Source organism: Primulina tabacum, unplaced genomic scaffold (assembly GCF_025594145.1).
Source record: "Primulina tabacum isolate GXHZ01 unplaced genomic scaffold, ASM2559414v2 Contig418, whole genome shotgun sequence".
Lineage (NCBI taxonomy): Eukaryota > Viridiplantae > Streptophyta > Magnoliopsida > Lamiales > Gesneriaceae > Primulina > Primulina tabacum.
The window spans coordinates 75,875-132,055 of NW_027459742.1; the positions used below are offsets into that span (position 1 = coordinate 75,875).

General features: G+C 33.8%; 3 protein-coding genes across 6 annotated transcripts; 2 read left to right on the top strand and 1 right to left on the bottom strand.

Moving 5' to 3' along the window:
- Positions 1-3,010: 3,010 nt before the first annotated feature.
- LOC142534179 (uncharacterized) lies at positions 3,011-8,442 on the top strand. Of its 2 annotated transcripts, none has more exons than XM_075641113.1 (4): positions 3,011-3,747; positions 6,620-7,210; positions 7,645-7,936; positions 8,143-8,442. In XM_075641113.1, exons 1-4 carry the CDS (start codon positions 3,130-3,132, stop codon positions 8,175-8,177), a joined length of 1,536 nt encoding a protein of 511 aa, XP_075497228.1. In that variant the 5' UTR covers positions 3,011-3,129; the 3' UTR covers positions 8,178-8,442. The 2 variants fall into 2 exon arrangements, with proteins under 2 accessions (XP_075497228.1, XP_075497229.1); XM_075641114.1 differs by having other exon boundaries at positions 3,013-3,747; positions 6,623-7,210.
- A 12,550-nt stretch (positions 8,443-20,992) lies between these two features.
- LOC142534183 (protein PTST homolog 2, chloroplastic-like) lies at positions 20,993-24,696 on the top strand. 3 transcript variants are annotated; one of them, XM_075641118.1, is made up of 8 exons: positions 20,993-21,715; positions 22,231-22,377; positions 22,599-22,754; positions 22,828-23,042; positions 23,683-23,828; positions 23,920-24,067; positions 24,331-24,399; positions 24,483-24,696. In XM_075641118.1, the coding sequence occupies exons 1-8, from the start codon at positions 21,118-21,120 to the stop codon at positions 24,576-24,578; spliced, it is 1,575 nt and encodes a 524-aa protein (XP_075497233.1). In that variant the 5' UTR covers positions 20,993-21,117; the 3' UTR covers positions 24,579-24,696. The 3 variants fall into 3 exon arrangements, with proteins under 3 accessions (XP_075497233.1, XP_075497234.1, XP_075497232.1); XM_075641119.1 differs by having other exon boundaries at positions 20,994-21,725; positions 22,211-22,377; positions 24,308-24,399; XM_075641117.1 differs by having other exon boundaries at positions 20,995-21,725; positions 22,211-22,377.
- Positions 24,697-33,683: 8,987 nt separating this feature from the next.
- On the bottom strand, positions 33,684-35,570 carry LOC142534185 (homeobox-leucine zipper protein HAT5-like). Its single transcript, XM_075641121.1, has 3 exons — positions 35,147-35,570; positions 34,387-34,784; positions 33,684-34,231 (listed from the first exon to the last, which is right to left on the bottom strand). The coding sequence occupies exons 1-3, from the start codon at positions 35,253-35,255 to the stop codon at positions 33,836-33,838; spliced, it is 903 nt and encodes a 300-aa protein (XP_075497236.1). The 5' UTR covers positions 35,256-35,570; the 3' UTR covers positions 33,684-33,835.
- Positions 35,571-56,181: the final 20,611 nt, after the last annotated feature.

Genomic DNA, 56,181 nt, shown 5'->3' on the forward strand with positions numbered 1-56,181 from the left:
GTGTATAACGTGAATGTAAGTCACCTCTTGTTTATCAATGGTCAACGTTCTACATGATAGAGATTATATTATTTTACTTAAGTCTGAATTCTGGCATTCTATCGATGTGTGTGTTGATTATTTATTGTTATGAGAGTTTTTATCGTATCATCGATGTCGAATTAGTGGTTTGATGTAGGCGTATGCCAAATCCAGATGATGAGGACGGATACATATAATATGTGAGAGAGATTGTCAAGAAATAAGACAATTTGAGAAGTCTATTAGTTTTTTTTTTTGAAAACAAGTCTATTAGTTGATCAGCTTGGAGATTTGATTATCTTTTCTGTAAGATTCAATTGATGATATCGGGTATTTAGTCTTTTAAACTAATTTTATGTTAGAAAGTTTAACTAAGTGTGGTTTCATTCAATGATATTTTTTTTAAAAAAAAAATCGACTAAGCTTATAAATTATTACATGTGTTTCCAGTGTGGAAATCTAGACCTTACATATGTTATATTAGCTCTAGACATAAAAAATTGATAAAATGTGGAAAAACCAATATATTGCACTCGGAGCGGTAATTGTGTTCGATGGAGCCTGAAGCAAAAATTTAAAGATGAGATTTCTTGTTGCTGTAAATAATGCTAAAATTTAGTTAATAAATAATAAATGAATACACAAGAAACAATATATTACATAAAAAAATCAATAAATATTTGAAATATTTACATAAATAATAATCGTCTAGCTAGTTTAGAGGAAAAAATATGTCAAATCTGTATAATCCAGTTTTCGGATTATTTCTTTGTCAGTCAACAACATAGCTAGCTCATTTAGCCTATTTTGTGACATTATTGATCAAAGATAAGTGTTTATTAACTTCAACATTGATAGGCTTCTTTCTGTTTATGCAACTATTACTATGATGGTTAACAAAATCTTATAAACAATATAAGTATTTGCAAACAAATAACTCATTTTTGCCAAACATTGTAACATCTTAAAAATTATTGAATCTATGTACAATAATTCATCAAACTAGTTAAATATTAACTCGTTAACTTCTCCAAACTCAACAAATCCCCAAAAATCTCTTGATATTGTTTAAATTGTTCAAACCGAATTTGAAGAAAAGATCGAGTTTGATCAATTATAAACAGAAAAAAAAATTCAAATTACTCTTTTTTTTATTTAACATTGAGCAAAAAGAAAATTTCAGTAGATCATCAACTCGAAATATAAATGTTGGACCTCCTCAAATACGGGATCCTGAGGCGATGGCTTCCTTGAACTCATAAAAGCTTCGGCCTTAATTACACTCAACCTAAATTTTGATTATGCAGTGGTATATCGTAGCAGTTTTTATTTTTGATGAAGTCTATCGTAACAATTGATTTCTTTTAAAAAAAAAAAAACTATGAAAAATTGAGAGAGACACTTTGCTTGAATGGATTATTTTTTCCTTTTTCTATCCAAGAATGATTAACTCCATTATCGTTATAAAAAAATGAACTCCATTATTATTTGATTGCACTATGATTGATTCTGAATATATTCCATTTGTTCCTACAGAAGTGAAAATAACCACCACTTTATGAGGACCAAAAATCACACGGGACCATGTTCAAAAATAATAATAGACATTTTGTGAGACAGTCTCACGAATCTTTATCTGTGAGACGGTTCAATCTTACCGATATTCACAATAAAAAGTAATACTCTTAGCATAAAAATTAACAATTTTTCATTGATTACCTAAATAAAAAATTCGTCTCACAAAATACGATCTTTGAGATCGTCTCACACAAGTTTTTGTCCAAAAATAAAAATAAAAATAAAATCACACGAGATTTACTTTACCTCAGATCCCACGTTATGTTTGCTATGAATAATCACTATTCATACCTATTTTATGTGACTATTCATATAGTTTACTATTTAAAATGCTCTATGATTTTTATAAATTGTATATGAGTGATTTGGAATCCAAACAAACTTTTATCATATCGTCTCACGGTCAATTCTGTTATATAAATTGCTTATTTGAAATTTTTTATGTCAAAAATACTATTTTGCAATATAAATATGGATCGGATCGACTCATCTTATAAATATAGATGAGTAATATCGTCTTACAAGACACTATACATGAACGATAATCTATATGTAACAAATTGTTATGTGACATATACCGAATATTACAATTAGAGTAGGTTTCTTGTGAGACGATTTCACGAATCGTTATCTGTGAGACGAGTCAACCCTACCGATATTAACAATAAAAAGTAATAGTCTTAGCATAAAAAGTAATTCTTTTTCATGGATGACCCAAATAAAAGATCTGTATCACAAAATACAACTTGTGAGACCGTCTCAAACAAATTTTTTGTAGCAAACATGAGATGATATAAAATATTTATAATAACGTGGGTGCATATTTATATGTGCGCATGCTGTACGATTTTTTTAAAATTAAATGTTGAGCAGCACAATCTAATTATGCGATACTTATAATTGATAAAACAGGACATCATTTTATAAATCTAAAGTCACGAAAAAATTTGATTTAAGCTTTGGTTAAACTTGTAAAAGTTATTTTTGTAAAAATGGATATTCTTTTATTTAAATAAATCTATAAAAAGAATTGGTTTTTTTAGAACATAAAAAAAATTAGTCAAGAATTGATATTTTCGCACAATACTAGTCCAAGATCACACAATAATTAATTAAATACTTTAATTAAATGTGATACCACCTAGAAATTTCATTTTTATACGTCAACCCTTTAATTCAACCATCTTACAACTTAATTCCGAAGTCACGAAAATTCTAGAAAAATAAAAAATAATTGGAATTATATCACGAATTAATTTAATGAGATGGATTTCTAACCCAGCTCGTTTTATATTTTATGTTTAAAATATTATCGAATATAGATCGAACTGAGCTATTTCATATATTTAATTAATTAATAAGAAAATTTAATATGAGATAAATGGCCTTTATTTATTCATTCGATTTCAATAAAATCCAAAGACCATAGACAGATAATCCCTTTTGGACCCCTTAATTTACAATATATTTCGAAATTGCATGCAAAATTAATCCAATTACTCACCCACCTTTACGCCTAGCTTCTTGTTAATGGAATTCTTCAAGGAGGCGAAGGCGGTAAGATTAAGGAGCCACTTGAACAAGTACTTGGCGGCAGACGATGACCAAGTCTCCACGCGGCAGAGCAGGATCGGCGACGCCAGGAGAGCCCGGTGGCTGGTGGAGCTAGTCGACGGAAACAGCTACGTCGTCCGGCTGAAGAGCTGCTTTAACCGCTACCTCACCGCCTCGAACGACCACTTTCTATTGGGCATGACGGGGCACAAAGTCTTGCAGACTTCGCCGGAGAATCCCGAGAAAGATTTGACCATCGAGTGGCAGCCTATCAGAGATGGGTTCCAGGTGAAGCTGCGGGCTTTTGGTGGCACGTGCTTGAGGGCTAACGGCGGGACGCCGCCTTGGAGAAATTCGGTGACGCACGACAACCCTCATGCGGCGACGACGCATGATTGGGTCATGTGGGACGTGGAGGCGGTGGAGGTCCCGGAGGATGAGGCCGTGGCGGATTACTGGTCGATGGTTTCGAGCTTTTCGTCTGTTTCCGATGAGATCACCGGTCTGGAGTTAGGGTTCGAGTCGCCGGTTTCTGTGCGGTCTGGGCTGTCCGATTCGGCCTCACCTTCGCCTAGATTTTCCATGAAGAAGAAGGTACGATTGTTTACTCAAATAAAGTCGATTTGTTTGGAATTTTTTTTTTAAATTACCAACAAAATTATGATTTTCCTTAATTAGTGTTAATTACACAAATAAAGATATAAAGTTCTGAGAATATCATTAGTATAATTATCGTAATTAATCAAGTAAATCTTTGTGTCGTTTGATTGAATCGAATCGGACAAGGTATTTTTTGCCTAAATTGGAGAATATCACATACTATTTTTTTTTTAAATTTCAATTCAAAAATTAGTAACTAAGCCCACTCGCTCTTTGTATCACATAAAATATTGAGTAAGTCTTTTATGAGACGGTCTCACGAGTCAATCCTACCGATATTCACAATAAAAAATAATGTTCTTAGCATAAAAAATAATATTTTTTCATAGATGATCCAAATAAAAGATCTGTCTCACAAAATACGATCCGTGAGACCGTCTCACAAAATACGATCCGTGAGACCGTCTCACACAAGTTTTTATCTAAAATATATGCATCATATTGTTTTATTTATCAATTTAAATATTAAAAAAATTAATTAAAGGAATGGTATATATTCAAAATATATATATAGAAAACAAATATTAATTATAGAAGGGTAAAAAAATATATGAAGAGATTAAGAACAGTGGCTCTCGGTTGACAACAAAATAGAGAGACTCCAAAAATGACTTTATTAGGACAAATAAAATTAACTTTTGCACCAACGTTTGTTACCAAACTTTTCACACGTATCCATTTATTATTGGAAAACCACAACAATATGTCACATACATAACATTATATCAAACAAAAAACAAATGGGAGATGAAGATTGTCACACGGCTTTGCATGAAAAAGACCTCATTTTTAATCGAAGATAAGACGACGTGTATTTTCTCCTGTCTCCCGTAGAAACTTGTGGACACGGGTTTACACTATAAAGTGTAATCCAATGGGATTCCTTTTTTAAACTTATACATAACACATAATGAGATATTACATTTTTTATCTTGATATTTATTAGCTTTTCAGGTCAAGTCGTCGGACGATTCATGATTTTAGTTCACTAATTTTATTTTTATTTTTTAATTTTAGTTTATTTTCACCAGTATATTCATCTTATATCGAAAAATGATAATGTGACATCAAAAATTGTTGAAATAGTACTGAAAATTTATTACATGTCCAATGTCATGTCAGCATTCTGGTGGAAAACGACAAAAATTGAAAAAAAAAAATATCATTGAATTAAAGTCGTGAATTAACATATAACAAGACTAACAGTGAAAACATGTATATTAAAATTACAATTTTCCTCTCGAATACGTGTGGTTGTGTGTGTTGTGTGTGTGTAAATTGCATAAACATGTATGAAAAATATAGTTGAGTTATCTTATTTTTTTATTAGAAGTGTCCTTACCATAAAATGATGTATGAAGTGAGTCATCAAAATATATAGGTTGGAGCTTCCAAAAAAAAAATAATAATTAAAGATTGGGGTGGAGAAATAAATATTATTTGCATTAAATAATTTTTCCTTCGATGTCTATGTATGGCTTGGTGGCCATTTAGCTCATTTATGTTTTCGTGCAAGTCATGCTCATTTGAATATTGTATTAGGATCGTTGTAATTAGGTCAGAATTAATGTCACCTTCAGAATATTCTATTTTATATTTTTCATTTTATATATATGATCCAAATGAATTTAAACTTTATAAAAATTCAATATTCTATCTCATTTTTGTCTATATGCAAATTTCAATGAAATAAAAAATAAATTCATACATAAATTTTCCAAAAAAAAAAATCTCTCACACATTGAAAAAATGTGCGTGTTGCTAAACTGTGTTTGGATCTCTACTGTGTTGAAAATACAGCACTTGATGTTGTGCACTTTTTTACACGAAATGATCATATAATCGTCTTGTGGACATCACACTATTTGAGATGAATTTAAAAGGTTGTCAGATTAAACGAGATGATCATGTGATCATCTCGTGTGGAGATGGTGCTGTGTTTTCAACACAGATCTTTATTTTTCTTATTTTTTCTTTTTAATATATGAATTTGGCCATATATAACCTAGTCCAATTTGGTGAGCTATACATTGCATTCTATTCTATTTATTAAAAGTCGTTTTCATGGTTGTAGTTTGAGCTCTTCTAAAACTATATTTGGCTGAACCTTATATTTTAACTGTTATTATTATTTAATTCTATTTAAAAAAATATATAATGATCATGTGACGTCCCCAAGGATTTATCCATCAATTCTTCCCTCTCATTCTTGGTCAAATTTTCGGGTGTTCTGATTTGTTTGATTAATTTGATTTGGTTGATTTATTTTCTCGGATCGAAGTTGATGATGTTTCATGAAATATTCGAGTCGATAAAATATGTGATGTTCATATGAACATTTAAGCAGTTAAGTTTATCAATTACTGAGCTATACACCCCAAAAAAATGTAGTAAGAAATACCAAAAGGCTTGCACCAAAACATTCGCAAGAACGAATTAGCTCTTTCAAGCGCTTTTCTAGAAGTGCGTTATGACCCGTGACCGTCTGTCTGGGGGCGGCTCCTCCGTAAGATTTGCGGTGTATCGCGAGAAAACAACCGTGACTTCTCACGTCGAACAAATTCTCGATGATTTTAGATTCTTTTGTTGAAGCACATTTGTTTTTTCAGGAAAAAAAAAAGAGTAGAATATTATAAAAAAGAAACGAATTTTAGTTGGGAATACGTAGAATCAGACAATAAATGATCCTCGTTCCTGTTGTACGAGGCCCCCCGACCTGCCTGTCGTTTATCTTCTCCATCTTCGACAAATTATTCACCGATCAAAAGCCAATCATTCATCTTCACTCAATTTTTTTTCCGCGCAGAAGCTTAGCTCGAAGTTTTCAATGCCACGAGCTCCAGCAATGGACTTGTTCCAGAACGCGAAAACGGTCCGCCTGAGGAATTGCCACGACAAGTACTTGGCGGCCGAGGAAGACGAGGAATCCGTCACCCAAGATCGCAACGGCGCCGCCAAGTCTTGTAAATGGACGGTCGAGTTTGTCGAGAATTCGAACAACATTATCCGGCTCAGGAGCTGCTACGACAAGTACTTGACGGCGTCGAATCAGGCGTTTCTTCTCGGGATGACTGGCCGGAAAGTGACCCAGACACGTCCGAGCAAGCTCGACAGCTCCGTAGAGTGGGAACCGATCAAGGAGAACGGCGCCGTGAAGTTGAAGACTAGGTACGGGCAGTTTTTGAGGGCGAATGGGGGTTTTCCGCCGTGGAGGAATTCGGTTACACATGATATTCCGCATCGGACGGCGACCCAGGAGTGGATTCAGTGGGAGGTTCATGTGGTGGAGATTATGGTGGAGCAATCTCCGGTGGGTAAAGAAGAATCTTTTGCTTCAGAAACCAGCTCGCCTTCCACCACGCTTTCGCCCGTGTCTGCCAGTTTTTCTGGTCGAGAGGTAAGTAAATCCGTCCGTAATCGTTCTATATAAAAGTTGAAATGCGATCAGAAATTGTGCAAGTTAACCAAATCCCATGATCCCGTATAAAATTAATTATATTTTAAAACCATATATTATTAAAATCAAGAGTAAAAAAATGTCCCTGTAAACGATGAAATGTATCTCATTTTTTTTAAAAAAAACAACGCTATTAATTTTACATTAAAAAGTTTTATGCCATTTTGACATCTCAGAGGACGATAAATAAGACTTAAATAGATTTGTACGTAAATGTAGGAAATATGTATGATTTTAAAAAAATACAAGGAAGTTTTCTGTATGTGGAAATGTTTTCAAAAACCAAATTTTATGATAGTTTTAGTCTAAGGTAGAAAAAAAATGAATCTTGATGGGAAATATCTCATTCTGAAGTTGTTGGTACTTTGGCGCAGTCAAATGACTCTTTAGCTAGTTCGCCACCGAAGGCGAGTGATGGCAGATTGATTTATTTTCACCTCGCTGATGAATATGGAGAAGTGGATGAGGGGTTCGAGGAGCTGCGTGTTTCATTCAAGGGAAATGGCGTGCACGAGTTAACGAGGAGGCTGGAGGTTGAGTTGGGGCTTGAAGGGATCACGGTTTGCACTCGAAGCCCGTTGAATGGGAAGCTTTATCCTCTTCGTCTGCAGCTTCCACCCAATAATGCAACTATGCATGTTGTTGTTGTACCGCTTTCGTCACGAGGTGATCTTTGATTCTGCATTAGTTTATGAATTATTAACATTTATATTGCGCAATATTTGGGATGAGTGATTCTTTATTTGAACTTAATTATCGAAGTTGGAGAAACGTTTGTCTTCTTGACTTGAAGTTGTTTAGTGAACTGATCCTATATTTTCTTGTGCTGAGAATGCTATTCACTCTCTTCTTGTTCTGGTGTGTATCTGTAGCTCAAGATTCGGCGAAATCAGAAGTGCTGTTGTAGGAGAAAGTTCAGAAATCCCAACGATTTTTCTCAAATAATGGTGTGTTTTCTGTACATCCTGCTCTGGCCTGATTCTACATATGCTAGCTTGGTAGAGAGTGAATTTTGCCATGTTTTTGTTTATGTTTGTTTTGTTTTGTCTGGAAATGTGTTCGAGGCTTATGTATTTATTATATATAGATTCAACCGGTTACGAAATAGCTTGTAACTCTGCTTGCTTAGCCTATTTAACGCGTTGCACCACATGAAAAATACATGTGGCTAATTGTCGACTTTTCCGTTTAAGCGTGGACCTTGATAAACGGCCGTCATAGTTTGGCATACATGATAGGATAAACATGTGTTATATAATATAATGATAAGTTAATGATAAATAAGATGTAGGATATTATATTTAATGTTTGGTATAATTTTAATAAAAGTGATTAAATTTATATATTAGATTGTAATGACAAAATTAACCTTATCATAATAAATTTTATAATTTCAAATTTGTTTTTTGAGTTCATATTTCTTATTTGTTTATGCGCCTAATTTTATATATAATATAATATGATAATTGAGCCCTTAATTTTGTGAATCAAGTCAAATATAAATTTTTAAGGTTAATCGAGTGATACTAATAATTTTATTGAGATTTATACAAATCATTTATATAATTATCTCGAGTTCATTTATATAATTATCATATTATATAATATATATAAATAAATAAAAATATTTATTTGATCTTAATTTCTACTACAAGTGAAATAAGAGAACAATAGGATTTAAGATTTTTATATATTGAAGGTAATTAAGTCATTTATGGTGTTTTTATCATTAGTTTAAAATTATCACATATCATAAAAAGGATATTTTATCCATATATAAAATTATTTATCACGATATTATCACGGGTTTTCTAAAAAAGTACCAAACGTGGGATAAGGTGGATTATTTATCAATCCCTCTGTTATTACATGTACCAAACTATACCTAAGAATAATACACTCACGGAAAGATCCAATAAATCCCTCCATCGGGGTCAAATCTCCCTGTATTGGCCCAGTGCATGATCGTATTCCGCTCAAGTGTGTAGTACTACTCTTTGTCCAAAAGAACGTGAACGCCACTTCATGCACTTTCCTCTAAAGATTGTGGAGTGGTTTGGTCCGGATAGGGGGGGGGCTTAAGTTTAATTGAGCTTTGACTGGCGAACACGGCTGCGGATCAGGTTCGCAAGCTTGAACCGACCTTAATAATTTCGAGCTCAATCCCGGTGATGTTCTACGTTTATTTTTTAAATACACATACGGATAATATATGTTAGTTGAAAATGTCAAATTGGAATACTAATTAGAACTTGAAATATTAGATAAACGAAGGTCAAGAGCGAGTTTAAATTTTGAGACTATAGTTTTAAGTTTTGGAAAAGAGTTTTTTTTTTATATAATTTTTAAGAGAAACCCTATTAGTAGAAATCCCAAAATCACACTCTTGGGACTTGATGTTTAGAAAAAACTCTATCTGTTAAGCTACATGTGACTTACACCAAAGTTTTAACACTTTATTAGTATATATAATTATTAAAACAAACCATGATACCAAAAGTTAGTTACTCTAAGGTATCTAAAATGTTGACATGACAAAATGTTGACGTGGTGTCGAAAATTGTCGTCTTCTCGAGAATTTGATCAAAATAGGCGAAAATTAAATCTTAATCTATCAAAACCAAACTGTAAAAACTTAATAGATTACCCAAAAATCGATAAGTTTATGGACAAAAAAATAATTTTTTCTATATAATAAAATATACGTTTTGAATGAGGTAATGAAATAATTTATAAATATTTATTTCACTTACGTACCAAAAACGAAACTCTTTTTCTATATTTTCGCTTAATTAGTACAGATGTTGCACGGAACACACACATTGCATGTGTGTAGATTACAAATATTAAATTGAATTAAAATTTATTTTTGTAAATTTGAGTTTAATTATAATTTTGCAGGATAATGAGATATTGGGAAGATGATATGGAAAGTTTTGAGTGAACAATTTATTTTTTTACACTTTTATTATTAAATATTTTGGAAGAATGATAAAGATAAATTTGGTCATCCATTAAATTATCAAATATAGTTTTCTAAAGGATTTACGCATTATAGGATAGTAATTTATATTTATGCATTTTCGAGTTCTTGAAAGTGGAAAATATAAGCTGGAAACAAGTGTAGTTTTACTGGTATCACTTACCATATTATTTTAATAGATATTTTGTGAGACATGTTAAACCGTCGTATTTATAATAATAAGTAATATTTTTGGTATAAAAATTAATATTTTTTATGAGTGACCTAAATAAGATATCTATCTCTAAGATTTTGTGTTGCTATTTTTATTAAATTTTGTTCCCTGAGCATGTGGATGGCTAAAGAAAATTTTGGAAAACCATTTCTGTTAAAATTGGAACTTGGACCTAACTCAACCCTAAAAACGAGCTCAAGGGGAGGATTGTCCAAACCTATATATACAACTCCCAGGTTATTTATCCAACTGATGTGGGACAATCAATTAACACACCCCTCTCACGCCCAAGAATGGTGATGCGTCATTACATCTACGAGTGCGCTTATTGCACAATACTTTTGAAGACCATGATCAACCAAACTATGTTGAAGTTTGTGTGCAACAAGAACTCATGAATGCTGATTTTAAAAATGATGAACTCACAGTTGATGTTGTAGAAATAGAGGAAGAGTTATGTTGTTGGAGTGACAATAGTGTTAGTAATGAAACAAATGAGAAAAGATTAATTGATACAGAGAAGGAATTTGAAAGTGAAGGTGATGAAGATGATTCAGATTACAATTCTGATTGTGACCAATTTTTGAGTAGTGATGATGAAGTTGAAACCTTGATGGCAAAACTAAGTGATAAAATGCATGGAGATGTCTTTGAAAGTGAGAAAAATGGAATTATAGAATTTGAGGTTGGTCAGATTTTTAAGGATGTGGACATTATAAGAGTGTTTTAGAGGATTACAAAGTCCAGGAGGGTTTTAGAATGAAGAGGATTCATAATACAAGAAATATGCAAACAGCGAAGTGCAAAACCGATGGTTGCCCTTGGAGGATCCATGCATCAAAGTGGATTGATAGAGTAACTTTTAAAATTAAAACTTATGGTGGTTCACACACTTGTGTTATGCAATGCAGAGATAAAAGTGCAACATCCAAGTGGATAGCTAAAAAATATGAGAAACAACTGAAATCTGCTCAAGGAATGACAGTTGGGGATTTGGGATCTACTCTTATTGATGATTATGGTGTTCATGTTGATGTTTGTAAACTTCATAGAGCGTGAAAAAAGGTGACCAAAAAGTGTATGGGTGATCATGAGGTTAGTTATAACAAACTTCCCAAATATGCTAAAGTTTTGAGAAAATATAATTCGGGCGTAACATGTAAAATATTGTGTGAAGGATTAGATTTGTGCAATCCAAATTGTAATCCCATATTCAAGAGATTTTTTGTTAGTTTTGTTGCTCAAAGAGAGGGGTTTGTGAATGGATGTAGGCCCTTCATTGGGGTAGATGGTTGTTTCTTAAAAAATCCTTTTGGAGGACAACTTTTGTGTGCAGTAACACTTGATGCAAATTCTAGTATTTTTCCAATTACAGTGATGATTTCTGAGGGAGAAAATCAGGATAGCTGGGAATACTTTCTTGATTGCTTACATTGGCATTTAGGAGATGAGAGATACTTAACCTTCATGAGTGATAGACAAAAAGGTCTCATAAATGCCATTAAGAAAATTTATCCTAATGCTAAGCATAGATATTGTGCTTGGCATAGGTATAATAATTTCAAAAGCTTATTTCCTGGACGAAAGTTTAGGAATAAATTTTGGGCAACAATGAAGGCTACTAATGTGTTTGACTTCAATGATATTATGGATGAGATTAAGCAAGAAAATACAGCAGCGTGGAATTGGTTGATGCAAGAAGAACCTTTTCATTGGTCAAGACATGCTTTTGACATACATGTTAAGAATGACCATGTGACAAATAATATGTCTGAGTCATTTAATAGTGAGTTAAGGGTGATGAGACAAAAACCGGTACTTACATTATTGGAGCATATAAGAAGAAAACTAATGAAAAGATTTTGTGAAAGACAACAAAATGCTATGACTTGGAACTCAATTGTGCCCCCAAAATTTGAAAGCAAATTAAGCAGAAACTTTCGAGAAAGTAGACAATTGCATGGATTTGAATCATCTGAGCACTTATTTGAAATTAGTGATGGCAAATGGTTTGTTGTGAATTTGAATTCAAAAACTTGTGAATGTGGAGAGTGGCAGATTAGTGGAGTTCTATGCAAGCATGCAATTTTTTGTATCAATCATATAAGAGATGATCCTATGAAATATGTTGATAATTTTTTAACAAAAGCTGCCTATTTTGAGGACATATGAGAGCAATATCAATGCTATTCCTGATGAATCTATGTGGGAGGATGAGAATTATCCTAAGATGATCGTGAGAAAGAAAGAAAGCAAACGTGGTAGGCCAAAGTTAAAAAGAATAAAAAGAGCAGATGAATCACTTACTGGGAAAAAAAATCAGAGATTTGTTCATTCGAGTTGTAGCATATGCAAAGAACTTGGACACAACAAAGCCACATGTCCTCGCAATCCTGGGAATTTTGGTAAAAAATTGAAGAAAAAGAAGAAAGGTAATATAATTTGTATTAGTTTATATTATTTTGGACACTGAAATATTTATTATTGATCTTATAAAGAATGTAAAATTAATTAGTGTTTGTTGTAATATAGTTGTTTAAATTCAAAATTTCTTACTCATAATGTTTTTTTAAATGTCAAATTTTTGTTGTTAAATAATCGTCATTTCCTTACCTTTTTTTGTAATTATTTGACAGGAGATGTGCAAGAATCTCATCAAAATTGAGCATGATGGTAGAGTTTCAAACTTTTGGAAATGCAAGGATAGCTTTTGTGTTAAAAATTAAACTACGATTCACGATGATATTTTATATGTTTTGGAAATGACTTTTTTTGGTAGATTGTTTTGGAAATGATAATATGATATTTTTGGTAGATAATATCAATGCTATTCCTGGGAAATGACTTGTTTTTCGTAGACTTTAAAAATTAAACTATGATTCACGATGATATTTTTTTGTATTTTTGTTCAAAGTTTCAATGATATATAGGGTGATTAACTTTCAAAATTTTATTTATTACTCATGTACTTTGTTGTGCTTAAATAATCTACGTTGTTAGTTAAATAGCACGGGACACAATCTATCGTGGTTTGATTGATATTGTTTAGATGGGTTTGTTATATTAAATAAAATTTGAAATTAATTTTTAGTCAAGAATTTGTTAAAATATCATATTCAATAAATGGTTATGTAACTAAAATATTACTTTTTTTTTATCACAACCACTATTTATTTGAAAATGTTTTCAAAATTATTAATGAGAAAATTACGTATATATAAATCAAAATTTTAGCTAAATATATAATTTATTTTCTATATTATCAATTTATTTATTTAAAATTATTTACATATTGAATGCATTAATATAATATATAACCTATCTAATATAATAAATATAATATACAAATATTCCTAATTAAAAAAAGAAATAAATTTGTATTTTTTTGTAATAAAGGGCAAATTGGACATTTTAGTTAAATGTCATCGGAAATTGGCCGGCATCCCGCGGATATGTACCAATAAAACCATTAATAAAAGTTCATGTACCAATTTGACATTTATTCAATAGTTCATATACCTAATTACTTTTTACTCGGAAAAATAATGAATTGAAATATAATTAAATAACTAAAATGAGTATACTAAAAGAATACATTCAATCTTACCAAATTTCTGATTCAAGGGGGTTTCATCACTCAATTGTATCAATGTTCATCAGCTAACAATTATTTATTCATGCAAATACAAGTAATTAACCTTAGAATTACATGGATAGCCGCTAAAATTATTGCATTTTCCTAATTTAATTGACCAAATCTATCATCCAATCAAAACTTATCAATAATCAACTTCGCACTATATAGTTCCACATTAATTAAAAATAGTATATTTGTTTTGTGAAAACAGTTAATCATAAATCTAACAATAGAGATAGATGCAATTGATAAATCCAATTTCTTCGATTTATTTAGATTAAATATAATATGATAGCACAACACATATAATCTAGTGCTACTCATGTACCAATCGTTCATGACAATTAGGGATCACTGAATTCATGGATAACAATAGAAAATTATATATCGAATTAAATTGTCAGATTAATCAACATACAACTTTCATATAAATAAATTATAAACAAACAAATATTTGAACAAAACAAAAATATTAAAATAAAGTACAAAAATCTCGTAGTGATAAAATTGAAATAGTAGACACCATTTGAATCATAAATAAAAATTTAGCCTAGAGTTCCTGAGAAGAGATGAAAAATTCAGAAGAGATGAAAAATTCCTACGACTCCATGTGTTTAACGTTGAAGAGAGTAAAGGAAGAAGAGAGAAGTCTAAAGATAAAACAAGAACTAGAATAAAACCTAATAATATTGGGAAGAGATTAGGTCTATCAATAAGGAAACTAGAATTTTATGGAATAAAAATCTATCAAATTTTTCATTATCTCAAAAATCTTCAATAAATTAAATACCACAATTAGTACTCCTGAAATATGCCAATCATCATAATTTTATAGCTCTATATCCAGTCACAAGGCAGGTGTGAAGTCATCACAAGACGTGGTCATGCCTTGTTCCATGACTTCTTCTGTTTTTGTCTTTCTTTCACAGCTTCATCTTTGTAACTTCAAATGAGATAAAATTCACATTTTTAGTCCAAATTTTGCTCCAAGACCATAAAACTCCATTCTAAAAAAATAAATAACACAAAATTGTTTCAATTGAATATGTCGAAAGCGAGAACAATGAAAAATTTGATAACAAAAATAAGAACTATTATAATCTTTTATCATAGCCTAATAGAGACAAAGATTTCATTGGTTTGGTATGACCAAGTTCAAAAACTCTCATTAATTTTTACAATTATGATATTATTTTTATTTGATTTAATATAAATAAAAAATAAGCTCAAAAGAATAATAAAAATCAATTATATACACGCACAAGTCACAACGAGTACACGGACACTGTTTTAGAATATAATAACTACTCGATCGACAGCAGCATTTGCACGGCACTAATTCATTTTTTGGGCCAACAAAGAATTATCGTAGTAGTATTGTCGTCCACCTTCGTAAGCCGAAACTCTGGCCCTCGGCGATTGAACTACTCATTATTATTAAACTTAAATATTCCACTTCATACAAAAGATTGAATACAATCTTGGGATAAAAAATTCTCAATATAATCAATTTCATAATTTAGAAATAAATGAAGTGGCATGTGTTAGCTTTCATGGTACAAGAAAGGATGAAGAAGGAAGAAGAAGACCATTGTTGTGATATAAAGTAGCTTGTGTTTGATTTCATGGTCACACCAATTTTTTTTGAATCGTATTTATTTTTTCTTTAGGTTATGTTTGAATTGATATATTTCAAATATTTTTATATTGTTTATATATTTATACAGTATTTCATGTTAATTATAATGAATTCATGTTCACTCAATTATAATGTCATTTAAATTTATTCCATGCAATAATATATAAATAAGTAAGATATAGATTTAAAATTTGGTTTATTGTTTAATTTTAAACGATAAAACTATAACCAAAATTCATTTATTTCAAATTCATATCCCAAACGTAATTGTAAGATTATATGTATATTACACATTCAAATGACTTTGTTACACATTGAAACATAACAATGTGCCAAACACCTGTACTTATACAGGGCATGATACCCCGGGAAACGCCCGGATCATCCTGGGACTCGGGCAAGGGATGAGACGAAATGATATGGGAAGTCGGGGTAAGAACCAACCCGAGGGAATGAAGTGTTTTTTTATAAAACATCAATGAATTTGCGACACTACCAACACATACTCGAGTGAACCTAAGTTCTCAGCTTAGCCTGGGCAGGGTGATAGGACTTAGAATATCATGGGTCATGTCCTCATTCTCGCACCACGATCATCTGCCCGAGCACCTTGGTACATGTGTCAATTTTGGGTCCATAGATATGAGATGTCATGCTTCGAAATCATTGACATGTCAATCAACAAACGTAGAGATGATTTGACTAGAGGGAGTATTGACTATCAAATGTGGGAGTGTCATGAGGCAGAGCATTAGCAGTCATCTTACCATAAGTACCAACTGAACACTAAAAACAAAATCATCATTACATTTTTCCTATAAATACTCGGGTTCTCTTGATCCAGAAGGATTTTATTTCATTTAACATTTTGCACAAGTTCTCAATGTAATGCCCGAGATTTTATACTGTGTTAAATTACGATTATTGATTTTTAATCGAGATAATTATGAAAGGGCTACCCGGACACGAAATGAGATCGCGTGTGAAAATTGATGTGCGAGGACAGTAGCATCGGCGCACATGCGCGACCGGATGCGCACACATGCGCCAAACAGGCAGAAGACCTCACGCATATGCGCGCAAGATGTCGCGCATATGCGCAAAGCCTATGTGAGGAACTCCAGAGAGTCTCGCGCATATGCGCGGAGATGAGTCGCGCATATGCGCGAGGCGATGTGCAGGATACGCACGGAGACCGAGTGTCTCGCGCATATGCGTCGATTGGGGTCGCGCATATGCGCGAGACGTGGGCTGCAAAGGTTGAGCCACTCGTCCTCCTGCATGTACGAGATATATATATATATATATGTATGTATATATATGTATGTATGTATATATATGTATGTATCATTGAATTCGTTCAGAATTCAGAAAATAAGAAAAGGGACGAGAGAATTGTTGAAAATCCTTACGCCTTTATATTGCGATCCGTCCGTCAGATTTTGAATCCGACTTCGACACCGTGTTCCTAGCAATGACAGCTACAACATGACATAAGTTTTGTGACGTTTTGTTAAGATTTGAGATTATGCTATGTCCAGAATCAGATACGATTCATATATAGTGTTCTTGACATAGTAGACATCATAGAATCGAAGTCAGATTAAGAAACAGATATCATATGGAATTGTTATGATTTTCAGAACGGGATTGACTGAGATGTGATGTCAAATTTATACGGTGGTTGATTATAATTATTGGAATTAGGATATACTGGTATGGTATCACCGGTATCGCAAGATTGTACTGTTGTACCGTCAGAATTTGATAAGACGAGGATGTTTTGATTTGAATAGAATATTGATACAGTATATTGATATTGTCATTGCCAGATTGAACATCGACAGGCTTTGAGTCGAGACTTCGATTGTATCAGAGCGACATAATAAAAGGTATAAATAAATATTGATTCGGAATTGCACAACTCGAATTAGGTTTGACTTGAGTTTCCCAAAATCACATACTTTATTTTATTGCATTGATATTTGCAGATTATCAGATGGATATGTTTAGTCTATTGAATTATAGCAGAGCCAGAGTTTGAGTATAGGGCAGATCAGCCTAGCTAGGGCAGAACCGCCGAGTCTTTGTCAGAACCGCGAAGACTCTAGACTTACGGTGTATCGATGAGCTTAGATGTAGATCGACGTCTATTGTAGACATTTGATACAGCATACCAAAATCTAATGTTTAGTCTATTGAATTATAGCAGAGCCAGAATTTGAGTATAGGGCAGATCAGCCTAGCTAGGGCAGAACCGCCGAGTCTTTGTCAGAACCGCGAAGACTCTAGACTTACGGTGTATCGATGAGCTTAGATGTAGATCGACGTCTATTGTAGACATTTGATACAGCATACCAAAATCTAAATTAGATCGGGATCCCTATGTTAGAAATAAGTTGAGATAAGATAATAAGTCATTGACTTAAATACAGATTCGTATTGGTTCATGTAGTCAGATTGGATACATGTTTTAATGATTGTTTATGCTTTTATATATGTTTTATATGATTGCATTGATACATTGTTTATACTTGGATATTTATATCTCACCGGAGTTATCCGGCTGTTGTCTTGTCTGTATGTGTGCATGGCAACAGGTGGGATATGTTCAGGGTCACAGAGGTGAAGAAAGATCGAGTTAGAGTGGAGACAACGGACTTGGACTAGAGTTAGGGTTTAAACACTTGTTATATAATTGTTAAACCTTAGTTGAGACTGATTGTATATAGTGCAAGATTTGTACTTTTAATACTGACGTGTATGTTAAGATGTATGCCATTACGTTCCGCATTTAAAAAAAAAATTTAGACCCTGTTTATTATAATTAATGAAATTAGTCCCAATGACGATTAATAAGATGATTAGCGTCCGGGTCCCCACACTCAATATACATTTTTTATATTTCACTTTATTTTTGCGAAAAAATTTGACTGACTTGAACGTCGGAGTGCCGAAAAAACTTCTGGTGCTCCACTAACGTTCTTTGCTCTTAAAATGTTCAGATTGTTCTGCCCAGATATATACGATATGTCATGTCTCCAATGTGACGAGAAGAACCTACCCAGCCCGGTGAATCGGCCACCCAACTCAGCCGATTTACCCGGTTATCATAAGGGCATAATATTCTCTCTCGATTAAGAAGAAACATGGTTTAGATTTCATGTCAAAGCAAAAACATTGCCAGTGCTGTTAAATTTAGGAAAAAACATGAATAGAATTGTCATCAATATCATTCAGACCACGAAATAATGGGATTTTTTTTTTTTTTTTTTGACATTATCTATTACTATATACGAAGAGATATCCATTTAAAAAGCTAAATTTTGGTGTGAAGTCATTTTCCTATTCTAGTTTTGACGTTTCATGTACAATCATTATTTTTAGTTGACTTAAAATTTGTTTATCAGTACTATATATATATATAGATATATATATAGAGAGAGAGAGGAAGAGACCCCTTTAAAATACTAACTTTTGGTGATGTTATTTACCTATTCCAAATTCACCTTTTCATGCCACTCCAAAATTTGCAAATACAGACCTTATTTTTAGTTAATTTATTGTTTGTTTCATGAAAAATTTTATTCAAAAATAATAAATAAATATTTAAAAAATGCTTCGAGAGTTTAAAAATATCGATGTACGTTACTTACAATCCCTGTCATAATACTTACAAATTATCAATTCCTATCCTTAAAAAAGACAAAATAACCTTGAGCGTGCACAATTATCTTCCAAGTTCCAATTCCAAGCCGACTCATCTTTTATCCAGTTTTGGACTCCACATTTCGAAGTTTCGAAGCTAAACAGTATATATTGGTCACTTTAATATATTTTTAATTTTATTATGAAAGAATAGCTGGTTTGATTAAATTTTCAATGTGTTTAAAAGAAACCGAGTTAGTAAATCATTTGTCGAGGAGATTCTCCTTAACAAATTCATTTGAGCTGCAATATGAAAATTACTAAACTCATGAAGATATATTAGCAAATTTGAAGTAGAGACAAGAGAAAACTCATTATCCTTAAGACGAATTTGTCTCGCATATGATACTCACGAGATATGATAATCTTCTATCAAGATACAATTATTTTTAAGTTGTGATAGTATCACTAAAAATCGCAAGTTCCATAACCTGAAAATGAAGAAAACTTCCTTTTGAGAAGAAAGAAGAAGAAGTTCAAAATGAATGCAAATGTTGTTCCTTTGTTTGATCATCTCAAAGTTTTTGTTATGTTGTATCTCTTATTGTTAACTCATTCAGATTGATTGATACTCAAGTCACAAATCTCGAAAATATGACAAACAAACATCTTTTGATGACAATATCCATGAAAACTCGTAAATCTTGATAAATAACAGGAGCCTATGCACCTTCTCTGCTCTGAAATTTCCAGGGCAACAAGGGACTAAGGGAGGCGGCGCCTCTGGAGGTGCCGCTGCCCTGGAAATTCTAGGGCACAAGGGAGGAGTCCCTACTGCCCTGGAACTGGAAATTCTAGGGCACAAGGGAGGAGTCCCTACTGCCCTGGATATTTCCAGGGCACGAATGGGAGCTAAGGCGCCCTGTTTAGGCGTCTTCCTTGTTGTTTAGGAAATTTATCCACAGTTTTTAAGACGCACATTTGAATCTTCTTATTCGATCGAGCTTTCTTTATCTTTTATTTTACTTAATTTTTATTCATTAAGCTCAAACATTGTAACGTCGTTTTATTTTTGCTTTTTTTTTTATTTTTTGAAATGTCTTAGATTTCATATTTGATTTTCTTAATTGTATATTAGTATAAATTTTAATCGATTTTTCTGTATAATAATACTAATAAAATAAATAAATAAAGAAGTCATCTCATTAATGAGTTTGATCACAAATGCAATTGTATTAATAAATAACTAAATAAGTCGTCTTATTTATGATACAAAGGGTTTGATCACAAATAGAATTGTCAAAACGAGTTAGCAGGACGAATAATTTGACTCTTTGGTATGTTGAAAAATTATCTACCCAACAAACCTATTTTACCCGACCCGACCCGACCCGACCCGACCCGATAAATATTGTTAATGTTGTATATAATTTGGTGAGTTAAGACCGAGCCGCTCGCAATCGGCACAACCCATCATTAAGCGAACCGACTCACAATTTGACGCATAAAAAAAATAATCCACTCAAAAAAATTTGTGATCAAATTAAATATAAATAATAAATGAAAGGGGAGTATGAATGGAGGCATAATAAAAGAAAATGGTTGCCACTTTTTTCGCACACATTGTTATTGTTCTTTGCTTCACAATTTCTTCTTCTTCTTCGTTTACCTGTCTCAAGGGGCTTATCCTCTCGTTACACAAAGTGTTGGGAGAAATGCCTGAACGATGGTCTTACTCATCAGCAGCCATAGCCGTATCCTAATATCTCACAACACATTCTCGCGTTTGAATTATTCTCTCACCCCTTTTCTGATCTCCAGGCGTAATCCCAAGAATTGGCCTCAAATTTGTAAACTAACTGCTGTCCCGGGGGCGCATTCTTTCGGGTTTGTGAAAGCGAGGAGGGATAAGAATTTCGGGGGTTATTTAGATGAATCGTGGTGTTGTTTGTGTATGCAGAGTGAAGGGGACTTAGAACTGGAGGCGGAAATTATGGAGTTTATGAAGAAATCTGAGAAACCGACGATGTTTCCGACTAGAGACGAGTTGGCTAGAGCTGGAAGAATGGATTTGGTGGAGTCGATAAAGAAGATGGGTGGGTGGTATACGCTTGGCTGGGACGAAGAAAATGTGGAGAAAGATATGGATTTTGATATTGGGGAGTTCCAGAGGAGGGTTGAGAGGATTGGGGAGAGCGTTTCTATGGGAGAACAAGACAACTGTTCTTGGTCTGGGAACGATAAGGAAGATGTCTTTTCCTCTAGTTCGGATTCTAATTCTGAGAATTTGAATTCCGCGCTGCTGACTTCTTCTTCGCCGTCGGGTAGATCCCTGTGAGGTTTTTATATTTGAAATTCTTCATAATGCCCATGATTTTCACAACTCCACTTTTTCCTTATAATTCTTGATATCATTTTTTTGATTTATTAGTATATATAATCAATATTATGATAACTTGATGATTCAATGTTAACGGAGTGTAAGTCTGTAACTTTGGCCATGAATTAAGGCTTATGGCAAGTAATTTCATAGTTCTGCGTGTACCTCTTTCTCTTTTCATTTCATGTTGCTAGGTAAAAATTTGACTTACAACTGTTTATATTTATGCCCGTTGATTGTAATTGCGGCCCGTTTTCTGAAGATTTTCAATCATCAATCTTAGTCTGAGGTTTTCTGTTGGTTTTTTTTTCCTTAATCACTGTATATTAAATAGTGGCTATATAATTTTACTATTGACATGCATGATGGGAGGACATTTATTCAAATATAACTCTTATGGGAATGATGTTCATAGCGGATATTTTCTTTCATGGCTCAGAGAGATGAATGCTGCTGCAGATACTGGCATTGAGGGACTATTGAATAGATTAGAGAAGCAGAGGAGTAGCAATTTTGGAGTGGATTTAGAGCAATTTGGATATGGAACTCATGCCACAAGTAAAGATGAGGCGAATAACAATTATTTTGGAACCTCTTTTGATGTGGGTATGTTGATTCTTTTGAATAAGTACAACATTTGTTCACGCAGTCTGGCGATATCCTGTTAAATATTTATTGATTGGAGTTTGGTATATCAAACAGACGAAATTGGGGGAATTATATCTTATATGACTACATGTGTTTATATGTTATTGATCTGTCAGTTGTCTTGACGCCCATGTTTGCGTTCTAAAATATTGGACATTGTGTCTTTTGAATTGTAAAAGCCAGGGTTGATAATGGAGAAAATGGCAGACATCCAACAGGTCTCCGCCACCAAGGTATATATAAACCAGTTGACAAGATGAGCTCAAACTCTGAGCCGGAAACATGGAGAAATTGGAGCAATCAGCGGGCAGGATTCCACTATTCAGAATTTGAAGGTGCTTGGTTTTTACTTGTCTCTTGTTTGGATATTTTAGTCTTTCTGGGTTTTTAACTTCAAGTAATATGCAGCTGCTGAAATTTCTTTTGAAAAAGACATCGTGGAACATGGTAGAGAAACTTATCCTGATACATTAACTGCAATTAATGGTGAATCTGGTGAAGCTTGGGATGTATCTGAAGAGATTAATCTCAATCACATAAAAAGCCGCATTCAGCATCTAGAGTTAGAGCTCTCTACGGCTCTTCGTTCCTTGAGGTCTAAAAGAGAGAACATGACAGAAGAGGTGGGTAGCTTGGAATTTTATTCTTATCTTTAATTGGCTTTGTTCTTCCAGAGTTCCCTGGTGCATATGATATAGATTGGTGCGTATGTCATAACCTCAGGCAAGGAAAATGATATATCGTTGCTGCAGTCCTGCATTGCTGCGCTTGGCTCAATGGCAAAATAATCGAAATTAGGAGCTTGAACCACCCTTGAGTTTAGAATATTTGAGTTTAACTTTTATCATTAGATATAATTTATGGTACTACAGCAGATGTGCTAACCCGCAGTATTAATGGAAAAATCACATGTTCAACTCCCATAAATTAAATGGTAAGTCAATAATGAATGTTTTGGATTGCTGAAGAAATCAGTTATCTTTCCTTATCTGTGTCATTGTCTATTTGACATAACTATCGAATCTGGCATTTGGAAAGCTGCACACTTAAAAGTTTTTAGTTGCAGCTTCATCGTCTTTTATAGCTTTTATACTGTGGCGGGGTTCAAACCTACATTTGTGATTGAAATGTCCTACATCTGACAATGACAACCAAATTTCTCAACTGTTTAAGAGTTGACAAAGAACACCGACAGATGCTTTTGTGTTTTATGTACAAAACATCATATTACTCTTTTTCTTCTCCCTCTTTGGTCTTCACCAGGTAGATGGAATCTCTGTCAGTGATTTTCAGAAGCTTTCTGATGAACGAGAGTTCCAAGAGAATGAGTTTATGAGTACCCAGGAGCGGTTGCGTTCAATGCGAGCCAAGATGGCTATATTAGAAGGGAAAATGGCAATGGCAATAACGTATGCTATTTAATGCATTTGATGATGATGATCAGTGGATGACTATCTTTTTATAATTGAAAATTGACATTTTCTCACTACTCTCTTTAAGTGACGCACAAAAGATAGTTGAAAAGAAGCAGGAACAGATATATAGAGCCCATAAAGCCATACAACATCTGCGGGATACATGCATTGTGTGGCATAATTCTGCTTCAGAGGTCCTATTAACCGGATCTTTTGATGGATGGACAACTCAGGTCAGATCAGTTTTTTTAACCGTGGTATATCTCAGAACTCATGTTTCCTTGTAGATAAGACAAAATTTTGAGGTACAGTCAGTTGAACAGAATTATATTGTTAGTACCTATTAACTTCTTGAAAAATTTTGTTTCGACAAACAATCATATAAACATGTGGTTCTGAGATTGTGATGCGAAAGCGACTCCACCTTTTAATAATGGATCAGAGTCTTCTTCTTTTGTTGTTGATTAAAGTAGTCAAATGGGCACCTTGATTGCAGCGGAAGATGGAGAAATCAGAGACAGGAATCTTTTCTGTGAGCTTAATGCTGTATCCAGGTAGATATGAGGTAGGTTTTCTAAAAACCTCAACTATGTGATATATTCAGCTTTACCATGATCATGAACTCTTTCCTCTAATATCCTGCTGCAGATTAAGTTCATAGTTGATGGTATATGGAAAGTCGACCCTTTACGCCCCATTGTCAACAGTAGTGGCTACCAGAATAACCTTCTTATTGTTACATGAGAGTGAAGAGAGCATATAACCCATAGGCGATGTTAACATTGAGACGCCTCAGGATCTCAAAAATCATTTGCTTCTTTTCCACTTTTTTTGTATATATTTTTTTTATTTTTTGCTGCCAGATCTCTTTCTTAACTACGATATACATGGTAAAATTTGGGTATAATGTTGGAAAACAAAAAATGTTACGAGTTTTGTTGTAGGATAAAAAAAGTTGTATTTGAATATTCTATCATACAAGGTGAATACTTTTCATGCTACTCATATATAGAGAGCTAATTTGGAACAGCAATGTGAATTGTTTCAATACTTGTACAGAAGAAAGTTAGATTCTTGTAGTGAATTTGAATCACCATCTTTCATCAAAGGTGTTTTATGAAGGATTACTAAGAGCACAATGATGGTCTCCACCAAGCATGTATAGTTTTTCTTCTCCTGCAAAAAAGCATGAAATAGTCCAATTTGTTCATCCTAGAATCCAAATAGTTATTTCCTTCCAACAAGATCCATGATAATGATTAAGAAAATTCATGCTTGTTAACAATAAAGCATGATTCCATCCTAAAGCAACCTGGTGGAAAGACAGCCGTATCAGTACGGCGAGGAATGCTAACACATGATGTATTCCAATATCCTCTTCCACAAGTGTATAAACTTCCAGTAGCTAGATAACAAGCGTCAGCAACAAGAAGATATGAAATTCAATAAAGGGGAATGCTGAATTTATAAACTATATAAATATTGCAAAGAGAGGGCGAAACACAACTCATGATTTATGTGGTTTGGTCGTTAAAGTCTGCATCCATGACGAAAAGACAACCCAAAAGACTGAAACTCTATTAATCTTTTGCAGTTGAGATTAAAATGATCATATGTTCTTATGGATGAAAAATAGAGATTAAGCATGGTAAAAAAATCTTTGTAGCAATTAAATGATACACAAATATTTTATGATTTTAAAAATATCGAGTCTGATTGTAAAATACGTTCTCTGATTCGTAATGATAAAGATGTAGACAACCAATATGAAACCAAGAAAGAGGAAAATGTTGAAAACACACCTGATAATGCAGCACTACGAATCTATCATCTCCATTCGCACAAATACCAACAATTTCAACTTCTGGGAGACACAAGGTAGCCTGAGGGACACTAGTTGATTTGATTATGCCTGTGGATGTACCTAATTGTCTGCTCCTTCGCGATCCAAATCCGTAAACATTGTGTTCTACATCATCTACACAAAAATGATAAATGTAAGCTGGGTGACAAATTTGGTTCAATCCATATCCAGTTTATAATAAATGCTACATCAGAAATCAAAATGCAGTACGAAAACAAATCTTCCCAGAAAATTACCTTTGAGCGATGCTAGTGTATGGCGCATACCGCAAGCTACTTGCTCAACATGCTTAGAACTAAAATACACTACCTCCATAGGAGAGCGTTTTGATTAATAATCACCATGACCAAGCTGGCCAACCAAACCATCTCCATAAGTGAAAACAGCGCCATTATCTGCACAGAAGCTGTCAATGTTCAGAAGCAGGTAAAGAAAAAGTAAAAAGATGTTTAGCCTAATAGAATGCAAATCTAAAGATGGAACCTTGAAACATCAGTTGATATTATCAATATCAACGAGTAGGAGAAACAAAACCTGTAACAAATCTAAAGTTATTCCACCCAGCAGAAACACAAGTAACAACAAATCCTTCCAAAGCCTTCACTTCATTCGGCTGCAAACATTTGATCATCTCCCCATGGCCCAATTGGCCAGAAGTTCCCCGCCCCCATGTAAACACTCTTCAACCTGCAACCAGTAAAACAAAAAACCATCAAAAGTGGCAGAATTAAAAAGCAAGAACAAATCTTCTGCATAATTTTCATTCATTAGAGTTTCTACTCTACCGGGTGTGATGGAAATAACATGAGCGCCTCCGCAGGAAAGGGAAGCGAAGGGGCCAAAGGCAGAGAAGGAGTGGTTTGATTTGTTGCTCAGCATGCAAAATATTTTCTCATACGTCTGCTAAATAAATGTCTTTTGACTCAAAATGTTATATGTACAATGAAAATTATAAAAAAAATTATAATTCTTCCCCTCGAAATATCGCCAGCTGGACTGTAATCAATTTCTAATTGAACTATTTTTTTCAATTTTCTTCCTACCCTTTTCTTCACAAGCAGCTCTCTAATGTAATTTCATGTATAAATATATCTTGCTTCTTTATAGGTTAGGTTCGTTGTTAGAAAGTAATTGGCAAAAATTTGTGTGAGACGGTCTCATGGGTCGTATTTTGTGAGACGGATATCTTATTTGGGTCATCCATTAAAAAATATTACTTTTTATACTAAGAGTATTACTTTTTATTATGCATATCGGTATAGTTGACCCGTCTCAGTTATAAAGATTCGTGAGACCGTCTCACAAGAGACTTACTCAAAGTAATTGACGGCCTCTTTAATAAATCTAGGAATATTTGGTTGGGAATATTGATTTGGTGTTCAAATGAAAGTTATAGAGTTTCGTTTTATTTCAAAATGACACCAAAATCATTTAATTTGGTTAAGAATCAAAATATATTCACTCATTATTTCCGAAAACTATCATAGCATGAGATTTTGTGCGAGTTCACGCTTGCGCAGCGTGTTCTACTAAATTTAGGTAAAATTTGGTGGGTCATCTTCATAGAAATTCAAGCTGAATTTTGTTAATTTTTTGAAATAAATACTATTTTATCCTTAAAATTCATCATTATATTTAAAATTAAAATATATATAATTGTTTTTTAGGGAAAAAAAAAACACTTACTGCTTATTGGGCTTTTATATAAGTCAGGGTAAGCATAGCGTATGGGCTTCAGGCCCATATGATGGATACGAGCAAATGCATGTCTCTGTCCCCCTCTTCTTTTTTTTTAAAGTAATTTACCACTTTGAGATATTTTAATTTATAGAGCAAAAAGCAAATAAACTATCAAAAACCAGTGATCGTGATAAATTTCGAATATTGAAATACTAACTCTTTCGATTTTCATTTAAAAAATTTAATCATTTTCACATGACACATCTACAAGAATATATATATATATTTTACGTCTAATAATGTATTTCAATTAAAATCTTTGAGATAAAATTGGTATAAAACGGGTCGGGTCTTCTAGGACATACATAAGATCCGATCCATTATAATTTTGAAAGACTCGAGATCCACCCTCATCCCATATTGAATAAAAAAAATCGAACAAAGTCGCGAACACAATATGAACCAAATATCAAAAGTAACAATTTTATTGAATCCAATAATTAACATCATAAAATCATGTACTGTTAAAATTGTAACTTGGACCTAACTCAACCCCAAAAACTAGCTCAAGGGGGGAGGATTGTCCAAGACCATATATACAACTCCCATGTATTTTAATATGGTATCAGAGCTCAAGTACCATATTAATTGTACACTAACATGTGTAATCTGAAAAATCACAAAAGACTATCTTCACGAAATGAGAGAAAAAGTTACATCTTATATGTATATATAGAAACTTGAACGGATTGAGTATATGTTACATATTATAAAACTCGTTATCCAAAACATACACATCAAAATACAAAAATTGTTCACAGTATGACCTATTCTAACTTAAAATTAATCAAACTCGGCTCAAATAAGTTGGATCGGATTGGATACACGTTCTATATTAAATGCCAATCACTGTTTGATTTGTTACTTTGAGATCATGTTCATGGTCCGCACGTGGACTTTAGGTTCCATAGAAATCGACTATACAATGTCTACCCCCACCCACAGATTAATCAGAAATTGATCGGATACATTATATTTTATGAATATTGAATTAAATTATTCTAAAATATTTTACTTTTATTAATTAAAAAAAATGTGTATTTTGACAGCGACACCTATCCCTACGTGTCCATGTTAGTAAATAGATATTTGTTATTAGATATTTTATATATGTTTCGAGGGGTCGACCGACACAATCCGTACAAGATCAAAATTTAATTTTTTTTAAACATTCACATGAGATATCATATCTAATTTTTTACACCTCAATAAATAAATAAATATATATATATATATATATATATATATATATATATGATTGAGCAGGTATATCATTTCATCAATGGCAAAAAAATGTATGAGACGGTCTCACGGATTGTATTTTGTGAGACGAATCTCTTATTTGGGTCATCCATGAAAAAATATTATTTTTTATGTTAAGAGTATTATTTTATTGTGAATATATGTAGAGTTGACCCGTCTCACAGATAAAGATTCGTGAGACCGTCTCACAAGAGACCTACTCTTCGTCAAAAACTATAACATCTTAAATAAATTCGTTCAATTTGGACTATGCTCTCGATAAAAATAATTGTTAGCATTGAGATACAGTGATTGTCTCTCAAACAATCGAGATGTGATGTTTAAATTGTTATTATATGATCTAAAAAAAATTGAGTCACTAGAAACAATAAATTTTTTTTTTATAAAATGATTAGTCCGATTAATCTTAATTAATACCAATACGTGAATTCCTTATTATTTCTCCATAAAAATAACACAAAAAACAAATGAAAATAAGTGTCATATGTAATTCCAACAGACGGTCCAAAATGATTGGGCCCCCATCGAACGGCGTACACCGATTCAAATGTGGTCCCGTTTGATATTTCCTCGTTCTTGGCTTAAGCCCGTTTGTTTGAGATATTTTGTTCGCCGACTCCGAGGCTGCAAACTTTAAAAAAAGTGTTATTTTTTTATTGGCAAAAATATGTGTGAAATGAATCCACGGTCGTATTTTATAAAAAAATCTCTTATTTGAGTCATTCATAAAAAAATATTATTTTTATCCTAAGAGTATTACTTTTTATTGTGAATATCGGTAGGGTTGACTCGTCTCACATATAAAAATTCTTGAAACCGTCTCATAAGAGACATACTTTTTTTTATTATTTCTTTTGTGATTTTGTAAAGGAAAATTTGAGATTTTTTTTTTTAGAGTTCGCAAACATTCTTTTAATTTATCTAATAATTCATTTCAAAATTTTATTCATTCAAGATACGATATGTGCTTAAGTGGATCCATTAAAAGTGGTGAAGATCACGGGGATCCATTCAAAAAAAATTATAAAATTTGGTAAGGTTGTATTTGGATTATGAATTTGATTTGAGTGGAAAATTTTGGTCGGTGAAATGATTTGAAGCATGAGTTCCATTTTCCAACAACGCTAAGTAAAAGAAATTTGAAATCATAGATTTGATCGATCGAAATGCGTTCGAAGATTTCAAATTGAACCACTCACCCCTCTTTTCTCATTTGTTCCACTCAAGTTCCTAAACTTATTGCCACATTGACATACATACATAATTATTTCATTTCATCCGACGTTTGACTGAAATTCAACTAAAAATTATAGTAAGAAATCATTATATTGTTCATATATCACCATTAAAAAATCGGATTTGCTACGGCCAAAACTGTCCCTAAAACTGACCGGTTCCAATTTAACGACGGTTTTGGATAAGCAATAGATATTTTAAAACCTTTGCTATTTTTAATATGATTTTTTATAATAATGATAATAATAAAATTTTTTAAATAATAATAACAAGAATAATACAATATATGTTTTCTTGGGGGATGCACGCAAATATATGCTGTATCTAATAATAAAATTTCTCGGGGGATGCACGCATATCCCGATCAACATTGAAGGCAAACAGTGAGAGTTAGGCCCACTAGTTTCGTAATCTCCTTAAGCTACACGCCACGTTGTAGGCCCAAGAGTATTAAATGGGCCTACGTGGGCCCACAGCTTTCGGGGGCTTTGTTTGACCGAAACCTGCTTTAAGTGCACATGTGCTTGAATAACCAAGTAGCTCGCCACGTCACCTTACCGTGTGACCATTTGGAAAAAATCATTACGCATATTTTTTTGTTCCACCACGTTTATTATTCATCACCACCGTCCAATCCCCAATAATAATCTTATGTTCGATTTATCAACAAAAAAAAAAACATCACATTTTCAATTTCTAGATCGGGGTGTTGAGATTTCATGTTGATTTTTTCGATATATATGTCAAATAATAATTGATTATACGATCGATCGATATATATGAAAAATGAAAATCTCATAACTATTCTAGAACTATCGCATCACTTTGAAAAATCGTCGAGGATAGGTAAAAACATTAAACACACCGGTGATTTCTAACAAAAAATGTATTTAAGCAAAAACTTGTGTGAGACGGTCTCACGGGTCGTATTTTGTGAGACAGATCTCTTATTTGGGTCATCCATGAAAAAATATTACTTTTTATGCTAAGAGTATTACTTTTTACTGTGAATATCGACAGGGTTGACCCGTCTCACAGATAAAAATTTATGAGACAGTCTCACAAAGAGACCTACTCATGTATGTAATGCCAACTTTACATTTTGTTTTGTCCAAAGAAATTTTACAACAAATTCTAATACAAATAACGTTGTTGTCTGCCAAGTTATAAATTGAGGCATAATAAGTGTAGCACATTCAAACATTTACAGCAAAACTACCCCAATTATGACTAATCAATGCATAGTCCTCTCCTGGCGTGGGGAGTTCAAAATGCTGCGACGACTTCCACGCTAAGTTTGTTAAATTGATAAGCCATAGATGGATCTCACATCCGACTTGCAACCCATAAAAATCGATCACCATGTTGGTTGATTTGATGTTATCTTTAGAATAATACTTGAATCATGCATACAAAAGTTTAATGTTGACAGAGTTAATATAACAAAACATGTATCATTATATCAACGGTTAATATGTTATTCTCAAGTAGTTTGAACTCAACACACAACACTCGAGTTTATACACAAATACAGGTATAAGTTTCACTATTTTTATTATTTATTTATTTATTTATTTATTATTTTTTAAGTATTTAAGAGTTACACATAAATCAAATCACGTTAAGGATAATAGGATAATAAATTTGCAGTAATGTTGTATGAATTCCTTTATTTTTGTTTTCCAAAAATCAATCTTCAGTCATATCTAATCTTGCACCAAAATGGTGTTTCCAAAATCAATCTTCACTAATATATAAGATCATCTCCAATCTTTACGCCAAAACACCCCCTTTTTTGTTTTTTTATTATAAATTTGCATTTTATTATTATAAATATTTATATTAGAAAATATAAATATTATTTAAATAATAGTATAATATATATTTTATTATTTTAATAATTAGATATTTAATAAAAATTAAAGAATAATAATTATTGATTTTTTAATTATTAATTTATTTATGTTAATTATTAATAATTAAAAAATAATTTGATTTAATGATTTATAAATAATATAATTAAATACAAATGCAAAAAAATTAATGTAACAATACAATTCATAACTAAATTGAAATACATAATGAAAATACAAATGCAATTTAAAACACATAATTCAAATACAATAAATTAATATATGTAATATAAACATTAATTATAATTAAAAATATATTAAATAAAATAATATAGGTAAAATAAAAGGAATTGATATAAGATTTGAATTAAATGAGTTGGAGATGGATGTTGTATTTGATGCAGAAATCGTATTATTTTAATGTAAAATTTGTATCAAAATAGATTTTGTGGTTGGAGATGGTGCAAGTGATGAATACATGGGTATTTAGATATTTAAAATAAATATGGGGAGACAAAATGTCACGATCTACATAAAATAAAGTAAGCCAAAATGGGCTCAAAAGTCGTGGCATAAAGAAGAACATTGGAATAAATCCTAAAATATTTGACTTTTTTGGGGTAACAATCCCTATTTTCTTCCTATTTGTCAGGATTCTAACTTTTTTTATCCCCTTGGTATTCATTTTCAATTTAATTTATGTCCCATTTGTTTATTTTGGAAAATCCACCCAACATTTTTTCTTAACTCCTTAAATGCATTTCTCACTCGCAAAATAAAATTAAATATCATCATTTCGTTTTTAAAATTTTCCCAAAAATCATTTCTACATTTCTTGACATAATCATTACAATTATCAAAAAATTTCATCAATTTATGTATTATCATATAATATTTTAATCATATCTATTAACTTTTTTATTTTAAAATATCCCAATATAATTATTATCTGCACAAGTTAATTTGGTAGGAAAGCGGATATATATATTCAAAATAAAATAAATGAACCCATAAATTTTTTTTAATGAATTCATATAAATAAGCTCCACTAAAATAGCCGTTACACAGTTTTAGTTGATTTCGCACTCGTTCTTAATTGTAACACAAATACATATAATTTAGATACTATGCGAAATATGACTTCATGTTTGAGATAGTTTCACGACTCAATTTTGTGATATATATATATATATATATATATTATTTGGACTACATATGAAAAATATTATTTTTTATGTCAAATATGAGCATTGTTGATTAAAAAGTATTATTTTTTATGTCAAATATTTTTCATGAATAAATATTCGTGAGACTGCGCCTCATAATCATGTGTTCACAATCACTTCTGATTCCTAAACTAAAGATACCATGATTAAAACCGTATAAATATTAAATTTTAAGTTCTTATAGATATTTTAAATACTATAATTAAATTATTTGATCCATGTTAAACAACTCTACCCCTTATTTTGTTTTTGTTTTTTTTATAATAAGAGCTAAAAATTGATATAATGTTTTAAATTGTTATTGTTGACCATTTAGTTTAATTTTCCATATTAATTTAATTAACTTTAAAATATAAAAGAATAAATTTGAGTTTAAATCAATTTAAACCATAGTGAAAACTTATAAATGGAAACCGAAACCGTGAGATTCGGAACCTGAATTGAATTCAAGCGGTCTGATCCGATTCCACCTTTAATTAAGCTCATAACCAAAACCGAACCGGATCATTTCTTCGTAATTAGTTATGTTAAACGCATTTTATAATCAAAAGGCTACTTCCATGCTTGCCATGCCCAACTTTTAACTATTCATCATGTTTTACAAAATGACAATTATCTTTCAAACAAAATCCGAGACCATCTTATCGATCAAATTTATAAGATCAAATTTGTGAAACGAATCTCGAATCTTATCTAATTTATGGAAAATTAAACATAAAAGCTTTCATTATTGAGATCCGTACTTTATTTGGGTAATAACACAACACGAAACAGTAATATTTAGTACTCCAAAAACACTCTCCGATGCCATATGCAAACTCAACATTGCCACAGCCAAGTGCCTTGATCTTGGACAGGGAACCCCAAATTGCATGAATTTGGCTGCAAATCATCGTAAGATTGAAGTTCAAGTTTAGGCAAGCATGATGAGGATGGTAATAGCCTCCTCCTGATATTGTCATCTTCATCAGAAGCGTATGGCTCAGTAGCATGTGAAGAATCAGTGGGTTCGGCCACCAAAACCGAGTCGGTGTAACGTGGGCTGTCGGAGTCGAAAACGTCGCTCCTCGCCGAGCTTGATGCATCTTCTTGCTTGCAAGCCATGACTGTTGCGGCATTTGGTGCAATAATTGGCTTCTTTGTAGGTTGGAAGTCCAGTGGGCTCGTGGGATCAAATGGTTCGATCTTGGGTAACTTCTCCTCGAGAAAATGAACCTATCGTGGAACAAAACTTGTGAGAAACAAACGATTTCGCTATTTACTTATAGAGAAGTCCTTGGAAAAGTACTCTAGCTTGCACTCTCAAAATAGGTGGGATTTTGCACATAAAGTTCAAAAATTGTTCAATTATTGCAACAAAGAGATGATACCTCGATCTTCAATCTCTCGTTTTCTTTGTAAAGGGCATCATAATCCTCCTTGAGTAGATCGAAACTTGCTTTTAAAGAGTCATACTCTTTCTCTAGCTGCTTCGTTTTGTACCGGGCTCGTCGGTTCTGAAACCAAATGGCTACTTGCCTAGGCTGCAAACCAAGTTCTTCAGCAAGTTTGACCTTCCTCTCAGGTTCAAGTTTGTTTTCCAAATCAAAACTTTTTTCAAGAAACTGGACTTGCTCCGGTAGGAGCCGTCTCTTTTTCTCCTGATGTCGGAAACATTCGTCAAAATCCTCGTTGCCGTTGTCTGATTTATCGTCAATCTTTGATAGGAAAGGCTTCTCGAAATTGTTTTTGCCTTGAATATCTTCGAAGTTCAGCATTGTGGTAGAACCTGAATCAGAGAACAAATCTTGATCAAGATTAGGAGTTTAATTTTCAGTTTTCGTATACTTTTTTTCGTTTCAACTAGCCTGTCTCTTCATATAGAAACTTGATTTCACAAAAGCTGTTTTTTTTAATACATGAACACAATATTCAACACTCAACAGAGTATATATATACATGTCAGCACAAAATCTCAAATTCCAAAATAAGAATCTCAGATCAAAGGTATTTTAATCTCATACAAAAAAGCGAGTGCTAGCTAGAAAAATATGCAGATGGATCTAAAAATGGCAGCAAACAGCCTATGAAGAGAAACTCAAGAAAAATAACAAAAATGCAAAAACCGAAGCTCATTTGCATAGCATTCACCTAGAAAAGAAGGGGAAGAAGAATCTGAAACCCAGAAGGAGTCAAGAACCTCAGGAGCACCAGAAATCCTTTCATTCTTCGACAAACCATTTGTCATCTCACCCTCCATAGCCCTTGCTCAAGAAGATTGAATTTTTTTTTATCAAAAAATTCAAACACACATCACTTTTTGCCCAACTTTAGGACAAATTTCAAGACAAGTGACGCAAGAAAGTTGAACTTGAGCAGCGTAACTTTGATTCGGACGTTCAAGAGTTACGAGGGCTGAGACCCATTACTCAGCAGATGCCTACGAGAGAGGTCTGATTAACGAAAACTATGCAGAGAGAGAGAGCGAGAGAGAGAGAGAGAGAGAGAGAGAGTCTTTGTATGGGAAGAAGTGCTCGAATGCTCGATTGGGATCATAACATGCTACTTCTTTCTTGCTAGGTAGAACTGGTACACTTGGAATTTCCGGATTGCCCTTATTTTTATAAGAGGCAAACAAATTGGGTTCGGGTTTTAGGTACAAAGGGAAAATCAAAATTTTATCCGCGTCTACTATTTGATTTAATTTTACAAAATTTTAAACTAAAATTAAATTATTGTTGTGAATAGTAGAGAATATAGAAAAGAGAGAATGATTTTTTTTGTGTCATAGATCTCAACCACACACACTCCCGACTTGCTTCATGCATTACAATGATCTCAGAGTGATTTGAAGACGTCGCTGTTAAGGATTGCTTCACCGACTTCCATGATATAGCAGTGTCTCCTCGTGTAAACACATAACCTGTCTGGGATTTAGCTTTATGTGGATCAGAAAGATATCCTGCATCTGCATATCCGACTAAAGGAGACTTTGATTTTGTCGAATAAAATAATCCCATATCAATTGTACCCCGAAGGTAACGAAATATGTGTTTTACACCATTCCAATGTCTTCGGGTTGGACATGAGTTATATATCGCTACAAGATTAACAGAAAATGATATATCTGGGCGAGTACAATTTGCGAGATATGACAGTGCACCAATGGCACTTAGATATGGTACTTCTGGACCAACGATTTTTTCTCCATTTTCAGTTGGTCGAAAAGGATCTTTGTTAGCATCAAGTGATCGAACAAACATTGGTGATGCTAATGGATGTGCCTTGTCCATGTAAAAGAGCTTTAATATTTTTTCTGTATATGATGATTGATGAACAAATATTCCCTCTTGCAAATGTTCAATCTGCAATCCGAGGTAAAATTTTGTCTTTCCTAAATCTTTCATCTCAAACTCATTTTTCAAGTAATTGGCAGTTTTAGTAAGCTCTTCTGAAGTGCCAATAAGATTTAGATCATCAACATATACTGCCACAATTGCAAAACCCTCATCTGTTCTTTTTATAAAAGCGCATGGACAAATAGCATTATTTGTGTATCCTTCTTTTAACAAATATTCACTAAGACGATTGTACCACATGCAACCAGATTGCTTTAATCCATATAAGGATTTATGCAGTTTTATTGATAACATAGCCTTGGGCGCTTCACCATTTTCTTTCGATAGTTTGAATCCTTCAGGCACTTTCATATATATATATCACTATCAAGTGAACCATAAAGATAAGCAGTTACAACATCCATAAGTCGCATATCAAGAGTTTCTGATACTGCTAAACTGATTAGGAATCGAAAAGTAGTGGCATCCATCACAGGTGAATATGTTTCCTCATAGTCAATTCCAGGTCTCTGCGAGAAACCTTGGGCTACGAGTCGGGCCTTGTATCTTACAATTTCACCATTTTCATTCATGTTTCGTACAAAAACCCATCTGTATCCTACTGGGATTACATTTTCAGGTGTTCGTACTACAGGTCCAAACACTTTATGTTTTTCTAGTGAGTCTAATTCAGTTTGTATGGCCTTCTTCCACTTTGGCCAATCATCTCTTTGTTGACAATCCTTAACGGATTGTGGTTCTGGGTCTTCATTATGTATGATGTCAAGGGCGACATTTAGGGCAAAGACATTGTCAACAATTGTGTTATTTCGATCCCACAATTTTCGAGATGATATATAATTTATTGAAATCTCATTATTTTCATGAGAATTTGATTCTTCAGGAATAATATTATCCAAGTTTGGTTCATTGATCTCTCTTACTATATCATCCAAGATTTCTTCTTCGGGAGCTTTTGAATTTTTTTTCTCTTGTACCTTCTTTTTCGAGGTACAATATCCTTTGAACCAATTGGTCGACCGCGCTTCTGGCGTATTTTAGATTCATTTGCAGGTTGAATAATAGCTGGTCCTACGGGGACATCAATTTTTACAGGGGTATTCTCTGCATGTATATGTGACTTTGTCACATTCTTTGTATTAACAAAAGCATCGGGCAATTGATTTGCAATTCTTTGCAAGTGAATGATTCTTTCAACTTCTTGCTCACATTGATTATTTCGAGGATCATAATGAGATAGTGTTTTCTCATTCCAACAAATCTTTTGTTGTTCTTCGGGACACAACTTTATTTCTCCTAGATTTGGAAATTCCAATTCATCGAAGTGGCAATCTGCAAATCTCGCAGTAAACAAATCTCCTGTTAAAGGTTCCAAAAATCTAATAATAGATGGTGAATCATATCCCACATAAATCCCAAGTCTACGTTGTGGGCCCATTTTGGTTCGCTGTGTAGGTGGGAGATGGACTTGTACTGCACAACCAAATACTCGAAGGTGAAAAACATCAGGCTCTCGACCATAAGCAAGTTGTAAGGGTGAGTATTGGTGATAATTAGTTGGCCTTATACGAATCAATGATGCAGCATGTAATATGGCATGTCCCCACACAGTTGATGGAAGTTTGGTTCTCATCAATAATGGTCTAGCAATTAATTGCAAACGCTTAATAAATGACTCTGCTAAGCCATTTTGTGTATGGACATGGGCAACCGAATGCTCAACTGAAATCCCTATTGACATACAATAGTCATTAAATATCTGCGATTTAAATTCAGCAGCATTATCAAGACGAATTGTCTTGATTGAGTGATCTGGGAATTGAGCTCGTAATTTAATAATTTGTGCAAGTAATCTAGCAAAAGCTATATTTCGAGTTGAAAGCAAACTAACATGTGACCATCTAGTAGACGCATCAATCAATACCATGAAGTATCGAAATGGTCCACATGGTGGGTGTATAGGTCCACAAATATCCCCATGAATTCTCTCCAAGAAGGTTGAGATTTCAACATCAATCTTTGTAGGGGAAGGTCTTATAATTAGTTTGCCTTGTGAACAAACTACACATGGATAATCATTGTGTAAAAGAATCTTCTGGTTCTTTAGAGGGTGTCCATGTGAGTTAATTATTATTCTGCGCATCATTGTTGCCCCAGGGTGACCAAGTCGATCATGCCATAATTTGAAGCTCTGTTGGTCAACAAACTTCTGGTTTGTGACAATGTTTGCTTCGACTGTTTTTATTGTTGTAAAATACATTCCAAAAGGAAGTGCACATAATTTTTCTTTTATCTGCTTCTGGCCAGATATAATAGATGTTATGCAAAGGTATTCGAAATTATTTTCATTTAATGTTTCAATATGGTATCCATTTCGGCGGATGTCTTTAAAGCTAAGCAAATTTCTACTGGATTTGCTCGCATATAGGGCATTTTCAATATATAGGCTTGTATTATTTGGTAAAATGATTTTTGCCTTTCCATAACCCTCAATAATTTTTGATGCACCCGATATTGTTGTAACATTATTTTCAGCTAATGTTAACTCCAAAAAAATACATTTTATATTGAAGAATAGTATGTATTGTACCACTATCCACTAAGCATTCATCCTGACATTTCATCGTTAATCTAAAATAAAAATATAATTCAATAAGCTAAATTCAATAAATAATGTGTAAAGCTTTCAAAGGAAATATTTTATTGAATAATGAAAACATTTATTGAATAACAAAATAAACCTCCATGACAAATCCTAAACATGAACTGAACATCAAAATAAAAACGAGACCACGATAACCTAATAAACAATAGAAATTCAAAGTAGGAACAAGAGCAATGAAAGTAATTACTTATTATTTTCTAACACACCACCACCAATCAAATTATCTATATTTCCATCTGGATTAGCAAAAAAATCAGAGACGTCCAAGTGAGTTATATCAATTGGATCATCATTGTCCACAAAATTTATCTCCATTTTTCCATTTTCCTTGATTGATTTTTGGTATAGATCCACAAGATGTTTTGCCGTACGACAGGTACGAGACCAATACCCTTTCATTCCACATCTATAACATTTTTCTTCATATACTTTGGAACTCTTCTCCTTTGCTTCTTCATTATTGGAATTCCACTGCTGGTGGCTTGTTTTATGTTTCTTTCCATTTTGTTGCTGATAGTATCTTCTTTGGCCACGCCCACGCCCACGCCCACGCCCACATCCACGTTCACGTCCACGTCCATTGTTATGATTTTGAGTGGAATTAGCATTCGCTTCAGGAAATGCAATTTCATATTCTTCAGGAAATGTAGTTCCATTTGCTTCATGAAATGGTGTGGATCTAGTTGGGCGCATTTGGTGATTTTTCATGAGCAGCTCATTGTTTTGTTCAGCAACTAGTAAGCATGAGATGAGTTCATAGTACCTTTGAAATCCACGTTCACGATATTGCTACTGCAGGAGCACGTTTGATGCATGAAAAGTGGAGAATGTTTTTTCTAACATGTCTTGATCAGTGACTTTCTCTCCACAAAGTATCAGTGTGGAACTAGTCTTGAATAATGCAGAGTTATAGTCACTTACGGACTTAAAATCTTGTAACCGTAGGTGCATCCATTCATATCGGGCTCTTGGGAGAATTACAGTTCGTTGATAGTCAAATCTTTCTTTTAGATTTTTTCAAAGCTCTCGTGGCTCTTTCACAGTGAAATATTCGACTTTCAACCCATCATTGAGGTGATGACGGAGAAAAATAAGTGTCTTTGCACGGTCCTGCTGAGACATTTCATTTCCTTCTTTTATTGTATCTCCTAAATTCATAGAGATAAGGTGGACCTCGGCCTCCAAAATCCATGATAAATAATTTTTTCCAGTCAAGTCAAGTGCTTCAAATTCAAGTTTGGTGATGTTCGCCATTGCAACTTAAAAAAAAAATTATATAATTAGAATCATGATATAAATAGAGTAAAATTGCATTACTATTATTGAAAATAAATATTATAACAAATTATGCATGTTACTACTTTTACTATGTAATTTTGAAATTTTGTTATTCTATTTGTTAAACTAACATCGATGCAGGTGTACAATGAGATGTGCTCAATTAATAATTTATGTATCGATTACAAATTGCACTAATTACAAATTGTAGCATTATAAACTAAAGAAAAAAATAAAACTCTTTTATGCACAATTATTCTAAATACGTAAAAAAAATATCACAGAATCCTGCCCAACTTCGTAAACAAGCCATATATTTCTTGAAAAGGAAAAAATCCAACACTTTGGACTTAAAGAAATTATAATAAAATTTATGTCTTAAAAAAAATTACTCCCACACCTAGAATTTCTCACACCACTGCTGCGGTTGTGAAGAATTATTATTATTATTTTTTTTGTCCAATTGATATCAAAAATAGTGTTGTGATTGACTCAAAAATTATCATAAAACTAGTAAATACTAGTATTCACACAATATTTTAGCGACTATTTAAATCATCAAAATCCAAATAATATAAATCTTAAATAAGCAATCCAAGATATGAAAAAAACTTAAATCAAAACAACAATACATTTATAATCAATATTCTTCAAGAATATTGTCGAAACATATGATAGTTATCTAAATTCTTCAGGAATATGATAACATTATATTTTATATCAATATTATTCATAGATATTGATAGATTTTTATGATTTTAGATCAAGATTCTTCGGGAATATTGATAAATCTTATTCATCTATATTTTATTCATAGATCTATCAATATCTTCAACATAAAGTTGTGTTGTGCTACTTCAGGAGCATCAACATAAAATTAAAAGTTGTGCTTCTTCAGGAGCATCAATATAAATCTATAATTTGTGCTGCTTCGGGAGCATCAATATTAAATCTAAATATTGTGCTTCTTCAAGAGCATTCATACAAGAATAAGAATAAATTATTTATAAATTTTACCTTGAAGAGCACTTGTGCTGATAACGTGTTGTGAATAGTAGAGAATATAGAGAAGAGAGAATGATTTTTTTGTGTCATAGATCTCAACCACACACACTCCCGACTTGCTTCATGCATTACAATGATCTCAGAGTGATTTGAAGACGTCGCTGTTAAGGATTGCTTCACCGACTTCCATGATATAGCAGTGTCTCCTCGTGTAAACACATAACCTGTCTGGGATTTAGCTTTATGTGGATCAGAAAGATATCCTGCATCTGCATATCCGACTAAAGGAGACTTTGATTTTTCGAATAAAATAATCCAATGAATTTTTTAAAATCAAACCAATAAAAAATATGAAATTTCGGTTTGGTCTGGTTTTGATTAGCAATTTTACATGTAGTTCATGAAATATTGTGATTTGGAGAAAGTCATGATTGACCATAGACATTAATTGAGTGATTCTTAATTTTATGAAAATATAAGAGAAATTACAAATTTCATGTTCATCACTCTACCCAAAAATCAACGAATCAAGAACAATAATCAAGAAAGCATTATAGCGGAATTAGATTATCATGGTAGTCTAGAATCAGCACAGCTGAAACCAGCACATCAAACCGGCTCGATGACTAGAAAAATCAGCTCGATGCTGAAAATGGAAATCAACGCGAATATGACCTTGTCAATTTCAGAAATCGTATAAAACATTTTCAAACGATCATATTCTTATTTTTAACATATCATTTTTCGACGTCATAAATACCAAAGATAAAATAATAATAATACAAGAGGGAAGAACAACTCAACCCAACAAACAATACCTAGGAGCATCTACTCAAGGGTTGAAGCATCCAGAAGAGTCTTAATAAGATATATTAGCTGATTGAGAGATTTCCTCTTGTGCTAGGTTACAATTGAAGGCATTGAATTGGAATGGATTAAATCTTTACATGTAAATAACTTACACAAAAAAAAAAGATGAACTTGATAGAATAGTTGAATGATGATATTTGTGTATGACATTAAAGAGGTTGCATGACCTGGTACCCGAGCCATAGTCAAGTTGTTCGGAGGAGTTTTGGCTTTGAGTATGACTTTAGCCGAAAAGATTTTGTATAGTATAATCTTTATGGAAATGGAAGAAAGAAATACGTAGAAAGATTTAACATTCGAATTTCCCTAAAAAAAAGTTCACGCATTTTTAATTGATCGCATTTACTTGTTCTTAATGATTTGGTGGCCATTATTCAAACATTTTGGTATTTAACATTTTGTGTTATATAAAATACCAAAATGTTACATACAAATTATTTTATAAAATTTTTCAACCAAATTGTTTTTACTATTTCAACTTACATACGATTTCAAAAATGTTTAATCAGCTTTTAGAGGACTATGTTGAATGTTTCCGTTGGTTTATGACTAAACTAAATATAATCTCCTGATGCTCAGTCCAACGTTGAATATTTCAATAAGTTATTGTATCTCTTTTTTATCGCAAATTTTTTAAAAAAGTTTATTCTCCTCTAAACTCATTTTTTTATCATAACACTAATAATATATTTAATTATTAAAATATAAATTTTTTATTAACAATATCTTAAAAAAATTAAGTTCAATATTATATATTTAAAATAGGTGCAAAAAAAAAATTATAATTTCTAAAAATGATAATAAAATTGATAAAAATAATAATATTTATAATAAACGAAGTAACAGGATGTGAAAATGTATTTTTGTTTGTAAAACAAAAAATCAACAAGTGAGAAGTTTTTTCGCTTTACTGTAATGCCCGAGATGTGAGCTGGTAATCAGCAATCATTAATGCATGATTTGATGTATTTATCGAAGACCGAACAAGAGACGTTGCGATTCGATTTTAGTTGCAAAATATATTGTTGGGACAGCACAGACAGTGCACCCGCGGTTCAAAAGACAGTGCACCCGGGGTGGTTCATAGGAAATTTTGGAAGAGATACAGAACGGTCACCGCACCCGCGCCATAAAATCTACCGCACCCGCGGTGTTGCTACAGTAGAGGCACCGCACCCGCGGTCGTTCCTTCTGAAATGTTGGTAGTTATCTAGTATGCTCAGCGCACACGCGGTCCAAAGTGTAGCGCACCCGCGGCGAGACGTGTTTTGCCAAGAATAAGCCACATGGCTGAAGCATGCGTGATATATATATATATATATATATATATATATATATATATATATATATATATCAAATTGTCATAATTCATCAGAGTAATCCGTAGGAAATCGAGAAAGCTTCGGAGGAAGTGTGGAAATTCTTACGTCTTTTGCAGAAGATCCGTCCGTTAGAATTTGAATCCGACTTCAGTACTGTGTTTCTATCAACGCATGCTACAACTGGACATTTACAGAAACAGTCTTGAGTTCAGAACTGATATTGCTTCAGACCAAGACTACAGACGAAAGGTATAAGTCAATGTGGTATTGGGAGATCGACTCAAGTAGGATATACTTGAGTTTTCCTAAATCACATACTTATTATTATGATTGTGTTTATTGATTTGATTTGATATGCTTGTTCTATTGATTTATAGGAAACATGTATTAGACGAGTATTAGACGAGTGATCTTGTGACAGAAGTGCCTGATAGTGGTGGGATCGCCACGAGCACATTGCACGATGTCACAAGATAGGAAATTGGTGAAAACGCCAAAGTCTGTGACGGTTAGGTCAAGACACTGGATGTTTGGTTATATCAATGTGGATAGAATTGGAGTTTCTTCTATTACTGGTGATCGATACCATATCGATGTGGATAGAATTGGAGTTTCTTCTATTACTGATGATCGATATGGAATGCCAACGTCTGGAAACCGGGATCCCTAGACTAGGATTGAGTTTAGTCTGAGACGTGGAGTCACGAGTTTGATTGGCGATTTTATATTGATTATGTTTCAGATTTGGTTACATGTTACTGATATCTGTTACATGTTTAACATGCTTTTACATTGTTGATATAACTGCATGTTTCTTTGATTTATACTGGGATTTATTTCTCACCGGAGTTATCCGGCTGTTGTCGTGTTTGTATGTGTGCATGATGATAGGATCGATTGACGTGTCAAGAGTGTTTAGAAGGGGGGTTGAATAAACACTCTCAATTAATATTGGTCTTTTCGAATTTTTGAGTTCAGTTTGGTGACAAACTGATTCTCGGAATCTTGTTGGTCAATATCAATCAGTTAAACTGAGGTAGTTGCGGAAGGTAACTGACTGACAGATATAATACAGAACTGAAATAAAATACACAAGGATTGTTTCTGGATGTTCGGAGAATTTAATTACTCCTACGTCACCCCTTCTATCACAAGGATAAGATTTCCACTAAAAGACTTTGATTCAATACAACACTTGTACAGACCCACTTCAGTTAGGACTTACCCACTACCTAAACTGAAACTCTTAGTATTACAAAATGATCTCTGTGCGTAACTAATCTTAGCACTATTGAATTAACAAATATTACAAAGTGCTAGTTTGCTCAACTTGTAGCCTTGATTGCTACGAATAAATCAAATAAGAGTGAGCTGAGATTTTGACAGAGTAATAGCAAGTTTTGAATGATGTATATATTTTCTTCTTTTTCTTCTGCCATATTTATACTCTTCTTTTCCAACGGTAATCTTGAGATAAATTTGAATCTTTGTATCCGTTGGTTTCCACTTGATTATTCCTTCGATATTGTTTGCTTCATTCATTGTAATTCGGCGTCTTAATTTCTTTGTCCGGAATGCGTTGTTTTAAGTAGTCTTGGTTGTTGTGCGGTGCTCTTGTAATCTGTTATGTCTTCTTTGTTCTTTCCCGAGACATCTTCAGTTGAGAGACTTTGAGGCATTCAGCTGAATGTTTTAACTGATCAGTTTACTCTGTATCATTGTATCAGCTGATTTCAGTTGATAAGTTCAGTTGCCGAATTTGCTTGCGCGTATCAGTTGATTCATATTTTGTTAATCGATTGATTCATGTTTGTCAAACTCCAGAATGTAGTTACCAACAATTTCCCCCTTTATGGTGTTTGACAAAACCAAGTGATTTAATATCGAATAACTGAGCTCTTTGTAGATAATAGATTACGCAACTGAATCATAAAATAACTGGATTCCTTGTAGATAACATAAAATCTGAGAATATAATAACTGGATTCCTTGTAGATAACATAAAATCTGAGAATATTTTGTCAGTTGATTCTAATAATCTGATTAATTCTTCTTCAGCTGCTGTTCTTCCCCCTTTTTGTCAAACAACTCCATTTTGTCTGATAACTTTCGAACGTCAATGGAAAGAAGCTTTACATCTGATGAGATACTTGAGGCAACAGTTGTGAGGGAGGTCTGTAGCAATTCTATTTTATTTGAAACAGAGGTTTCCAGTCGCTCAACTCTCTGACTGATTACATCCTGAGTTGTAAAGAGTGAGTTAACTAGCCCCTTCTTTATTTCATGCACAGTTCGGCTAAGAGAGTCCATGTTGGCTTGAAGAGCGTTTAGTTTCGCCGAGTCAAATTCAGTCGAAGAATCTAATTTGACAGTATGAGACAGTTGTTCGAATTGAATTTTCTTGATTTCAGCGAGCATCTGCTGCATATTGTACTGTATGTTCTGGATTTCTTCAAGAACAACATCCATTTCTGTGGATTGAATTGGAGGTCGCTGACTGGGCGTTTCTGAATGCTTCGATGTTTGTCCCAAAAGAACTAATGCTTGATTAGTTTCCATTGTTCCAGCCATAGGCTGAGCTGGAATGTTTTCTTGAATTTGAGATGATGAACGTTGGTTTTGATCAAGAAATGGACTGTCTGGCTGAATGATGGAGATGGATGGTTCATACATAGGGGCCTCCTGTGGAGAATTAACTGAAATTTGTTCTTGCTCCTTTGATTCAGTGAGCAACTGACCTTCTACATGTTCAGCAGTTTCTTGTTCTGAGGGTTTTGCTTGTTCATCAGTTTGAATATCTTGTTCATCAGAAGTTTCTGGCTGAACTGGTGCTTCAGTTTGAGCTTTTTCCGATTCAATTGTTTTTTTTTCTGAAGTTTGGTTTGACACTTCAGTTTGAGCAGATATAAATTTTTCAGCAATAAGTGACTCAGCTGGTGCTTCAGATGATATCTTAATGTCTTTCTCTGGTTGTTCAGCTGAATAGGTAATTGAGTCATACTGTATTTCCTCTAGCTGAGCTTCCAAGGTAACAGCTTGAATGATTTCATCAATGTTTGCCAAGGATAGTTCTGCTTCAGAATATAGCTGATGTTCTGTCTGAGAGGATTGAGGTATTCCCTGAACTGGCTTTTCAGTTGCCTGTTGTGGAGATGGTTCTTTTTGTGGAGAGGAGGATAAATCTTTTTCAATATTTGAGTTTGGGGGTTTGTCATGAAGAACTAGTTCCTGATCTTCTTCCCAAAATCTGATTTCTCTCTGCAGACTACTAAGATCTGTGTCCAGCTGAGTGAACACAGCTCTATCATTGTATGCAGTTGGACTTGTGGGATTGTAGTTGGACTTCAGCTTTGCTACCATTCTTGTTAGCTTTTTGACGCGAATCTGATTAAAGAAATATTTCTGCCTTTCTAATGCCTGTGGAATTGTAGCAGCTTTGACTACTTTCATCACAATTGCTTCTAGCTTGATGAACTTTTTCAGTTGAGATCTATGCTTCAGTTCTTTGGCAAAGATTTCTGTTCTGAAACTTTTCCAACAATCAAACGATTTTAATTGTGATGTGGCAAATTCATTGACCTGTTCCCAAACAAGGTCAATGTGTGTTTGAATGACATTGGATGGCCGGGGTTCTTCAACCAGCTTACCTTTTCTTTTGTCAGTTGAGAGAATGTGAGGAAGATCCATTCCAGAATGTGTAGAATGCACTGGTTCCCTTAATATTACACCTTTAGATCTGGCTCTAGGCAGGATGGTAGGGCGATTTACAAGAGTCAAGGGAGCTCTTACCTTAGCTGGTGTCTTTGCTTTGGTAACTGAATCATCAGGAGAGACTACTTGCAAAGGGATAGCCTGAATGGGCTGTTGAGCAGCTGATTGAATAATTTTCTCAGGTGGAATGACTTCCACTGTGGTTATTGGTTTGGTTTTTTGAGTCCTTGGTCTCTTGACAAGCTTAGGGGAAGGAGATTTCTCTGAATCTGATTCACTGAGAATCAGTTTCCTTTTTGCTGTTTTGGCCTTCTTGACTGGTGATGGCTCAACCTCTATTTTGGTTTTTGATGGCAAGGTGTTTTTGGCAGTAAATACCTTGAATTTTGATGATGTTTCAGCATTTTCAGCTACCAAACCCTTCAGTTTTAACAGATAACTGATTTGGATGGCGAAGCCACATGACTGTTTGGATGACTTGAGCATATTTTTCAAGATGTTAAAAAGAATATATCTCCAATTTGCTTTCTTTTTACCCATGATTATGGTCATTACCTGGAATTTTTCGAGTGTAAGAGCAGCATAAGAACCGGCTTTTGCTAATATTCCCTTTGCCACGATATCAGCTAACAACTAAATTTCTGGTTTCAGTTCCTTCTTTGGATCGGAAACCTTGATTTTCCGTCCATCAGCAGATAGTCGAGACTGCATTTCTTTAATGTCATGAGTTTTTACTTCAGAAAAGCTGACATAACCATCAGTTGGCAAATAGAAGATTTCTCCGAAAGCTTCTTCAGAAAGGAGTAGCAACTGATCATTGATAGTCACAGAGATAGTGTCATTAGCAGTGATAAATCCCTTCCGATAGAATTCATTTACCTCCTTGAGGTATATCTTCTGAGAAGATTGTCCCAAGAACATCCTGAGACCTGCCGACTCAAGCTTTAGAAATACATTCTTAACGTCTGCTTCTTCGGTTGATAGAACCGAATTAAAATCGATGACCATCGCATTCAAGATATGGGCTGAGATCTGGTTTGCCATTTCGGAAAGTGTAGTGATCTGCAAATTGAAGAGAATAAGTTCTGAAATTTGTATACTCTTAGAAACTGATTGTAATTGTGAGGAATAGAACTGAAGTGAAGCGGGCAAAATGCTTTTGTTCGTGACTGTTCAAATTCTGGACACGTGTCAGCCCGGAAAAATTTTGAATAAAAATGTGTGCACGTGTGCTGTAATCGTGTGTATATAATAATGAGCGGTTTTAAAATATGCCACGTCATAAAAATTTAGTCACCTCATTTGTTTGGGAATATAATAAGTTTTTAATTGGTTAACTTATGTGAGAAGATTTGTAAAATTTTCAAGCTGAACGATCAGTTGGGAAACTGATTCAAGTCAGTTGAGAATTCACAAACGATTGTCTTCTCAGTTAACTTTCTAAAAACTGACATTCCCCCTAAATTGGTGCATATTAAAGTAGTGCTACAAAATAATTTTAAGAGTCAGAGAGGTTATTGGTTTTGCTGAAACGTTGACGACTCTTCAGCTTTCTTGATATTCTGCTATAAATAGAAATGGCTCAATTAGTTTTAGACATATCATCCAAAATATTTAAGAAAAAAATGTCTGATACGAGTGACTCAAGTCTTTCTCCTTTTTTTGTGGAGGCCAGGAAGGCTGAGATAGAAGACAAAGTCTTCTATGAAAGTTTGCATTACTGGGAGCGATTGCAGGAGCTTGAGCTCTTATACAACTCTGGGGAGGCCACCACTCCTGAATTGGTGGCAGAACTGAATCAAGTGCGAAAGCACTTGAATATTGCTGTGTGGGTGGACATCTTCAAGGATGGTCACATGTATCAGCTGATGCTCCGCAAGGAATTGAAGATCCTGAGGCGCATAGCTCATTATCACATCTTTCTCATGACTGCTCCTTCTTCTCTATCTGTTTGGCTGAAATTTTGGATAATTGTTGTGGAGGAGAAGTATGATGATGTAATTCAGACCAACATTTATAAGTAATGAAATATTTATCTGGTTTTAACTCTGTTTTTCTGCAAATGATATATTTCATCAGCTGTGATATGTAAACAAATGAACTGATGAAAGACTAACTGTCATAAGTTGATCATGAACTGGGACTATTTAAACAACTATTAATAGAATTCAAACTGGTGTCAGTTGACAATGAACAACTGATAACTTAAAGTCCTTGGTAAATGTGAAAGACGCATTGATTGACTTGAGACTCTTCAGCTTCTCCAACATCATTTTCCTATAAATAAGATAAAAGTGATAAAAATGTGATGCAATATCAGTTCAAAAATATTTCAATATGTCTGATTCTGATGCATGTAGCAGCACTCATGTTCATGTTACTGAGCAGTCAACCCCTCGTTTAAAAGATATCAAGAGAAAGATGGAGATATATGTTTTTCAGAAGGTGATGTTAACATGGGAAAAGATTCATGAGTTGAAGATGGTGAGTGACAGTGGTGCTATTCCTACTCGTGCTCAGGAGGCAAGAGCACTGAAATACCTTGAACGTTTTGAAGTGAGGCATGTTAGGGATTTGGTTGAAGACAAATGTCTTTTGGAGGCGATGCTATGGAAGGAGTGGCATGTTGTTGATAAGATTTCGAAATCTAGGGCTTTTGCTAGAGTTCGAATTTATGAGTTAAATGATTGGGTTAGGGCGTGGCTAGATTCAGTTGATTCCATGATATCTTCTGTAAAATGGGAACGTTGGTATTCTTAATGAAGTGTTATTTTCAATTTGTTGTGTTCTTATTTTCTGCATATAATTCTGTTAGTGAAGCAATATTACTAATAATTTCTAAGATAAATCAATTAAACCAAGAATATTTCGAAAGTGAGAAAACTTAGCCTCGGGTAATGGTTTTGTGAAGATGTCAGCTGCTTGCTGTTCAGTTGAAATATATTCTAGTCGAATATCCTTCTTTAACGCATGATCCCTAATGAAGTGATGCCTGACATCTATATGCTTGGTCCTTGAGTGAAGAACTGGATTATAAGTGATGGCAATTGTGCTTGTATTATCACAAAATATGGGCGATTCAGTTGACGTTACTCCATAATCCTTCAGTTGTTGCTGAATCCAGATCAGTTGTGCACAACAGCTACCAGCAGCAAGATATTCTGCTTTTGTTGTTGAGGTAGCTATGGATGTCTGCTTCTTGCTGAACCAAGAGATCAGTCTGTCTCCTAAAAACTGACAAGATCCACTTGTACTTTTGCGATCAAGCTTACATCCTGCATAATCTGCGTCTGAATATCCAACTAAATTGAAGGTGGAGTCTTTGGAATACCATAGCCCAACATTTTGCGTGTCCTTAAGATATCTCAGAATTCTTTTTAGCAGCTGAGAAATGTGATTGGTTAGGATTGCTTGAAATCTGGCACACATACAGACAGCAAAAACAATATCATGTCGACTGGCTGTTAGGTACAACAATGAACCTATAATCCTCTATATAATGTCGCCTCTACTGATATTCCCCCTTCGTCAGTATCTAGTTTAACTGATGTGCTCATGGGAGTAGTTGCAGCTGAGCATGATTCCATACCAAATTTCTTTAGCAACTCCTTTGTATATTTTGTTTGACTAATGAATATACCAGTTTCCAGTTGCTTCACTTGCAATCCAAGAAAAAATGTCAGTTCACCCATCATGCTCATTTCAAACTTTTCCTGCATTAACCTAGCAAACTTTTCGCACAATTTGGGGTTAGTTGCCCAAATATTATATCATCAACATAAATTTGAACTAATAGAATATGATTATTTTTAATAAATTTGAACAAAGTCTTATCAACTGATCCGACTGTAAAGTCATGATCAGTTAGGAATTTTGAAAGAGTTTCGTACCAAGCCCTGGGAGCTTGTTTAAGACCATATAATGCTTTGTTCAAATAATATACATGATCAGGAAGTTTGTGATTTACAAAACCTGGAGGTTGTTCAACATACACTTCTTCTTGTAACTGACCGTTAGGAATGCACTCTTCACATCCATCTGGTAAACTTTGAAGTTTTTGTGAGATGCATAAGCAAGAAATATTCTGATTGCTTCCAATCTTGCAACTGGAGCATACGTCTCATCGTAGTCAATTCCTTCTTCTTGCCTATATCCTTGTGTTACTAGTCTTGCTTTGTTGCGTATAACTGAACCGTCCTCGTTTAGTTTATTCATGTACACCCATTTTGTACCTATAATGGTTTTTGAAGTTGGTCTTGGAACTAAGTTCCAGACATTATTGTGAGTGAACTGAGTCAGCTCTTCTTTGCATAGCATTTACCCAGTTAGGATCAGCAAGAGTTTCATCAGGTTTTCTTTGGTTCCATTTGTGAGACAAAGGCTGAATGAATAAATAAATTTAACATTGATTGCGAGTTCTTACTGGATCAGATGGATTTCCTATTACCAATTCTGGTGGATGTGATTTTCTCCATCTGTACTCAGCATTTGTTGCATCTTGCACTTCTTCACGTTGGTAACTGAATGCAGTTTTCAGCTTCAGTTGATGCTCGTCAGCTGATTATTGAATATTATCATTTTCCTTAATAACTGATTGTCAGCATTGACTTCCTTCTCATTTAATTGATCCAATATCTCTGGTCTAGTGTTTGAAGGATGTTTTGATTATTATGATTTTCAATCTTTGTCATCATCTTGTCAAACTGATATCTGAAAATCGATCAGCTAGCTCAACCTTGATCAGTTGGCTTATCAGTTAGTGCAGTTTCATCAAAATCAACATGCGCAGATTCTTCAACATTTAAAGTTTTCTTATTAAAGACTCTATAAGCTATACTAACTGATGAATATCCAAGGAAAATTCCGTCTGCAGATTTGGCATCGAATGCTTTTAAGTAATTTTTACCATTATCATGAATAAAACTCTACAGCAGAATATTTTGAAATAAGTGATTATACTTTTTCTTCCATGCCAGATCTCATATGGTGTTTCATATGATTCTTATTATCATTGATCTGTTTGAGTATAACATGCAGTGTTTACTTGCCTCTGCCCAAAATCTTGAGAAATACCAGAATCAGCAAGCATTGTTCTAGCAGCTTCTTTAAGGGTTCGATTTCTTCTCTCACTACACCGTTTTGCTGAGGAGTTCTTGCTGCTGAGAGCTCATTCTTGATTCCAGCATTTTCTAGAAAGCTTGAAAGTGTTTGATTGATGAATTCAGTTCCTCGATCAGATCTGATTCGATCAATCCACTGATGTTTTCATTTAAAAGTCTTTTGAAGAGTTTAATCAGTTGTGCAGCCGTATGGTCTTTGGATTTGAGAAAGATAACCCAAGTAAATCTTGAAAAATCATCTACGACCACCAAGGTGTAAGTTCATTCCCCCTAAGCTCATGACTGGTATTGGACCGAAGAGATCCATGTGCAATAGTTCTAAGCATCGGGATGAAGACTTACAGCCCTTGTTTTTGAAAGAAGATCCGTACTTGTTTTCCATACTGACATGCTGAGCAAAGTTTTTCTTTTGAAAAATTTATTTTGGGCAAACCAGTTACAAGTTCATGTTTACTCAGATAGGCAATGGATTTAAAGTTTAAATGATTTAACCTTTTATGCCACACCAGTTTTGGAATGATTTTGAAGCGATAAAGCAGACTGGTGCATGAGGCTGTTCATTCCAACTGACTTTATATGTGTTTCCATATCGTTTGCCAGTTAGTATGAATTTCAGTCAGTTGATATTTTAACTGAGGCATGAGGGTTTTATCAAGATTGTACCGAGAGCCATTGTCGCATAACTGACTGATGCTAATCAAGTTATACTTCAGATTCTCTACTATAAAAACATCTTTAAAGTAAAGTTACCATGGATAAGCTTATCCTTACCCACAGTTGTTACCTTTGGAATTATCTCCGAAACTGATGTTTGAACCACTATATTTGGTCAGTTGAGATAGCATACTTGCATCTCCTGTCATATGTCCGTGGAGCAACCGCTGTCCAAATACCATATCGAATTTTTATCTGTACCTGTTCCTGCAGCACACACATAATATGATTTGGTACTCATATCTATTTGGTCCAGAACTTATTAGTCCCTTTGGACCCATACTTGGATTAGTCTAACTGACTTTCCATAGCTGTATTCCAAATGGTTTTTCTCGGCTTTTGTTGTGCTTGGTGAGTAAGTGTACAGTTGATACAGTATGTGTTTAGTCTTATTCACTGATTGTTCAAATCTGTATCCTTCTGAACTGGCTTGCAGTTATAGTAATTGACATAGCTATTCGAATAGTTTTTGTGAAATCTTTTTGATGACCCGCTTTGTGAATCAGTTGAAAGCTTTTGGCTATAGCCCAATCCCATAGCTTCTACCTTGTGTCAACTTCTCAAGTAAGTTGTTCAATCAGTTTACTGGGCTCAATTTGTTTTTGTACCACTGTCTGATTTGACAAAGTGAATGTACTGTCCCTTTGTTCATTGTCAGCTTTGGTTGAGTATCATTTGAAAACGTTTCTCCTTGATTATTGAACCCTAAACCAGTTTTATCAGAAACTGATTTTTGTGAATTCTGCATCTCATTCAGTGCGGTAGACGACTATTCCAAGATTGGATGAGTTCAGTCTGTTTGAATTTTCAAGTGATCAATTTCTGGATCAGTGACTGATCTTTCTTCTCTCTGCTTTTAACTCAGCAATTTCCCTTTTTAAGACTCAACCCATCAATTGATTCATCAGTTTGGTTTTATTGTCCATGAGATCATTTGCTTTGACTTTATTTCCTCAAATGATGATGCAAGTTTCTGGTACTCATTTACCATTTCATGCAATGTTAAAATGAGTTCTTCTCGTGTAAAATCAGTTGAACTAAAATCAAATACCTGTTGACTTGTAGATTCTGCTTCTGTATCATTGGCCATTAGACATTTGACTTCCTCTTCATCACTTGAGCTATATGAGCTTTCTGGTTCTGATTCGTCACTATCAGTTTCTGCCCATTTGGATTTGTTCTCTTCAGCTAATAGAACCTCATGTTTCTTTTTGTAGGTTTTCTTATCATCTCTGGATCTTCTCTTATGCTCATATGATTTCTTTCTTCTGTCAGTTGATCCTTGACTGTCCTTTTTAGGTTTAGGACAGTCAGCAATATAATGACCTGTTTTGCCACAATTGTAGCAAGCATTTATTTCTTCTTTGGAATTGTTTCTCTGGTATTGCTTCTGAAAGTTTCCTTGGTTCTTTCTCATGAACCTCCCAAACTTTTTGATGAATAATGACATAGCATCATTGCTTAACTGATCGGCAGATTTCTCGACTGAACTGGTTGATTCAGTTCTTACAGCTGCTAGAGCAGTTGTAGCTGTAGGAGTAAATGGTTCTCCTTCTCTGCTCTGCAATTCAAATTCATAAGCCTTTAAATCAGCAAATAGTTCATGAAGTTCGATCTGGTTCAAGTCTTTAGATTCTCTCATAGCCATAGTTTTGACATCCCATTCCTTTGGAAGACCTCTCATCACTTTTAGTGCAACCTCTTTGTTAGTATACACCTTTCCGAGTGCATTTAATTCATTTACAATACTGCTCACCCTTTCATCATACTCATTCATTGATTCTCCAACCTTCATTTTGATATTGTCAAATTTCTGAACAGCAACAGAGAGTTTATTTTCTTTTGTTTGGTCATTTCCTTCATATAACTGAATCAACTTTTCCCAAATTTCTTTTGCTGTTTTGCACATCTTTATTTTGTTGAATGTTGCTTTGTCCAGTGTTTTGTATAGAGTATCTTTGGCCACATTGTCAAGATTGGCTTTTCTTTTGTCCTCAGTTGTCCACTCTTCTCTGGGCTTTTGAATTCTCTGTGGTGCCCCTTCAGTTATGGCAATTGCTGTATTTGCTTTTAGAATCTTCATGGGTCCGTCTGTTATGACATACCACATGTCATCATCTTGTGCAGCTAAGTGAGCCTGCATTCTGATTTTCCAGTCATCGAAATCTTCTCTTGAGAACATAGGAATTTTATTGAATGAAGTCATGCTAGCAGATTTATAGATCAGAAGTATTCAAGAACAAGATTCAACCGCTCTGATACCACTTGATAGGATCGATTGACGTGTCAAGAGTGTTTAGAAGGGGGGTTGAATAAACACTCTCAATTAATATTGGTCTTTCGAATTTTTGAGTTCAGTTTGGTGACAAACTGATTCTCGGAATCTTGTTGGTCAATATCAATCAGTTAAACTGAGGTAGTTGCGGAAGGTAACTGACTGACAGATAGAATACAGAACTGAAATAAAATACACAAGGATTGTTTCTGGATGTTCGGAGAATTCAATTACTCCTACGTCACCCCTTCTATCACAAGGATAGGATTTCCACTAAAAGACTTTGATCCAATACAACACTTGTACAGACCCACTTCAGTTAGGACTTACCCACTGCCTAAACTGAAACTCTTAGTATTACAAAATGATCTCTGTGCGTAACTGATCTTAGCACTATTGAATTAACAAATATTACAGAGTGCTAGTTTGCTCAACTTGTAGCCTTGATTGCTACGAATAAATCAAATAAGAGAGAGCTGAGATTTTTGAATAGAGTAATAGCAATTTTACTCTTTTTCCAACGGTAATCTTGAGATGAATTTCAATTTGTATAGTTGGTTTCCACTTGATTATTCCTTCGATATTGTTTGCTTCATTCATTGTAATTCGGCGTCTTAATTGCTTTGTCCGGAATGCGTGTGTTTTAAGTAGTCTTGGTTGTGTGGTGCTCTTGTAATCTGTTATGTCTTCTTTGTTCTTTCCCGAGACATCTTCAGTTGAGAGACTTTGAGGCATTCAGCTGAATGTTTTAACTGATCAGTTCCAACTGATCAGTTACTCTGTATCATTGTATCAGCTGATTTCAGTTGATAAGTTCAGTTGCGAATTTGCTTGGCGTATCAGTTGATTATTTTGTTAAGATTGATT

Excerpts from the sequence above, each read along its gene's own strand:
- LOC142534179 (XM_075641113.1), top strand. The coding sequence starts at position 3,130 with ATGGAATTCTTCAAGGAGGCGAAGGCGGTAAGATTAAGGAGCCACTTG. Across the intron at positions 3,748-6,619 it reads GATTTTCCATGAAGAAGAAG|AAGCTTAGCTCGAAGTTTTC; the intron begins GTACGATTGTTT and ends TTTTCCGCGCAG. Across the intron at positions 7,211-7,644 it reads CCAGTTTTTCTGGTCGAGAG|TCAAATGACTCTTTAGCTAG; the intron begins GTAAGTAAATCC and ends ACTTTGGCGCAG.
- LOC142534183 (XM_075641117.1), top strand. The coding sequence starts at position 21,118 with ATGGTCTTACTCATCAGCAGCCATAGCCGTATCCTAATATCTCACAAC. Across the intron at positions 24,068-24,330 it reads TTGATGGATGGACAACTCAG|CGGAAGATGGAGAAATCAGA; the intron begins GTCAGATCAGTT and ends CCTTGATTGCAG. Across the intron at positions 24,400-24,482 it reads TGTATCCAGGTAGATATGAG|ATTAAGTTCATAGTTGATGG; the intron begins GTAGGTTTTCTA and ends ATCCTGCTGCAG.
- LOC142534185 (XM_075641121.1), bottom strand. The coding sequence starts at position 35,255 with ATGGAGGGTGAGATGACAAATGGTTTGTCGAAGAATGAAAGGATTTCT. Across the intron at positions 34,785-35,146 it reads TTCTTCCCCTTCTTTTCTAG|GTTCTACCACAATGCTGAAC; the intron begins GTGAATGCTATG and ends TCTCTGATTCAG. Across the intron at positions 34,232-34,386 it reads ACGAGAGATTGAAGATCGAG|GTTCATTTTCTCGAGGAGAA; the intron begins GTATCATCTCTT and ends GTTCCACGATAG.